The 69869-nt window shown below is 46.1% G+C and overlaps 5 protein-coding genes, 2 long non-coding RNA genes and 2 pseudogenes across 7 annotated transcripts; 5 read left to right on the plus strand and 4 right to left on the minus strand.

Moving 5' to 3' along the window:
• The first annotated feature begins 2098 nt into the window (after window positions 1–2098).
• Window positions 2099–7966, plus strand: LOC112892161. The gene is made up of 2 exons (XR_003228672.1): window positions 2099–2432; window positions 4196–7966. It is a non-coding gene; the product is annotated as an uncharacterized LOC112892161 (long non-coding RNA).
• Window positions 7967–9714: 1748 nt separating this feature from the next.
• On the minus strand, window positions 9715–11181 carry LOC112892855 (annotated as a pseudogene).
• Window positions 11182–12807: 1626 nt separating this feature from the next.
• LOC112892160 lies at window positions 12808–14819 on the minus strand (annotated as a pseudogene).
• Window positions 14820–15445: 626 nt separating this feature from the next.
• On the minus strand, window positions 15446–22227 carry LOC112892159 (serine/threonine-protein kinase tricorner-like). Its single transcript, XM_025959266.1, has 13 exons — window positions 21757–22227; window positions 20420–20594; window positions 20087–20170; window positions 18949–19190; window positions 18619–18862; window positions 18360–18439; window positions 18167–18251; window positions 17777–17908; window positions 17560–17673; window positions 17079–17123; window positions 16510–16591; window positions 16259–16309; window positions 15446–16168 (listed from the first exon to the last, which is right to left on the minus strand). Exons 1-13 carry the CDS (start codon window positions 21957–21959, stop codon window positions 16080–16082), a joined length of 1626 nt encoding a protein of 541 aa, XP_025815051.1. The 5' UTR covers window positions 21960–22227; the 3' UTR covers window positions 15446–16079.
• Window positions 22228–30343: 8116 nt separating this feature from the next.
• Window positions 30344–32286, plus strand: LOC112895103 (protein ANTAGONIST OF LIKE HETEROCHROMATIN PROTEIN 1-like). The gene has a single exon (XM_025962981.1). The coding sequence runs from the start codon at window positions 30506–30508 to the stop codon at window positions 31892–31894; it is 1389 nt and encodes a 462-aa protein (XP_025818766.1). The 5' UTR covers window positions 30344–30505; the 3' UTR covers window positions 31895–32286.
• Window positions 32287–40888: 8602 nt separating this feature from the next.
• LOC112893985 lies at window positions 40889–42152 on the plus strand. The gene is made up of 2 exons (XR_003228925.1): window positions 40889–41358; window positions 41795–42152. It is a non-coding gene; the product is annotated as an uncharacterized LOC112893985 (long non-coding RNA).
• Window positions 42153–48800: 6648 nt separating this feature from the next.
• LOC112895081 lies at window positions 48801–59229 on the plus strand. The gene is made up of 22 exons (XM_025962953.1): window positions 48801–49636; window positions 50417–50532; window positions 51009–51217; window positions 51794–51913; window positions 52023–52151; window positions 52239–52364; window positions 52871–52926; window positions 53030–53129; window positions 53215–53332; window positions 53836–54045; window positions 54131–54443; window positions 55040–55133; window positions 55404–55512; window positions 55724–55995; window positions 56110–56237; window positions 56467–56701; window positions 57124–57312; window positions 57393–57679; window positions 57782–57965; window positions 58057–58299; window positions 58436–58518; window positions 58640–59229. The coding sequence occupies exons 1-22, from the start codon at window positions 48801–48803 to the stop codon at window positions 58785–58787; spliced, it is 4305 nt and encodes a 1434-aa protein (XP_025818738.1). The 3' UTR covers window positions 58788–59229.
• Window positions 59230–60827: 1598 nt separating this feature from the next.
• On the plus strand, window positions 60828–66280 carry LOC112895082 (zinc finger CCCH domain-containing protein 17-like). The gene is made up of 7 exons (XM_025962954.1): window positions 60828–61380; window positions 61510–61605; window positions 62328–62417; window positions 62515–62763; window positions 62838–63017; window positions 65703–65803; window positions 65902–66280. The coding sequence occupies exons 1-7, from the start codon at window positions 60964–60966 to the stop codon at window positions 66065–66067; spliced, it is 1299 nt and encodes a 432-aa protein (XP_025818739.1). The 5' UTR covers window positions 60828–60963; the 3' UTR covers window positions 66068–66280.
• A 967-nt stretch (window positions 66281–67247) lies between these two features.
• LOC112894352 (cytokinin dehydrogenase 1-like) lies at window positions 67248–69674 on the minus strand. The gene is made up of 4 exons (XM_025962035.1): window positions 69039–69674; window positions 68184–68599; window positions 67802–68067; window positions 67248–67685 (listed from the first exon to the last, which is right to left on the minus strand). The coding sequence occupies exons 1-4, from the start codon at window positions 69628–69630 to the stop codon at window positions 67394–67396; spliced, it is 1566 nt and encodes a 521-aa protein (XP_025817820.1). The 5' UTR covers window positions 69631–69674; the 3' UTR covers window positions 67248–67393.
• Between the last annotated feature and the right edge of the window lie 195 nt (window positions 69675–69869).

The following is a 69869-nucleotide window of genomic DNA, read 5'->3' on the forward strand; positions in this document are numbered from 1 at the left end:
TATACCCCTCCAATGGGTCATTCTACTACTCTTGACACCAGGCAACATCCAAACACACATACTATAGTCAAGAGCCACCTTGAGCTTCAACATTTCATACACTCATTCATTCAATCATTCAAGAAGCAAGATTAAGGACTTGAGTAGAGGGAAGCTTGTGTGCATCCATTCTTTGTGATTGGTTCTTGCTCAAGTGAAGGCCTTAGCTTGTTACTCTTGGTGATTGGCATCACCTAGGCGATCTTGGTGATCGAGGTGATTCTCGCGGAGCTTGCCAAGGATTGTGGAAGCCCGGAGAAAAGATTTGTACGTGGCTTGATCTCCACCACACCGGGATGGTGAACGGAGACTCTTAGTGAGCGCCCTCGTCTTGGTGACTTGGGAGGTGACAATACTCTTTGTGAGTGTCACAACGTGGATTAGGGGTGTGTGCCAACACATCGATACCACGGGAAAAAATCCGGTTGTCCCTTGTCCACTTCACTTATTTCAAGCATTATCTTTCATGCAATTCTTTCATGTGCTTGATTTAGGGATCACTAGTTAGATCTACCTTGCTAGGCTTTATCTCTTTTTATCTCATCTAGCTTGTGTAGGTTGTTTAGTTATCCGGTTGGTGAATTGGTGCCTTTCTAGTTTTGCATAGGTTAAGGTTGCTTTTTCTTGTTTTAGAAATTGAAAAAGGCCCAATTCACCCCCCCTCTTGGTCCATTGATCCTTTCAGCCGCCCAGGACGTGGAGTTGAAGCGCGTGGCCAAGAGCGTCCAGACCGTCTGCCTCTTCGCAGCCTCCGCCTCGCTGGTGCTGTTCGTGAACCTCCCTAGCAGGGACCATGTCCACAGCAAGGGCGTGCTCACCAGCGTTGGCGGCAGGGGAGCACGGGGCTGGCGGACCTAGCGTTCATCAGCCTCGGCTTCTTCTCGAGCCTCGGGCTCTCCATGTGTAACATCCCGGATCTTTCCAAAATATTATAAGATCCAAAAATCATGGATTTTAAAAATTTTTTGTGCAAGTTGTCAGACCCAGGTCCACGAGACTGTGCACATAGTGTACATTTTCTAGGATAAGGGATGGGACATGACTCATGCCATACATCTGTTGTAACTACTCGTAGCATAGTAGGACTACTCATATAGTAGTAAAACTAGTCGGAGACAGTAGGAATTTCTATGTAACCCTGTCCCCCCAGACTATATAAGGGCGGATAGAGACTCCCTCCAAACAGGAAATCACCCGATCAACACCTAAGGCGATACAAACCACACAGAACGTAGGGTATTACGCTCTCGGCGGCCCGAACCTATCTAAATTTTGTGTTCCTTGCACCTTTGAGTTCTAGATCTCGGCGACACCCTACCTATAAACTCACCACCTCGGGGATATCCCTTGGTGGGTGTGGCGGTAAAACACCGACACAAGTGTTATAGGTAGATCCAATATAAGGCTGATCTCTCTTTCTCTCTCTAAATTCCTAGAAAAATAAAATCTAATATAATTAAAGGACAATATTGTTAGTATTAGATGTTGGAGTTATTCGAGTTTCTTCGAATTTGTTTGTTTGAGTATGTTGGTTTTGGTGTGGATTTATTTCTGATTGAGCAAAAATTTGTGTGCAATTTAAATTGAAGTGGGCCCTTCAACTTAAATTCAAAAGATAACTACCCGAATCCTACCCTAATCCTAACCCAACCCAAGACCAGCCCTAACCCAGCCCGCTGCCTATCCGACCCGAAACCCACCTAGCCACTACCCTACCCAGCCACCTAAGCCCGAGACCCCAGGCAGCCCAGCTCAGCTGACCGAGCAGCCAAAGGCCGAGCTCGGCCTGCTAGCGGCCTGCTACCCCGCCAGCACACCAGGCGCACGCCCACAGCCCAAGTGGCCCAGTCCGACCCAACGCCGCCTCCACCTTATCGCCTCGCCCAGCCGCTAACCTGCGGGCCCCCGCTGTCAGCTTTTCCCCCTACCTCCCGATGCCGCCGCTCCTCGCGTGCTACGCGCCTCATCCGCCCCCAGCGCCGTGCCTGCCCCGCTCCGCGACAAGGGGGCGCAACCACCCGGTCACGTAACAACACCCCCCCCCCCCCGCGCCGCCTTGACCGCCAGCGCCCGCGCCCAAACCCTTGCCCCCGCATCGGAGCCGCGCGATGCGCGCCACGCGTTCCGGCCCGCGTCCATCAGCCGTCCGCGCGCCCCGCCCCCGCGAAACCCGCTACCTCCAAAAGCCCCTTTGGCTGCCACCCGAAACCCTAAAAGCCCCGGGGACTTTTCCCCTTCCGCCGCCGCCACACCTGAGGAGAAGAGGGAGCCAAGAGATGGAGGAGAAGCCGCCCGTGCCAGAGTTCTTCGTCGCTGGGGAGCTTCACTGCACCGGCGACCCGATCAACTATAGCACCGCCGCAACTCTACCTGCACCGCTTCAACCCGTCACGGTACGCCTCTCCGCTGCCTCGCCGTCTTCTTCTCGAGCCACCAGTGAGTGTCGCCGCCGCCCCCATCACCCTAATGCTGCCGACGTGCTCGCCGCCATCGATGAACCCTTTCTAGCTAGCCCTAGGACCACCCTAACCCCTTCTCGTGCAGGAGCCCGACGCGCCGCCGCGTCTCCCCGCTACTGCCGTCGCCTAAATCGCCACCGCGTCGTGCCGCGGGCCCGAAGCACTGGTGGCCCGCACACAGCACGGCCACGCCATGGTCCTGGGCTGCCAGGATCCGCGTGCGTGCGTGTGCATCCAATCCGCCGGCCAAGGCCACGCCCTTGGCCCCGCTCGCGCAAAGCTGAGCCACCTCGCCGCTCGCCATCGCCCTAGCCTCACCGCCTTTCATCCCGCCGCGGCCCAGGGACACCTGAACCCGCGCTCGCGCGTCCCTTTTGCTTGGCAAGCCGAAAGGCATTGCCTTTGCCCTAACCCGAGCCGCCGCGGTTACCCTCCTTCGCCCCGACGCACCGCCGTCTTGCCTTGACCTTCGCCGTCGCCGCGCCATGGCCACGCCACGGGCATGGTTACCACGCACGTCCCTGCGACATCATGGTGTGGCGCACGCAGGTGCCTCTACGGCATTTCGCCGAGCACCCTGCGTGCAGCCGCCGCACACATATCCTACCTCGATTACAGCACACGCACGCACACACGAACCCAAGCCGCGCCGGACCTGGCCTCCACACTAGATCCGGGATAGAGACCGACAGGCCGACCCCAGCTTCCACCAAGATCCCCAAGGCGTTCGTGGAAGGAAGCGCTGTCCCCACCGCCAGCCGTTAGCGTTCTTGATTCCGAATTGAGGAAGCAGTTCGTCTAGTTTTTGGAGAGGTAATTTCTTTCTTCCCCTCTAGCTCTAGTTTCCTCGATTATTCTGTTCCTAATGGCGCTGTGAAGTGTGAGCTCGCTGTAATAGTCTAGAGCGCCTCGAAGTGGAGTTACTACCGAAGGGGAACATGCCAAGAGGGGGGCGGGTGGTCAATTGATCGCTGGATGGTAGTCTACCTTGTTGTTCCGGTAGAAGTGTCATGCATAGTAGTGTTTTAACCTGTTTGTCCTTTGTGCTATTTGCTGATTTGTGTAGTACTGTTAATGGATGTAATTTGGGTGAAGTTTAAACTGAACCTTGCGATTCGGTTTTGCCTGTCATGGAAAAAAATCACCCGAAATCTGTTCTACTTTTGCCTAAATTCTGTAAATCATGTTCTGAATTTGCTGAAATTCTATAAGTCCTGTTCTAAATTTGCCAGCTATATGAAAAATATTCGAGATTCACCAAAATTCTATAAATTTGTTCCAAAATCGTCACATAGCCTAGCTAGTTGTTCTGGTAGAAGTGTCACGCGTAGTGCTGCCCTGGGATAGCTTAATGCTCTGTTGTGGTGGTATTTTTTTTTCTTTTGCCTTAGTTAGGCATCAAGTTGCTTCTTTAGGAGAAATCAGTAGTTGCCTTATCATAAAAAAAGCAGTAATTGCTGTTTGTTGTGTGTTAGTCAGTTGATAGCCCTCTGTGCCATTTGTCGATTAGTGTGGTACTGTTAATGGATGTAACTTGCGTGAAGTTTACACTAAACCGTGCAATTCGGGTTCGTCCGTCATGAAAATCAATTCACTAAAATTCTGTAAATCATGTTCTAAGTTCACCAAAAGTTTGTAAACTCTATTCTAAATTTGCCAAAATTTTGAAACCTTGTTCTAACTTTTGGGCTTTGCAGTTATACAGTGCCAGGGGAACCAAGGCCTGCGTACGAAGGTCAGGTTCAAAATCTTGGAAAAGATGGATTTAGATTAGCGATCCACTTTGAGCATCTACTGGATAGTTTGCGGCAAGACCGGAAACACAAGAAGTATTTGAATCTGGTTCTGAGGATAGGAAACGAGCCCAATGATAGTTGGCTAGCCCCTGCCATACAAGAATTGATGATGAAAAGAGGAAAGTCGGAAAGTGCCCACGTGTCCTTTGTGAAAAAGCCCAAAGGTAAAGTCATTGTTCATTTCAGTTGAATTGCTCTGCTGCAACTTGCAATTAATGATTAGATCGACATCATTATCTCGTCAATTTGCACTATTTCATGTTTGGAAGAGTTTTTAACAACAAGGGTCGTCGAACAACCAGAACAGTACCAGTATTAGCTCAGTGCTCTTCAGTTTCGGCCTACGCCGCAACTACACGCGGACGGTATGGATTTCAGATTCCACTGCTTAATTTGTTGAGCTACTTTGCCAAAGATTACTGGTTTGAAGAGAAGTTTGATATTGATGACTTCGTCGTCGTTGAATCAGAGTTTTCCTACATATTTCAGAAACTACGTTCTTTGTCTCAACTGCATAAATTCATACCAGGTATTTCACCAAACGATGCAGCTAAGACAATGGCTACTGCTAAGATATAAAACCTAGCTTCCTTGTGGGATAACATGGAACCATTCTTTATAAAAAGTGGAAATCTACCAATCTATTTTGCAACGTTAAAATATGATATGTCAAGTGGTATTGTGGATCTTATCAAAAAAGGCTTTGTTGACCTATGTTGCGAATCATTTCTCTTTTAGTTCGTCCATGTGTCGCAAGTCTTTTACAAATGAGTTTTATCAAGTCTACAAAAGCCTTGGCTAGGTTCAGTCTCAAATCAGTTTTGGCAACAGCCCCGGGTGCTATTGATTGGAGAGTGCAGATTGGGTTGTCTAGTGAATACATACTGAAAAATTATTTCTACCATGGCGTTGATTTGCATAGGAAGATTAAGCCAATCGGTCAATTCATAAAGTTTGGTGAGTTTCAAAGGGTAGATTGATCTTACTATTTAAAAGCTCGTGCAAATACAACTGAAGTACTACTGGAATACAAGAGACATCTGTTGGAACATCTGGAAAAACATTTCAGAAGAAATGGAAAGGAAATCCAGAAAATGGAAGAATCTGCTAAGGCTAAGGGGCAGTTGAAGTCAGTGGTTCAAACAATTAAAATTAAAGATTTCAATAATATCGAGTTATTTGCATCAGGTTTATTGCCTCAAGCTGAAACAATCGTGTTAAAGTATATAATGGAGAATAATAATATGAAAGAGTAAATGCCCTCCTTTTTGTTTGCTCCAATTAATATCTTTTTCTTGAACTATTTTCTGAAAAAATATGTACTTTTTTTTAGCTTTGGAATCCTCTGTCATTTTACAAAGCTAGAATATCTGATAAAAGAGATTTTTTGTACAACTTATCATTTAGGGTATTAGGACAGATATGGATATTGTAGTGTATTAGTATTTTTTTTTCTCTAGAGCCTGTTATAACAAGAGTCTCAAGTTTTGTGGCTATGGCGGTTGAGGTCAGCACTGGTGATACTGTAATTAGATCCATGCAATACTCAGCTCTGTAAAGTGCTTTTAACTTCAAAAATTTTTTAGCTTAAACATACGTGAAAGAAAGTAGCATATGATTAGAATCAGATTAGCTTTATTATCTACTTTTTTGATCTATATACTCCATACTCTGTGATATTGGTATTAACGATCTCAGAACTTACATTTGTAGGCAGAAAGTCACATGCCTAACTCTAACATGGACATGTCATACCAATATCACAAAGCATGGACGATATATCAGAAAAAGTAGATAAATAGAGCTAATATGATTCTAATCATAAGCTACTTTCATTTAAATTTCATTTACGTATGTTTAAGCAATAAAAATTTTCAAGTTAAAAGCACTTTACAATGCAGATTATTGTATGGATCCAGATGTAGTATCACCAGTGCAGACCTAAACCGCTATAGCCACAAAATTTGAGGCCTTTACTGCAGCAGTCTCCAGAGCACAAAAAAATGCTAATACACTACGCTATCCATATCTGTCCTAATACCCTAATACCCTAAAGGATCAGTTTCACGGAAGATCTCTTTTATCAGACATTCCAGTTTTGTATAATGACAGAAGACTCCCAAAGCTAAAAAAAAAGTACATATTTTTTCAGAAAAGAGTTCAAAGAAAAGATATTAGCAGAAGTCAAAGAAATGAGTGCACTTACTCTTTCATGTTGTTCTCCATTATATGTTTTAGCACGACTGTTTCAGCTTGAGGCAATGAACCTGATGCAAATAACTCGATATCATCGAAATTTTTGATTTTAATTGTTTGAATCACTGACTTCAACTATCCCTTAGCCTTAGCAGATTCTTCTATTTTCTGGATTTTCTTTTCATTTCTTTTGAAATGTTCATCCAGATGTTACAACAGATGTCTCTTGTATTCCATCAGTGCTTCAGTTGTATCTGCACGAGCTTTTAAATAGTAAGACCAATCTATCTTTTGAAACTCACCAAACTTTATGAATTGAGCGATTGACTTAATCTTCGTATCCAAATCAACGCCATGCAAGAAATAATTTTACAGTACGTATTCACTATACAACCCAATCTGCACTCTCCAATCAATAGCACCTGGCGCTATTGCCAAAACTGATTTGAGACTGGAGTCCTCGCCAAGGCTTTTGTAGACTTGATAAAACTCATTTGTAAAAGACTTGCGACACATGGACGAACTAAAAGAGAAATGATTCGCAACATAGGTCAACAAAGCCTTTTTTGATAAGATCCACAATACCACTTGACATATCATATTTTAACGTTGCAAAATAGATTGGTAGATTTCCACTTTTTATAAAGAATGGTTCCATGTTATCCCACAAGGAAGCTAGGTTTTGTGTCTTAGCAGTAGCAATTGTCTTAGCTGCATCGTTTGGTGAAATACCTGGTATGAATTTATGCAGTTGAGATAAAGAACGTAGTTTCTGAAATATGTAGGAAAACTCTGATTCAACGATGACGAAATCATCAATATCAAACTTCTCTTCAAACCAGTAATTTTTGGCAAAGTAGCTCAACAAATTAAGCAGTGGAATCTGAAATCCATACCGTCCGCATGTAGTTGCGGCGTAGGCCGAAACTGAAGAGCACTGGCCTAATACTGGTACTGTTCTGGTTGTTCGACGACCCTTGTTCGTTAAAAACTCTTCCAAACATGAAATAGTGCAAATTGACAAGATAATGATGTCGATCTAATTATTAATTGCAGGTTGCAGCAGAGCAATTCAACTGAAATGAACAATGACTTTACCTTTGGGCTTTTTCACAAAGGACACGTGGGCACTTTCCGACTTTCCTCTTTTCATCGTCAATTCTTGTATGGCAGGGGCTAGCCAACTATCATTGGGCTCGTTTCCTATCCTCAGAACCAGATTCAAATACTTCTTGTGTTTCCGGTCTTGCCGCAAACTATCCAGTAGATGCTCAAAGTGGATCGCTAATCTAAATCCATCTTTTCCAAGATTTTGAACCTGACCTTCGTAGGCAGGTCTTGGTTCCCCTGGCACTGTATAACTGCAAAGCCCAAAAGTTAGAACAAGGTTTCAAAATTTTGGCAAATTTAGAATAGAGTTTACAAACTTTTGGTGAACTTAGAACATGATTTACAGAATTTTAGTGAATTGGTTTTCATGACGGACGAACCCGAATTGCACGGTTTAGTTTAAACTTCACGCAAGTTACATCCATTAACAGTACCACACTAATCGACAAATGGCACAGAGGGCTATCAACTGACTAACACCTAACAAACAGCAATTACTGTTTTTTTATAAGGCAACTACTGGTTTCTCCCAAAGAAGCAACCTAATGCCTGACTTAGGCAAAAGAAAAAAAAATACCACCACAACAGAGCATTAAGCTATCCCAGGGCAGCACTACGCATGACACTTCTACCAGAACAACAAGCTAGGCTACGTGACGATTTTGGAACAAATTTATAGAATTTTGGTGAATCTCGAATATTTTTCATATAACCGGCAAATTTAGAACAGGACTTATAGAATTTTGGCAAAACCGAATCTCAAGGTTCAGTTTAAACTTCACCCAAATTACATCCATTAACAGTACTACACAAATCAGCAAATAGCACAAAGGACAAACAGATCATGGTAGCCACAACACTCATTTTTTGCTTGTACATGGGATATGGTGGAATCTTCCAAAGAATTGGCCACCTCATTTTCAATAATCCAAAAGATCGCTCAATCACATTGCGGATAGTTGAGTGAACCCGATTGAACCTTTCCATAGAAGTCTTAGGTTTGGTACCTCTATACCATTCCGGTATATGATACCGTTCACCCTTGCAAGGAGCAAGGTAGCCGCGATGATTCGGATATCCCGCATCCACAATATAGTATTTTTCTAAATTTATATAAAAAACCATATGAACCATCAATTAATGGTAAATGTTAAACACATAAGTATTTCCAAATTACACGCATGTTACCTTGTGGAGGATGTGGGAAAAAACCTTCATCAACTTTTAGTGCAATGTACAGCACACTTGTATCATGCATAGCTCCAGGGTTTCCCACGAAAATATAAGTGAAACGCATGTCAAAGTCACATACTGCTAGAACATTTTGAGTGGCTATACCCGTTTTACAATATGTCTCACTTGCTCCTTAGGTGAAAGTGCAACACGGATATGAGTGCCATCAAGTGCGCCAATACAATGTTTGAAGTGTGGATATGCACGTCTATCATCTCTTATTCTTTTATGGACTGTGGAGAAGTTGGGATTTTTTATTCTAATAAAGTTTCTTGCCATAGCCATCAAAGCATTAAGAACCTCATCAAATTTCCTACTAATAGTTTCTCCAGAATGCTTGAATCTATTTTGAGTTTTCCTATTAGACTTATTTCCAGCACATGTGTAAAGGAAAATAGTAAGCATCTCATATGTGCTCATGTGCATAGAAAATTGCATCCCGTACCTTTCCACCAACACAGTATGGAGATCCAAAAATATTTCATTGCTCATACGAAGTTGTCTATAGCATTCTCCACGAGTATTCATTGTCTCTAGCAGCCATCCTGTATCACTAACACCAGATGTTCTTGGTGGGCTTTTAGCAAGGTAGAGATCAACATATATTTGAGCAATTTCTGCACCATCCAAAACAAAATTCCAAAAGACCTCACTTTCATCAGTAGAGTCATCACTATCACTCTCACTTTCCTACAGATGACAGGCCATATGATAATAAAATTAAATAAGTAACATATGACAAGACACAAATAAAATGATCACACGACATTAGTTGAAATGATAATAGTTTGGTACAGACCACAATGATCAAATGACAAGATACAAATAAAATGACAATAGTTCAAATAAAGAAAAAGAAAATATGAAAAGAACACAATTTCTCAATTGCCATACTAGGCATTGTACTTCCTGAAGCCAATTAAATCTAATGTCATTTGTAGGTAAAGTCATGAACATTTCCCTTCGGTCCTTCTTCACAAACAACTCTGTAGCAATGTAGTGCTCATCTGTATCGTAGCCTGCCCCACATTCCAACACTAGATCCATGACTTGTTAGACAGTGACTTCACCTAGTTTTTTAGATGTAAAAGAAGAGGCCGACTCAGCAATCTTAGTTACTTGCTCTTGAATAACTAGTGCTGTGCCTATTCTTGGTTTCTTTGCTGGTGGGTTTATTTTGTTTGGTAACAGAATGGTAGGAGAAGGAGAAACCTCTCGGGGATCATCTGTTTCATCCCCAACAGCAGCATCATGGTCACAATCATCAGGGAACTCATGCAAATTACCATTATCAACATCAGCAGAGACCTCTTGAGATGGCGGTATGATGTGATTAGAGCTCATAAGATTCCAATGATCTGGTTGATCATTAATTATATCACCAAATATCACTGACAAATCATCGTCATTTTGCAATGGTTTTTTTCCTAAACTTTCCACAACTTGGAATTTCCTGAAACAAGATAATTGGTGTTACTAAAACTAATTGAAATAATTTCCTCAAAAAGAACATAAATAAAATAGTCTCTGGACTCACCGCTTTTGCCTTCTTCCACCACTCATCATCCATATCAATAACACCTCTTGCTCTATCCCATCCAGGCCCTGTTTGCTTCCTCATTAATTTCTTCCAAGCCAAAAATTCGGGCTTTAACTTATCCCATTTGTTCTTCGTTTGCCGCTTGGACAAACGAATTCTTGTGAGGTTGAAAAATTCCGCTATGACCTTATCATATCCTACAGAGTTCAAATGAGTGTTTGGCAAACAACGAACATATAAGCGCCGTATTTGCATCAGTCCAATCAATTGAATCACCCTGACCAATATGATAGTAACCACTTTATAGCATTTGCGCTAATATTTCTCTACTCATGTTGCCTGCTCATCAGATAGTTTCAACCAACAATTTCATGATAGGAAGGAAAATTTTTGCCGTATCTTGCACCTTCTTTTTGCTTTTGCGCTGTGCCAACTCTTGGGTGATGGCCTGGCTGCCAAGGCCATCCACATCTTGGCCGGCCTGGCTGCCAAGGTCGGGCATGCCCTGGCCGGCGCCCAGGGCAGCACGACCACGACCGGCGCCTAGGGCAGCCCGGCCACGGCCACCGATGGAGCTTAGCTCCTCTACTTCGTCGCCGAGTTTGCCACCGCCAAGGCCATCCGCATCTTGGCCGGCCTGGCTGCCAAGGTTAGGCAGCCCTGGCCGGCGCCCAGGGCACCACGGCCACGACTGGCGCCCAGGGCAGCCCGGCCATGGCTGTTGCTTGCCCCGCCGATGGAGCCACGGCCGCCGATGGAGCTTAGCTCCTCTACTTCATCGCCGAGGTCGCCACCGCCAAGGCAGGCCGCAGGAGCCGGCGGAACAAATGGAGAGCAAGCACCGGCAGCCATGGAGGAGGCAAAAATCCTTTGGCAATCATGGGGGTAGGCAAAAATCAAACCAGGAGGAGGAGCTGATGAAGGATCTGACTCATTGGGTGGACGTCGGTGCTCGTTGCCGTCCATTTTCGCCGAAGATTGGGCCGGCGGCGCCCAACCGTGGGAGGGGGGGGGCAGGGGGCGAGGGGATGAGGGAAGGAAGATGTTTTTTTTTAATCGAACCGGTACGTTGTGTAATAAGTGGCATGGTGGGTAATTACCCCACAACTTCATGAGTTGGTACGAAACTAGTATTTTTGGAGCACCCCTTGAGGTATTCCACAAAAATGTGGATCTGGCCCTCAACTCCACTTTTTTTCTGGAGCTGGAGTTGGTGGAGCTGGACATGTTTGGATGGCAATTTTGTAGAGTTGGTGGAGTGGAGCAGTTTTTTATGGAGTAGAGTGCTTCCAGACACGCCCTTAGTTGCTGGCTAACTGGGAGTAGGTGCTGGCTGCTCTTTCTGTAATGCTATTTTTCTTGAAAATTTGGAAAATCCCATTACTTACTATTGAATCTGGAAGTGTATGTTTCTTTGTGTTGACTTTGGTGGTCAAGGATGGTAATCTTGTAGGTTGATGGTTCACAAGGCCAAAATGAGAGTGGGTAGTTGATGTTCTAATTGTTGCACCTCTTGCAAGCACATCTGTGCTTATACTGATACAATTCATAGCAAGGTGGTTACACTAGAAGCTCCCCCCACCCAAGCAGTTACCATGTTTTTAGCTGTGAATTTGTCCCATTTTGCATAAGAAATTTTTCTCGGCGTCTATCACTTCTCTTCATTATGATGGGAACTTTCCCTGCATTAGGTGCTCAAGCAGTAATCTAGAAAAGCCATACACCATACTTGTCTTAAAGTGATAACATTGTATATTTGTATCCTTGTGCTATTGTCTCATTTGTCGAGACAACTACTTTCATAGTATTTGTCATCTTAAAATGCTTTTGCTTCTCAGTACTCATTATCAGCTATTGTTCTTGCGGCACCCAATTAAACGCGTGCCAATATGAGGTTGACACTAGAATTGTCTGTTCATCAAATCAATGTAACATCTTTACGTAGTGATCAGTGCTGTCATTGTTTCTCTGCTTTGCTTCTCAGTTGATCGTTGCCTTTGTTTGTCATACGGTCATGTAAGATCCAACGCAACATATTTGTAACTCCAGCTCTCATTTTGTCGACCAGTGTAACATCTGTAATTACACGATATCCTGGTGAATCTCTAATCCGTTGGATTTTACAGACCATGTACTATGCAAACGATGATGTTTCCTAAACCTGACTAGTAGTCTTGTAGCAATGCTTTGCCTGCATACATGTCTGAGGCCCGTCCTAATGAGCTCACCTCTGGCTCTGCACGCAAATACTGGTAAGATCTCTGCTCCAAGGGCAGGGACGATTAGGCATCCGGTCCAAATACAATGGCTTAAGAACTCATAGAGGTCTTTTCGCTCAGGGTGAAAATGTAGAGCTTGCATGATATTCTGATAAAATGATAGAGCGAAACATCTATAGTAGATCAAAGGCATCTGAGCAGAGAAGAGACCATGGTAATAAAAGATTAATCATCTTATTGTAAGACCAAATCACATCAGCAAGAGATAAAACATAAATCTCAGTGAATTTCAAACAGCATGACATATCATATCAGTAGCAGCATTAACTTCCACATTCACTACACTGGCATCATATCAGCAGCAGCTTCAACATCCACATCCGTTACATTGGAATTTCAAAAATGCTTCTTGCTAAAGGATCCTAACAGTTCCATCCCTGGTCGTTTCATCATATCAGCAGCAGCTTCAACATCCACATCCGTTACATTGGAATTTCAAAAATGCTTCTTGCTAAAGGATCCCAACAGTTCCATCCCTGGTCGTTTCAGGTTACCAACTGTCTCTGCGCCAATAAAACAGAACTCACTTACGATTTAAATAAAATTTGAAAAGTGGTTTCCAGTTTAGCCAAACAGCCCTTACCCTTCACTCTTAAAACGCTCTGACAAATTCAGACCATTAATAACATTGTAAAACACTAAATATATTCTTTACCTACCAATTCTAGCTCTAAAATGCAATATAGGGAAGCTACAGGTAGCATGACCTTTGAAAAATAGTAATTACCTGGAGACATGTTCAGATGCTCTGAGATCCTACTCTGCGTGATGCCAAAGGTTCTTTCTGAGCCGAACTCAGCCACTCCTTTTAGCATCTTGTACCTCATGTCAACAGCAATTACCCATGCCTTGTTCTCGACCATGGTCATAAAGTAAACAATATCATTATCATCCAAGCTGATCGTGGGGTATCCTATGAATAATCTCTCCAAGGACATCCGAGGTTTTCCTTCATCGTCCGGCAGCCTTTTTAGCAGCTCAAAATGCATCGGATTGTTGTCACTGTTGATGTCAGAAGCTTCAAGCTTGAAATCCTGAGACCAAGAATCCTCCTGAGGAAAATTAGCCAACCTGCTCCATGTGGTAGCCACCCAACTATCATAGTAATAGTTGCCATGAGATTCTTTGGTCTTCATCAAAACCTGGACGAGCTTGATGCGATCCTTGACGATAGCAATGTCCCGAGTAAGCGATGGATCAGCATTGGGCTTCCTGCTGGGGTAGAGCTGCGGCGGCATTGGAACATATCGAAGTTTGGGATCCTTGCGGAACACATCATAGAGCAGGATACCATTCCAGAGGTCTACAAAAGCCATGGTGCCATGTTTTCCTCCTATGGTGATCACCTTGGACGTCTTATGCCAGAAGCCTTCTTCTTCAATGCTGCAGTGCTGCTGCTGCTGCTCCGGTGACACGAAGACTTCCTTGGCGGTCCAAACCTTGTCCTCGGAATGGAAGAGGCTGATGTCGTACTGCCCAAATCCGGATCCGCCGCGGACGAATCCAGACGAATCGTCGCGGAGTGCGGCGATGGTGTAGTCCGTACCGCGCCTGAGGAGGCCGACCTGCACGTCCCTGAAGTAGTAGAGGTTGGGGTGCGGGAGCAGCTCTAGCTACGGAGGCCCACCGGTCGACCCGCCAGCCCGGTAGACGTAGTACTCGTGCAGGGTGGGGCAGACCGTCGCGTAGCGATGGCCGATGGAGACGCGGAGGAGGACGAAGTCGCCGCCCGTGGCGATGACCTTGGGCTCCCACACGAAGCCGCTGGGTTCCACGCCGTGGCAATGGACGCAGAAGTAGGAGACGCGCGGCCGGTGGGCGGGGAAGAAGGTGACCTGGATCTCCTTGCCGTTCCTGGTCTTGCAGGCTGCGGTGGTGGCGTTGCGGCGGTCGGCGAAGTAGGCGTGGAAGTCGAGGAGGATCCAGTCCGGCCTGGTGGAGTCCGCCCGATCAGCGTCCCCATAGGTAGGCGGATGCAGGGACCCGGGGTGGAACGTAGCGTCCATGCCTGCCTGCAGAGGTGCCTCTTCTCCTCCGCCGATCTGGATGAGATCGCGGTGGGGCAGGACGACGAAGGGGGAGGGGGCGGTAAGGCGGCGGCGGAACGGGCCTTTCGATTTCCTTTTTCTCTTTTTTTCTCTTTATTAAAAGATCTTCTCGGAATATCCTTCACCATTTTTAACAAACCGTTTGCGCAAAATATTAAATCTTTTTTACAAATCTGAAAACACGGTTCAACAACGTCCAGAACCTATTTTCAACAATCTGCTTACGATCAATATACCCTTGCAAAGTATAATTACCTGGTGTCATGATCAGATGCTCAGAGAGAGATCCTACTCTGGGTGTGGAGGTCCTACTAGGCGCCGCGGCTGAGCAGGCCAACCTGCTCGTCGGAGGACGACGACGCTGGCGTCGGTGCGATGGGCCGATGGCCTTGGGCTCCATGCATGGTGAAGCCGCTGGGTTCCACGCCGCGGCAGGGAACGCGGAAGGAAGAGACGCGCGGCGGGTGCCGCGGGCACCTGATCTCCTTCTTGTCCCTGGTCATGCAGGTTGCGGTGGTGGGGTTGCGGCGGTCGTCCAAGTAGGCACGGAAGTCTAGGAGGACCTAGCTCGTCATTGGTGCGTCCGCCAGATCAGCCCCGCCATGGCTGCCTGCCTATTATCTCCAGGCTCCAGTTCCTTCTCGTCTGCCGATCTAGATATATGGCTGAATCAATCGATAACACCACAAATCTGTGATGGCATCTCGGCGATAGGATGCACTGGTACAAATCTAATGTAGTCGGAGTAGAAATATGCAGCATAGAATTCATAACTTGAATCACAGGTTTCCATACATCAATGAGGAATAGCAGGTGAATGATAGACCGCACAGAGTTCAGGGCTCCTGAAGGAGGATCACGGATCAAGAACCAAAGATAGCTGTAAAAAGATGTTTTTTTCTTATATAAATAGCTACAACAGCTCTGCTACGAGAATTCCTACTTCAGAAATGGGAAAAATTCCTGATACATATCAAACACCACCACCACCAACAACAATAGCTCAGCCATGAGAATCCTTGCCGCAAGAACACCATCTTATTTCCTTTCCGTGATCAAATGTCAGCGGACCGGGAACTGCCACAAGAGAAGGCCGCAATTTGCTCTGCCAACCTGGGCAGCCAGCCGCAAGGTGCAATTTCTCCAAAAACCTGCCCCCATGTCCGACGAGCCCTTGGTACACGAGACCTTTGTTAAAGTCCTTGCCATTCTATTTTACAACTAGAAATTTTGTTGGATTTCTACAAAACGCTTGCCCACGATTAACAAAGCAGAAACCTGGCTAAAAACGAGCAGGTTGTCCAGATGGAGCCACATCATCCAGGCGTTCGTGTGCTGATTTAGTTCAGAACTTTGCAGAGGCCAAATAGAACTGCAGGTTAGGGAATCATTGGATCACCAGATGAAACTGTGTGCATATGTGTGTCCCTTCCGTTTGCTTCCATAGGAGAATCCATGCCTGGTGGACCTGAGATTGGTAATATCCGAATAAGACAAGAGTAGGTGGTGGAGTGATCACAACAAAAGGTTACATGGAACTGGCAAAAAAGTATGTTACCGAATATCGAACCAATGGAGGGCCTTGTTAGAGATGAATTCCTTTGCAGATCTGCATGCATTTTTAGTTTCAGTCTTTCAGAAGTAACATTAGTATATAATGTCCATCTACATGCCATGGACACCTAGCATGTATACACTGGTAATTCAGTGGAAATGTGGAACAATTAAGCTCCCCCAAAAACGACTGCTTGGAGAATTAAACACACACTCAACTCCTTGGTAGGGCAACAATGTCATAAGGAGACAAACCTGAAATTTTTATTGCTTTCACGGCATCAAAGTTTTTGTATGTATACCCCACAAAGCTCAGATCTTTGGAGTTTAGCATCATCTGTAAATTTGTTCCCCAAAAGATACATAAGAGATTGAGAATGCAAGGGAAAAAATAGATATGTATATGTAAGATTAGTAGATGAACATAAAGTCTACTAAGATGGGCGGTGGTTTTAAGTTTTAACTTCAAGGTAGTGGTGCAAAAGCTGTTCTACTAGTAAATAGCAGTTATAACCCTTGTTAGGCAACGGAGTAAAACCGTGCCTTATAACAGTAATAGTATAGTAGTACTGCTTTGTTCTTCTACAGTAATAAGAATATGGATAATCCAGAATAAAACATAATCCATCTAATTTTCTTATGACAGCTTGTGCCAACATGAATAGTGGATGTGAGACAATCATAATCCGATGTAAAATGAACTCAGGAAACCAGTTTGGCGATATACTAGCGAGCTGGAACAAAATAGATGACGAAAATTAGAGCTGCAGTGATTTCTTTTCCTGATTTCAGACTAGTTCCTCAATCTGAATGTACATGCATACCTTTCTTGAGGGCCCAGAGCCTGTTCTAGCTGGAGGATTTTCCAACTGCCACAGAGAATGATGAGTAAGTTGGAGAAATGTGATTCATAAGCTAACAATAACATACAAGAAAATTAAAATAGTGCAAAGCTAGGAAGGCAGAAACTTAGCCATCCCATAGTCATGCAAATTCGATACAGAAAACATAGATATCCACATAATCTCGGACAATAAAATTATTAGTGTTCCTAGAAGTTGGATTAAAGAGCAGGAAAATCAATCTAACAGTACCAGCAGACTGTCAATAAGCTATATAACAACGGCAATACTTATTTGTTGATTAAGATTAACAAGGTTTACAGTTTGAAGAATCCAGAGCAGGAACAAGAGTAAACTTATTCACCAAAATAATAGCTGGCGATTGACTGAAGTTATTTCCTCAAATTTGATGACTAAAGAATTGTTGAGCAGTAAGAAACTGAGTGCAAAGCAGGTCACTTACTTCCTCAAATTTCATGAAATTCTGTGTATCCAATTCATCATTTACTTGAGGCTTAAATGCTGCTTCCATTTCATAAAGTTTATCCCATGCAACTCCTCGGAACCAAGGATGTGCCTGATGGCAAAGGAGAACATTTTAGTAAACATAACAAGAAAATACCAGTAAATAAGACAAGAACTGTACTTAAGTTATTTCTTTTCTGTGACCGGGGTGCTACCTTTATTTGATCTGCCCCTGAACTGCCAATCCTGTGGTCAACATCACATAATAACCGGCAAATGAGATCTCTTGCTTCATTTGACAACCTTGCATCCTCAGGAAACTTCAAATGGTTTCTCCAGTGCACAATCTAGAATGATGGGAAAACAGATATCAGTGCAGCTCTCTAAGAAAAGGCAGCATAAGTTTATAATGATTCAAGAGGTTGATGTGCAAGGTTAAAATAAGACTTATATCCATAAGCTAAGCTTATTTTGATTATAAGCCTTAGCTAAACTAAGCCAAAGAAAATTCACCAAACTATTAATAAGTTAAAATGGTAAAAGTAAGCCAAATAAACTATGTCTTTATTAGTTAATTGTAGCAAACATTCTTATGAAAAACAAACCTTTCGGCATGTAGTTATTGGATCATCGGCATAAAATGGTGGATACCCAACAAGCATCTCATACATGATAGCTCCCAAGGACCACCTGAGAATAAAACAGAGTAAAATAGATATGAGTTATTAAAATTCAAGACACATACAAGTGTCTCAACATTAATTTGATTACAAAAAACATTATTCCAATAAAGCATACCAGTCACATTCCATTCCATATCCCTTCTTTAGCAGAACCTCTGGAGCAATATAGTCTGGTGTCCCAACAGTTGAGAATGCCTGGGCATCAACATAAATTTGAAGTAAGAAAAAAGCTACTAAGAAACACTGAGGTTGTACATTGTACATAAATGGTATCAATTTTCTTTCCTGGTAAGGATAAAGATATTATGCAAGCAAAAGAAAAATTATAAAAGATTGATGCAATGCCAGATCTGTAAACTGTACAGTATATATACCAATTTTCTCCTGTTCATCTGCCAGTGCTGAAGTTGTTCATGTTGACTTCTCCATCTTCTACCGTTTGCTGTGTCAGACAGAGAACTGTCAACATCCATTGATTCCCTTAGATTGTCATCGCCCATGGGTTCATCTTCATTCAAGGTTGAGAGCTTAGAACAGTCAATTGGCTTGCACAGCCCAAAATCTGACAACTTCATGTGACCATTCTTATCTAGAAGCAGGTTGTCAGGCTTAATATCTCTGCAAATGATAAGAAACCAAATATATAAATCAGCAAAATGGCAGAACAACAATACACTAGATGCCTTCAAATAAAGATATGGAACCTGTGGATGTAGTTATGCTTATGGATGGATTCAATAGCAAGAATTGTTTCTGCAATATAGAATCGCGCCACATGCTCAGTCAAGGTATCCTCTCTCATGAGAAGGGTCATAATATCACCACCAGGGAGGTACTCCATAATAAGGTAAAGGTACTCAGCGTCTTGGAAAGAATAGTAAAGCTTCACAATGCAGTGACTAGCCACTTCAGCCAGCAAGTTTCTTTCGGCTCTAACATGTTCAACCTAACAGAGATAATAAAGAAATCCATTAACTCAATAATAGACCACAAATATTTTTTTATGGTCATCTGAAAAACATCAGCATGATTCTGGTAAAAAGGACTTTCATCACAAACAAGACAGCAGGGCCTATAATAGCTAAGTTTTAAATTGCCTCTTGAAAAACATCAGAGTGATTCTGATACAAAAGAGCTTTCATCGTACAGCTTGTCCTGAATGGTTAGATCTCAAGCTAGTAGCTTTTCTTTAGCAGGGTGATTTCATCAAACATAAATACATAATAGAATTGAACAAAAATGACAATTGACAAGATCAATGACAAGATCAGGAGTCTGAATAAGGCATCCAAGCAACATTAGTGGGGTTTATCCAAACAAAATCAAGTGTTTATGGTCTCAAATAAAGTTCCTAGTCACTGTATTAAGATAATGAAAAACATATCAACTAAATGGATAATTCAAAAAAAAAACTTCCGGATAGTAAAATACAAATGAGTGCTATCAAGCTCAGTAAATTTACACTAGAAGGCTTGTAGCATTAGTGTTTTCTGTTTCTTGGTTCTCTGACACATCATCTTACAATTATCTCAGAAAAATGAAGTTCAAACAATTAAAATATAGTCATCCCTTTGATATGAGAAACCGTGGGATGTGGATTTTGTAGATGACTAACCTAAAATGACTGAATTATTTATTTTACTGATTATCCTTTCACTGTCTGTTGGTAGTTCGAGATAGGGGAAAAGTATACTGAAAGGAAAAGGAACTCACGGAAAGCAAAGCACATCCACATTAATAATATTTACAACCAGGTAATTAGATGAAACACAAACCAACCAATCGAGCCAGTATAAACTACAAAGCAGAAACCATAATAGCCAAAAATGGAAGCTATCTTACTTGGCCCCTGACAACCATATCAGACTTCTTGAGTTTTTTCATTGCATAAATGTTGCCAGAAGTCTTCTCTCGGCAAAGTCGAACCTGTCATATACATTATAAAGAGCACCGAAATGTCAGGAGGTGAGATATTAAAGGCAAAAGCAATATAGCAACCACTTCCCGTATCTGAAATATATAAAGCATGTCTTGCTTTCCCTAGACTTTAAGCATTTATGGACATAGGAAATTACTGCAACTACATGCACCACCATCAACAGTAACATAGGTGTAATTAGGATTTAGCAAAAGTGCTCATGTGGAAAAGTATATGTTGAAAGTCAGTTTGCAGACCTCTCCAAACGCGCCTCTCCCAATGATAGTGAGCAGCTCAAAGTCATCCACACAAATTTTGTGCCTCTTTAGTCGCATGTATTCAGTTTCCTTCCTCTCCAGATCTTTTATTAAATTGATCTGCTGCTCCTTGGGAACTTGAGAAGAAGCTAGCTGCCTCTCCAATTTAAAGCGCCTGCAATGCATTAGATTCTGTAAATGGAAAAATACTAAAATAATGGGAATAAAAGATGCACATTCTTCAAATAAAGGTCATGGTCTCAGGGGTAAGGCGATCTGATTAGAATAAATTGTAATACCAAAGGATGAGGCCCAAAAACAATAACAATAACCTAATTAAGAACCAGAAATAATAAGTCACAAATCAAATGCGTGTTTCGTAAATAAAAGATCAACATATGGAAAGAGTGTGTTCACGATAATTATATTCAACCGGCATCCAATGTATGGCACAGAAAATAATTTTACTTCAATATGCATCCATTTAATGTTCAAGAATGTATTTATACAACTGGCATCTGATGCATTGTTTCCTTTTCGACAACAAGAACGGAATCAATTTTACACCTTGGTAAAGAGAGAAAGGTAAGCAAAACTGGAAATCTTGTGATGTACATTAATGAATGATTACCCCTAATAAGGTAGATGACTAGCACAATTAATAGAACAAGTGCATCCATTTTTAAAGTACATCACCATCCAGTGTCTATTAATGGAAAGATCATGAGAATGTCAGATAGTCCATTCTTAGTTCAGCACAAAACCTGATAGTGATTTCAAACCAACACAAAGAACTCTGCTACACACTATCAAACAAAATAAAGGGAAACAAAAAGGAGCCCATGCACTGAGCAGATTTGAACTATTTCTGCCTGATGCATCGAGCAGACACAAAGCATTCAAAAGCAACTACTGTAATCAGCTCCTTCCCCATCCGCGAACTACCTCTCACAGTCACAGCTAAAACATGCCACCCGGACCTCGAGTTGCAGTCAGAGGTGATAAATTCCAGAATCCAAGACGGGTGTACTATACCATACTACTTCACTAAAATATCCTACATCAAGCTACACAAGAAGCTCTGAAACCATGGCCAGCAAGCTACTACTAGTATAAGTACCCACCGCCCTGCATTCCACAAGCAACCGCACGAAAATCTACACCCAAATTTAGCTGCCCAAGTTCCAGCGGCGCTAGCTCGAGCCACGCCCGCCCCAGCTCAACCCCCTCAATCGAGCTGGCAGCGCGCGAGATCTAGCCCAGCCGCGCGCGGCCAGCAGCCGGAATTGGCGCCTGGGACGGGGGGGCAGGCGGGGATCGGGATCGCGGGGCGGTACCTCTCCTTGCGCTCCTGGATGTTCTTCATCTGCGAGCGGTAGTGGTTCTCGATGAACTTCTTCGCGGCGGCGACGCGCTCCATGGTGAGGGTGGACCCCACCGCCTCGGCCGCCTCCCCCTCCCCTTCCTCCGCCACCGCCGCGAGCGGCTCGGCGGCGGGGGCGGGGATCGCCGGCGGCGCGTCCGCCATCTCGCTCTCCATCGCCCTCACCCACCCCCTACACCTCTGGCAGTCTCTCTAGCTGTCCCCCTCCCTTCTCTCTCCTCCCTCAGCGGCTGGCTGTATTTTTTCCTCCCTCCCCCTCTCCCTCTCCCTCTTCCCTTTTCCCCCTCGGTTTCTGGGCCGCGCCGTGCTCTCCGATGCGGGCGATGCTTGTCGCTGCGCGCGCGCGCGGTGGCGTTTATATACAGGGCCAGCTCGCGTTAACTAATCGGGGGATCACGAGGAGGCGGGCGGGGTTAGAGTGGAGTAAAATGAATGGCTCGGTCCACGGCGGACGCTGGAGACAGGTGCGCAAGGGTACAGTGCAGGCTACAGCTCGAGCTCCTCTTTTCTTTTTTAGTTTTTCTTTTTTTGTCTTTGCTTGCGCCGAGCAATCTCTTCTGTCATGTCCGGTGGTGTTTAGCTGTATCCACGTAGAAAAAAAAAAGGCCGGTCGATCTCAGGAGCCGCACGCCTGCGCGCTTTGGAGTTTTCGGATGGATAGGCAGGCACCGATCCGTTTTAACTTTTTAATTTGTTTCCGTGAAGATAACATATATGCAAAAAAAAAAGGTGCACAAGCAATGTGCACGAGTTAACACGCTTGGGCATTGAGGATAACCAAGCCTCGTTGAGCTCGAGCATGGGGGGGGAGTTTTTTTTTTCGGTGTTCATGGGCGAAGGTCCACGTGGGCGGTGGCCCACGTGTCCGACACTGCACATGGGAGCCCATCGGGCAGTAAATAATGGCGATTCGTTTTTTTTTCCTTTTTGGTCAGTGGAAGGGTGGAGTGAACTATCATCGTGACTGGACTGACGTCCAGAAGCGGAAGTGGGTGCGGCTATGATTACCGTATGATGGAAGTGGAACCCTCGATTAACCGTGGCGCCCAAATAATGGCGGAATATCCCATGCAGATAAGGGAAGGTAATTGCTGCGAGCATGCTTCGGTAATTACTAATTATGTTTTCTCCCTTTGCTAAATCTGGCAGGGGATTCAAAGGGACTAGTGGTAGCAGCTGGAGCAGGAGGAGGACCACCGGCCGGGCCACGATCGAGTTCGTTCGCCGACGAGCCCCGTACGGGCGAGGTACGGCGCGACAGGTCGACGGCGCGCTGTCGTGTCGGTCGCCGTTGAACGAGGCTGCTTTCTGCCGGTGGCCTCTCTCACGCGCTGGGTTGAATTGACTCGTGTCGGATCGCACAAATTGCTCGGAGGCCGGGAGCCCCGGATCGGTCAGTCTCGGTCACCGCAGGCTAGTTTTGCTCTGTCGCTTTCAGCTTCGAAGCCCCGTCTCGTCAGATGCATGAACGATGTGTGTGTCACGTAGCGTACTGGTCCCGATCGAGGCGAGGCACCCGGCTCTGACCCCAGACCTTTGGATCTGCACTGCACCCGAAAGAAGTAATCAGCATTCTGCGGGGGAGTTTCCATGCGGTCTCGTTGCTTTTTCGTCGAACGACAGGAGCAACAAGAAAAACCGACAGCGCCGCGAGCTGAATCCAAGCAATGTACTCACCCGATGTGGTACTGGCTGGTGGCAGCTACCGATGAGCAGGTCCTGCGGCCGCCGGGTGTTTCGTTGCTCGACCCGTATGACACGACGCTGACACTGGCACCGCCTGGCGTCGGCACACGCACGCGCTCCGCCAACCGGAGCTCACCCATCTCTTTCTTGCTCTCTCGGACAGCGACCCGCGCGCCTTGGACGGATACGATGCCGGCGTCGCGGCGGCACCGATCGATCGATCGGGCGCCCGTGTCCAACCGCAGCCTTGCCACCATGTCAATCGGAGCCATCCAGCAGAGCGTAGCAGCCGCGCTGATCTGGTCTCGCGAGGAAGGCGACGAGGAATAATATCTCGTGCGGTGGCGCCGAGATCCGCAGGCCGGGGCGGCGTGGCATGTTGGGGCGTGGCGGAGCAGGGGCCTCGCGCGCCGCGTGAAAAAATAATGCCAGGCCGGGGGGCGGCCAGCCTGGTGATGCGAGTCTGCGACAGGCGGAGCCGGATCCGTCTGCTCTGCGCCGCGCCGCGGCCTGCAGGCTGCTGCAGGTGCGTGCGTGCCAGCCCGGCTCAGATGCCAGCAGGCCACGGCGGCACGAGGAAGCGGGAGTTTTCTATGCCCATCTTCCCCGGCTGCCACTGCCATGGCAGATCCCCCCTCTGTCTCAGAGAGGTCAGAGGTCAGAACCAGTCTCCCTCTCCTCTCTCCCTCTCGGATTCCGATCGATCCATCCTTTTTCCAGTAGTTTTCCTGCCACCTCTGGAGGCGGCCGGCGCGACGTGGGAGCCGTGACGGCCGGGCCGGGAGATGGACGGTCCGGATCGGCCGCGAGGCGGTGTCCTGCTGCGGCATGCGGCCGTGCGCCCGTGCAGGTGGTTTTGCGTCCGAGATGGGATGTGTCGGGAGAGGAGGGAGCTGCGCTGTCACGTTCGGGCTCTCAGAGACTCGGACGCATTCCGCCGCGTGACGTGCGGTGCTGGGGAACCGGGGCGGCGATGGAAGGTTAGCTGTTGGTCACTCGGGTGTGGGGGGGGGGGGGGGGGGGGGGGGGGGGGGGGGGAGGGGGGGCGGGGCCGGCGGTGCGCGCGACCGACACGTACAGGAGGAGGGTGGAGGGGGAATGAATTGCTATGGCGTAACGCTGCGTTAAGCGAACCAATGCCAATGAACTCTCTCCCGTTCTGAAATTTCAGAGGATTTTTCACCTGGTTTTCTTTTCTTTTTCTTTTTTTGAAAGGCACCTGTAGCTTGTTGCCTTGTTGGTGCGGCCAGGCTGAGCAGGCCCAATTTTATGCCAAATATCATGTGGTGCATAGGCTTTCACAGTCAAAAGAAGGCCCGTCCCATCCACTCAAAAAAAAAAGATGGCCCGTCCCTGAGTTTATTCTCTAGCAGAGCCTCTCAGACGTATGGGCTTCCATTTAAAAAAAACGCACGCTTAAATTTAGGCCCAAGGTCCTCGAGGACAGTAGAGCCCAAGGAAAATAAAAAAGTAAAAGTTCTGCCCACAGCTCGTTCACATGTTGTGGTTAGTACAGAGTAGTCCAAGCAAGCATAAACATATGGGCTTCGATTATATAAAAACGAATGTGCTATACGCGAGGGAATATCGGAATGAGTGCATGAGCGACTTTAGGCCCAAGGTTCTCTAGGATAGTAGAGGGCCCAGGAGAGAATCAGGGAGAATAAGAAAAGGTAGAACTTCGGCCCACGGCCCATTCACCTGTTCGGAAAGGTAAAGAAAAGGCATCGCCCAACAATATCCAGTACCCAGCAGACGCAGGTGGCTCAAATCACACCACCTGCACTACTCCCTGCCGTGAAAAAAGAGAGAGAGGGAGAGTCTTTCTTGATTTCGTGCAAATCAATTAAAATTTTGATAATAAATTTCTTTTTTAAGTATGAGGTTAAATATTTCAAAGTTATACGAGTAGATTTACCATGGAAAATGAGTTCTGTATTAGTATAATTTTGCTGGATGTTATAATACACTGCAACGAAAAAAATACAGTAGTAGTCAAAGTGGTATTTCATTTCAAGAACCGTATTATCAATATGCTAAGCAATGCTTATTCGTGACCGGAGAGAGTACGAGTCATTTGTCGGCTATGCTGATAACATACAGCTGACGTGACTTCTCTTTCGGATTATGCGAGTGTCCGGTAACTTGCGCGCCGTTGCGCGTGAACGGCAGGGAGACCAATCACGAACGCTGTGCTGAGTTACTGACACCGGGACAAAGATCTTCACAGCACTTGGTACACGCCGGTGAGGCAATAATTTTTTCCGACAGTAACACCGCAGTCAAGATCTCCAAAGACGCAAATAAAAACCGTTGCTGCGTAAACCCCGGCATCCAACATTGAACGACACAAGAATTCAAGAAAAGGCGACGGAAACTAAAGGTGCGATCCGTGCCTCCCGCCTCCAACTTGGAGAAGAAACGATCCGTGGAAGTTCAGAACGGTAATTTTTCAAAAAAAAAGTTCAGAACGGCACCCCTGCCCCGTACGCTCTGCAGACAGGAGCCCTGCAGGTGCCGCTCGCCGGCCGGCGGCCGCCGCCATGATCCGACCTCGTACCCGTTCCAGCTCGCCGGCTCCGTCCCTGGCCAAACACTCCAACCTCACCTCACCCGGGCTCTTTCGCGAGTTGCGAGCCGTCTCCGCCACCCTCAGCCATGCGTGCCCGCTCTGCTCTCCTCTCGCGGGAGCGCGACCCCCGCGGACCAGTCAAAGCTCGGATAGCGTACTGCGAGTTTCCACCGCTCCCACGCCGCCGACACGGCTGCTTGCTCTCCCTCAGTCTCCCTAACCGGTAGTCACAAGCAAAAAGCTCCAAAAGGCGAGAGGGAATGACGATAGAAAAAGGCCACAGGAATCGGCGGGCGCCGTCCAAACTCCAGAGCATCCCGCCTGCTGGCTTTGCGCGCCGGGGCGGCCCGTCGTCGGAACGTCGGTCACGGTCGCCGTCGCCGTCGCCGTCGCCGGGGCCCAGGGTTTTCCCCGACCCTGCCGCGACCGGGGACTCCGATCCTCCCCGGGTCGTCTCGTCCCAGTCGCGGCGCTGTGTTCTTACTGGTCTCCATCCGGCTCGCTCCCTGCCGCGGCAACCGACGATCCGTCGCACGCCGCCCGCGGCCGGCGAGACCTGGAACACAACGTGCGCCGCCCCCCAGCCCCGGCCGCTCCGGGAGCAGCAGCCGGCTCGGGTTCAGACCCCGAACGGGATCGTACACACTGGTACGCGGCGCACGCGTGGACCGCCACCTGGAAACGGACGCGACGGCCGAACCGCACGCGTGCCGAGCTGCGCCGGTGGTCCGTATACGGCCGCACAAGCAGGGAGCGGCGGCGGCAGGCCACCGCCGGCCACCCTCGCCATGCCTGTGGCCGCTCTTGGGGAACCGGGGATCGTGCGAGCGCAGGCAGCGACCGGCCTGGCGGCTGGCGCCCGTCAATCAATTCGCAAAAAAACGGCTTGGAGCGGACCGGTGATGAGATGACCAGCACATTCCAGTCAACAGCACTCGATACTCTAGCGATGCGCATGCTTCTTGCGCAGGTGAATTCGAGCCGCAGGTTAGGTACATGTACAGACAGGTACGTGGTGGACGTGCAGCCGGACAAGACGGGAAGTGTCGCCGTCGTTGCACCGGCCGCCGTGGGAGCATGAGGAATCGATAGGGAATGCAGCAGGTGCTGGTCGATTTGCTCCTATGCGTCTGGAGAAGAACGGCGGCCGATGGATCTAGAGTTCCAGATGGTGTCACGGTGACAAGCCGGTCAGTAGTCATAGTCAATGCTGAATGGGAAAAAAAATCGTGTGTTTTATATTGACAATATTCCAATTTATAGGAGCCATCCTTGTGCTGAGGCCATACTAGTATTTTCTGAATCGTTTCAATTGCCCGTTAAAAAGACAATCACCACAAAAGAAGATCCAGACGATTATTTGAGTGGAACACTCTTCCTTATATTAACATACAAAACAAAGCAGTGAATCCAAGGCAAAGAGTTATCAATGATTGGTTTTCCTAGATTAGCATGCATGATTGGGGGTTGAGGTAACCGCGCATCATGCCGTACAGTTAGTCAACGGTGACGATCTATCACCATCCGTTTAAAAGAGACCAGCTGCCAAGCGCCGCTACGTACGAAACAGCAGCGTAACGCCATGGCCGCGACCGATACGACAAGCAGTAGTCATCCAGCCCGTTGCCGTTCTGTTTAGAAAACTGAGAAGATACAGGAAGGCAAGCGACGGAGCATCGAAGCGAGTCCGTGACTAGCAGCGTCGAGCGGACGGACACGGCGTCACGCACGGGCCGGGGGCAGCGGCGTCAGCGCGGGCGGGCGCGGGGAGGGAGAGACCGACGCGTGCACGCCTCGAAAGCGTGTGGCGCATCACCTCGTGACGTCACGCGCGGCGTCACGTCCGGCCGCTGGTCCCCGCGGCCGTCAAAGCTCGCGCCCGACGTGACCGCCCCGCGGACACGGTGGTGGCCTGTGGCCTTTTCCTCCCGCCGTTAAGCACGCGCCGATTATTAAACCCTAGCCGCCTTGTACTCTAATCCCATCCACGGCTCAGGATCGGCGCGCGTCACCGCTCTTGCGACGGGGGAGGCCGGCGTGGCGACTGGATGCTCGCGTATAATATGCTCCCGGGTTGCCATTCCGGGTGGCATCGGCAAGCGGATTTATCCTATGCCTCTACTATCTTGTTTGCACGGCGAGGAATGTGTAACTTTTTTAGTGGCCGCCGTGTTTCTGAAAGTTGCGCTGTCAACGCGAGATCAAAACGGTAATGGAGCGGCGATATGATGTAATGAAGGAAGGGTTTTTTGGAGACCATTTGTGCCTCGCGCTCTACATTCCTGAGTTCCTGTATTTCCGACTGGTCTCGAGTTCAGATGAAGCCGTGCGTTCACGCATCGCGAGGAGATCAAATGGGATTCCTAATTTGCGTCTGGCCAGATTTTGATTTGCACAAATAGAAGGGATGTGGGCAGCAGCGCGAGAATAAATCATGGGTGTAACACACAGATATGAACAGGGTGGAGTTTTGCCATGGCATGAGAAGGCCTGCCGCCAAATTTTAGGGGTCATTTGAAATGGAACGTGCCCCCACATGAGAACACATTTTATATATATTGCATATTTGGTAGGTTTTGGCTAACGGTTGATTTGTACGCTTAACTATTTGGAAGTTCCGGCTGATAATCTTCCAGCATGGATGATATCAAGGTTTGCTGTCAACTGAGGTACATACCACAAAAGAAACAAGAGTGACCAGACTTTAGCTATGCGACTTTCATTTCTTTACACGAGGAACAGTCTGCATGAGGCTATAAGTATTTGAGTTTTGAAGCAATATCTTGCTGTTCTCCATAGCACGTCTAGGGTTTGGCCAAAAAAAAAATCGAAGTGACTTTCGGATTTTAAAGTTACTGATTGGGCAGAGTACGAATTTACGTAATGCCAGATTTTCAAAGTTTCGAGGGTTGTTGGATTTATGTAAATAGATGTCATGCTCATTTTATTCGTAGAGGTGGTATATTATATAATATATTGGTTCAAAACTATAAATGTTCTACTGTTACAATCAAATCTAATTAAGCAATGATCTTAATTAGAAATAAATTTAACTTGTTGAAATGGGTACCATTCCAACTTATAGATGTACTAACGCTTGTGTATAGGTAAATTGTTTGCTCTAATTACAACTCTACTGTATTAATATGTTCACAGGCTGCCTGATTACGGAAATTCTCTTCGTCAACCTAAGCTGAATAACAAGCTTACACGCTTAATGCACTATAGTACAACCATTCACAATAACTACAGAACCATTATGCGCATACGGCGGATCGATGGTACATTCAATTACTTGGTTATCCAAAACCGATTACTCTATGAATTAATTCTATAGCTTATTTTATCTTTTCCATACGAGAACCTCACTTGTGCAGCATGGCTTATTGTAGAAGGTCTGACATGTGAAATTTATTTCGTAGACTTGTGCAGTTACACTGTACCACCTCTACCTATAATTACATACCAAATGTAAAGCTATAAAATAATAAATATACCATGAAGCTCACGGCGCATGGTATTATATATATTTTAATCGAGAGGAATTACATGTGATACCTTAAGCATATTACACTATGAAAAAATCCTCACTATAAAATAATCCTCAGGTGTATAGGTTAGTGTATACTAGGGGGCTCTACCATATTTTTGCTTATAATCCCATACTTTAGGCAAAGGTGTACGCTAAAGAGCATATAGCACCATCGGTCAATCCATCCATTTCAGTTTAAACTCCGGAGTACGACAGTCAAATAGCCCCGCCCACAGCGCAGCAATTTTATAAAGCGTGGACACTGTGCACAGCCCCGCCCGTACGGAACAGCCGCCGCCGCCCAGAGCAGAGCCGAGCAGAGCACGGCACTCGTGTGTACACCGCCGGGTGACCCAAGCGACGGCGCCACGCTGATACGCCACGCCACGCCGCGGTCCACCCGTCTGCCTCCCAAACAAAGCGAGTAGCGAGCGCCCGGCCCCACCACTGGCCCAGCGCCGCGCCCCCTCGCCCGCTGCTGCTACTGACCACGATACCGACCAATCGGATTGGCTCGGCGGATAGGGACGGGGGCGGACGCGCGTGTAATTTAACTCTGGAAGCCTCGCTGGCTGGCGCACACGGACACGCACGAGGTGCCACTCGGCTCGCGCTACTCGCTTTCTCCGTTCTCCCCAGCCGCGTAGGCCGCGGTTGCGCCCGCCCGCCCGCGCGGTCAGCCACCTTCCCCCTCACCTTCCTCCGGGATACCGCGTGGTCCTCCGCCCCGGTACCTATATATTCCGCCCCCGCGTCTCCTCCCCAATCCAACCTCCAGACCTTCAGATCACTCCTCATCCATTCCTCGACATCACAGCGAAGCTCGATCGATCACCATCCAGAACCCCAGGACTTCCAGAGAGGTCGGTCCTACGGCGATTCCTTGTTGCAGACTCCATCGGTCCCACCTAGATGAGCACCTCGTACACCGAGGCGCAGTTCGGCTCCTTCTTTGACCTGCCCGCCGGCGAGGACCTCACGTCCTGGTTCACCCACCTCTGCGAGGACCAGGCGGCGGCGGCGGCGTTCCCGGCGCCGGCACCGGCGTTCGAGGCGCCGGTGGCGATGGCGGACCGGAGGAAGAGGAGCGCGGAGTACCAGCTGGCGCCGGAAGGGGCGGAGGCGTCGGGGGTCAAGCGGCAGCGGTCTCCGACCAGCTCCCGGGAGAACAGCGGCGGCAGCAATGACGGCGACCACGAGCACTCGTCCGCCGCAGCCGGGGGCAGGGGCGGCGGCCGCCGGCTCTGGGTCAAGGAGCGCGACCACGAGTGGTGGGATCGGATGAGCAGCCCGGCGTGCCCCGAGGACGAGTTCCGCCGCGCGTTCCGGATGTCGCGGGCCACCTTCGAGGCCGTCTGCGAGGAGCTGGGCGCCGCCGTCGCCAAGGAGGACACCATGCTCCGCGCCGCCATCCCAGTCCGTCAGCGCGTCGCCGTCTGCATCTGGCGCCTCGCCACCGGGGAGCCTCTCCGCCTCGTCTCCAAGCGCTTCGGCCTGGGCATCTCCACCTGCCACAAGCTCGTGCTCGAGGTCTGCGCCGCCATCAAGGCCGTGCTGATGCCCAAGGCCGTGCAGTGGCCGGAGGCCCCCGCGGACGTCGCCGCGCAGTTCGAGGCCGCGTCGGGGATCGCCAACGTGGTGGGCGCCATGTACACCACCCACATCCCCATCATCGCGCCCAAGGCCAACGTCGCCGCCTACTACAACCGCCGCCACACGGAGCGCAACCAGAAGACGTCCTACTCCATCACGGTGCAGGGCGTGGTGGACGCGGCGGGCGCCTTCACCGACGTCTGCATCGGCTGGCCGGGCTCCATGTCCGACGCCGACGTGCTCGACCGCTCCGCCCTCTACGCGCAGCGCGGCGCCGCGGGGCGCCTGCAGGGCCAGTGGGTGGTCGGCGGCGCGGGCTACCCGCTCATGGACTGGCTGCTGGTCCCCTACACGCACCAGAACATGACGTGGGCGCAGCACGTGTTCAACGAGCGGGTCGACGGCGTGCGCGCCGTGGCGAGGGACGCGTTCCAGCGCCTCAAGGCCCGCTGGGGCTGCCTCCAGAAGCGCACCGAGGTGAAGCTGCAGGACCTCCCCGTGGTGCTCGGCGCCTGCTGCGTGCTCCACAACATCTGCGAGCGCGCCGGCGACGCCGTCGACCCCGAGAACGCCTTTCAGATCTTCGACGACGACATGGTCGCCGAGAACCCCGTGCGCTCGCAGGCGGCCGTCACCGCGCGCGACGAAATCGCCCACAACCTCCTCCACCGCAACAGCGCCGCCGGCCCCGGCTTCCTCTTGAAATGAAGAAGAGGAGAAGCAAGCAGCTTCATTTCTCGGCCGGATCAGCGAGGAAGACGCCGCAAGGCTCAACAATCACAGCCTTTTTTGTTCATCTTAGGAGCTTTCAGTCATGGTAAATTTGTCGGGTGGAGAACAGAGGGCAATTCTTTCTCATGTCTTTTGTAATAAGGGAGGGAACAGAGCAAGGGGGATCATACATACATAGGTTCAAAGATACAGTAGGTGATTGGTTGATAGGATTTGAGATTGTTCTGCTTTTTTTTTAGAATCGAAGATTCATACCATCATTCTTCAGGTTTGGTGAGACTGTAGCCTGTATGATCAATCCTGTACGAGGCTATTTTGCCACCAGGCTGAGTAATCAATCAATGAGTTAAACAGATCTTGTTTTCGTCTCTCCAACCTTGGAATCAGATTCTCTCTTGATCTTCCATGTGTACTCATATTATTTGGCTTTGATTTGAGCTGTCCCCGGCAGCACAAAAGAGATGTTTATCTGAACAAGAAAAAAGCACAAGGAGATCTTTGAATTGACCACGGTCAGAGGGGCAACAGCAGCCGTGTCGTTCTTTGTTTAATGTAGAGATATAAAACTCTGACGAGTCGAGGCAGCATAAAAGAAATCTGACGGCGCAGCTTCCTGTATTAGGTGGCAGTGACACCAGTATAAAACACTACAAGTGTTTGTGATTTTGAAATGATCAGCTCGGCGCAGTAGAAAAAGAAGGCAAGCACAATCGGATCAAGCTGGTCAAATGATGAAAACTGCCTGGAAGGGGTTCGTTTTGATTGGTAGTAATTTGGTATGGTTATACAGCCTGATAGGCTGATACTACAATATAGACCGAGTAGCATAGTAAATGCTGTTAATCTCTGATGCTCGCAGTTTATCATCTCCGTCCCTTAAAAGCAAAGGCAGGATATTGATTATCTTCCTTGTTTCTTCTAAATGAAAAATCATCGTCCTTGTTTTAATGGAGAGAGAGCTTATTACCATCAGGAAATGTTTGCTGGCACAAAGTCGGAACACAGAGCACAGACAATTCTGGTAACTTCAGGAACCTTTGGGATACGTCCTAGCATGTTCAGTTGCTGCAAACTAGCTGTAGCTGGGAATAATAATTAATAACAGAAACAAGATTAGTAAATAATAACTGCTACGAATCTCTGAACGCGCACAGATTTATCACCCCTCCTGTTTAAAGGAAAGCCAGCTTACTACCTCATTACAGTAGTTTTTGATGTAGAAACAGCATGTTACCTCCAGGCAATGTTGCTGATGGTACAATTCTGAACGCAGGGCACAGACATTTCTGGTAACATTAGCGATGTCGGCAGGACGGTCTGGGGCCGCCTGGTTACAGTGCTACCAGCACTGCTGACAACTCCAGTTGACAGAGTATTAAACTCAGGTGTCGAGCTAATGCAGCGCCTGTAAAAGTAAATCAGCGAAGAAGTCTCAATGACAGAGTTGACCTATTTGGCTGTGCCAACAACATGCAACTCTTAAAGCACAACTCTTTCACACCATGACAGGGACAAAAGCTCTCCAGTACTGAGATTAGCGAGGAAAAGCAGTGCCATTTAGTACAAGCAAGCACGGGTCACATGGGACTGACCAGATGGGAACGCATGTTCCGTACTCACGGAAAGCTGCGTGTGGATGCAAGTATCTTCGTGGTCGTGAAAAATCCGTAGACCGGATCCTGGATGGTTGACTGCCATCGAGAGCACATCGCCATCCACAAACTGAAGCGATCTTTTGCTGCTGCTGATCGACGTCGTCAGCTTCAGCTCAGAACGCTTAGGTATGGCCGTGAGGGAAAAAGAGCAGCACTTCGCCGGAAAAAGAGAAGATCTGTAGGATCCGGCATGAGCATGCCACCACTAAGGAAACCGTACCGACATCAGTACAGTCTGCAGAGCAATCCGATCAACGCTCAACGGTTTGGACACAGACATTCGGTCGTGATCAGCTTTCAGAAACAGATCTTGAGTAGCAGCGGCAAGCAGATGTTCTGAAAAGTTTGAAACTGATCGACAGGCAACCGGGCACCAGCAATCGAGAGGCCACTGTTACTGCATACGCTGTAGTTCCTGATCCTCTGCCCCTGCCCTTGCCCGTGCGACCGACAGCTCTGCTTGTTTGTGCAGAGACTGAAGAGTGAAGACGAACTAGAGGCGAAGGGAAAAGGCCCATCTCGTCGTTTCCGTGGGCCGTAGCCACGCCGATTCGTCGTTTGCTGCTACTGCCGTTCGCTCATAGGACAGGGCCCCCAAGGCCTCGTTTGACCGGTAGTCTTTCTTAACGGGCCATACCTCTGTTCCAGGCAGGACGGTTCGGGCTTTGGGCTGGTGGTTAGGTCCACGCCAGCCGCTGGGAGACTCTCTGTGGTGCGACGGATTGCTTGCGGCTTCCCCGCCGCACACGTCGCTCTGGAGGAATCGCGTCTGCTCCGTGTCCCCGACTCCAGAACGTGCCCGGCGGCGGTGGAAACCGCGCGCGCAAGCCGTGCCGGCCGAAGCCGTGTCCGCGGTCGATCACCGCCGGCCGGCTGCTCCCAACCGCGGTGGCCACGCTGCGCCGTCCCCACGGCCGGTGACCCCGCACAACCGGTCATCCCGCCGGCTGGTGCCGCCGCGGGCCTTGCCGCCGCCTGCGCCCGCGCGCGTTCGGCCAGTCGTCGTCCACTGTTCTCGTTGGAGTCCAGTTCACGCACATGCCGGCCGCTTCGTCAGCTGGCCACAGCCGGCGTCCACTTTGCGGCGCCGGCCGGCCGGCGGCGGCGACAGATGCTTGTGCGCTCCAGATCGGTGGAGAGCTCTCACCGCACGGACAGCGCGCTGCCTCCGTGAATATTTTGTTGGGGTAGCCGTGACGCGCGCGCGCATCCACTGGCTAGGTTAGGTGTGCGTGTGCATGCACCGAACGGTGGGACCGTATGGCCCGTGGTATGGCACGCTGCATGCCGCCCGTGCTCTGTGTGCGACCGGATCCGGGCTCTGACGTTGATGTCACGGACTTTATAGAAGAAGTGCTTCCCTATTCTTTAGCTAGCGTTTGCCGCCGTTGTTGGTGTTAGTTAACTATAATTTCCAGGGTCGTACTCTGCGAGTTTTGTATTAAAATAAAAAATAAAAAATCCAATTTACATCCTCAAAATATTATTAAAAATCTGTTTTTTCAACTTTCGACTATAAAAGTCGAATAACAAGAACCATTAAATTGTTGAAACCGGATAAATAGTTTCAAAAGTAACTGTCAGCATATTGTTGGTACATACAGACAGGGGTACCTTCTACTAGTGTATCCAGCCCGAGGAGCGCGAGGTTATCCGTAACCACGCGCTAAGCTTCTGGGCAACAGGGCGTACAATCCGGGCCTGATGGCTGGTGCATGGTCTCCGGACCTCCCTCCATGCCCTGGTAGGTCCGGTGCCTCCACGTACCTGCAAGGACAATGTGCTCAGGAACGGCTGTCACGAGGCCGGACCACCGCGGGGTGGTCCACGGCCCCATGTGAAGAAGCCGAACCCCCAGGGGGCCTGAGCACCTGGGCCTGCCAGGGGGTCCGGTGCCGCCACGTGTCCCTGCGGGAGCGCCTGCATACCAGCGCCGCCGCGTGTTCGGAGGGTTCCAGTCTTCTGCGAGAAGCCAACCCAACTACCGCATTAAATGCGGTTGGTTGGGGTGAGCGTGCCCGGGACAGGGTATGGGCTGCCCTCTAACACAGCGGGCAGGTATGGCTAACATCACGGTAAGCCCGCCAGTTACCGAGGCGGCGCGTCACGTCACCACGCTGAGTGCGTGGGCAAGGGACAAATAGTCACATCACAGCGCCGCGCGCGTGAGCAACGAGTCATTATGACCTACTACAGGAAGGCCACGGCGTGCCCTGCTACAGTGTGAAAAGGCTACAGCACGGCAGGTCAGTGTAGCCCCTTCGCCTATCAGCAGGAGCTGACCCTACGGTGACAGCACGCCACCCACTACGTCTGTCACTGGCAGCAGACCCTGTGCCAGCGAGACGGTACATGACCATACCCTGGTAGAGGATACGCACAGAAGCTGAAGAGGAAGATTTCCGAATATGTGGCATTTAAGGCTCAAATGTGTACGATATATAATATGTCGCCGGATCCACCTGTCGGGACCCCGCTCAGTGTACGCGCTCCCCTTGAGCCTATAAAAGGGAGAGCGCGCGCGTTAGAACACAAAATTTCTCAAGCTTTCTCAAGTTCTCTCAAGCTTTCCAAAGTCCCATAGACACTTAGGCTCTCACAAGCAATAGAACACACAGTGGACGTAGAGTTTTACGCTCCGGCGGCCTGAACCGCTCTAAACCCTTGTGTGCTTTCCGTGATCTTACGCCTTTTGATCTAACCTTTCTTGACTTCCCCAAACTCATCCTAAACTAGGATTAGGCGGGTGCACTCCGCCACCTGGCTGGAGAATCCTCCGACACATATGAAAACTAAAAATATGCAAGTTTAAATTAAAAATTTATAAATAATTTATTTTAAATTAGAAAAATATCAAAACTGGTGCCAACATTTTTCACTATAAAAAAGAGTTTTTAGGGCGGGTAAAAAAATATTTTTAGAGACGGGTGCGGTTCCCGCCACTACTACTCACGGCTAGAAATGCTACTTTTAGAGGCAGGTAATGCGTCCGCCCCTGAAAAAGATTTCTAGGGGCGGGAACCGTCCCTACAAATAAATTTCTAGAAAATTAAAAAAATTAAAAATAGCAAAATAAAAAAAATTGCAATCAACCAGCCACCGCCACAAGCCCTTGTGCTATCGAGTACAACAAAATATACGCACTTGCATCACCTAGGGTTCGAACCGCATACCTAAAGCCTCGCGCGTACCTTCCTCTCCACCACATTACACATTCACTTGTGACTCTATAGGGTATATTATTTTTTATATTAACTCTGCAATTTATTTGTAGGGCGGGTGTCACCCGCCCCTAAAATTATTTTTCTACTTTATTTAAAAATCTATTTAAATCTTTACACATAGCAAAACAAATAAAAAAGTAAAACTTCTACATTATGATTATTGTGAACTGTAGATAAAAAATACACCAAATATATTTCAGTGTGTATAAAGGTTAAGATTGTGGAAACTTTGAAGTATGACTTTAGTTGTATGAGATATTATATAGTCACAAGTATCAGACAAATTATAATAATTTTTTGGACTACTAAATTACCTTAAATGAAACGTTATCAACTACAAAAATTGTAGGTCTCGTCAATCTCTACAATTGATATAAAGTTTGATTTTATCTGAGACCATATGAAAAAATTATAATCTTTATTGCATGGGACTATTTGTAGGGGGTGGGCCATGCTACCATCCGCACCTAAAAATGCATTTTTAGGGGTGGTGACACCATCACCCGCCCCTAAAAATGTATTCGCAGGGTATGTGGATTGCTACAGTAATCCCGCTCCGTTTGTAGGAGCGGGTTATCTTTTGGCCCGCCCCGGAAAAAAGAACATCCCTACAAATCGTTTATAGCAGTGTTTCTAAAGGTATAACAATCTATTGGCACTCTATTTGTAAGATGTTTGGATCCGTTTTTTTCATGTTATTATTTTTGAATAAATGAGATTCAAATAGAGCACCAATGGATAGATTACATGGAACTATTTGTGAGTGCTGGCTGAACCGTGAGAGCGGACGGATATGATGGATAATCAAGTCATAATATGACAGAATTCACTAGGTTTTGCTAGTTGCATGCATGGAGATCTGATGCATCTACGACCCTACGCTGAACTCCTTTGTCTTTAGCCAAATAATAAAGTCCACCGTTGCCTGGCGATCAGGACGCCGTCCATCCCGTTTCGGTTTGATGCTATCATCTCTTCATGGTTGTTCGACGACAGGTGCTATCAGCTTAGCCTACCTCCACCAGACCACCACTCTATCAGCCAGCTCTAGATGACGGTCTAGATCGAGCCATGACAAGACGAGTCGCGCGCGCGGCGGAAAAGGAAGGAAATTCGAGGAGGTCTTGCTCTCCACATTTGGCCATCCTTTGACTGCATCTCTGCACGCCGCTCCTCCCTCCTGGCTCCTTCGCCAGTTGCCAATTGTTTATTCAGCGGCTGGCCGGGGAGACACGCACGAATCCAGAATCCTATCGCGAGGAACAGATTCATCATCGAGCGTGCTCGATCCTGGTCTTAGCTCAGCGAGCGCATCCTGTGCTCGCAATTCACTCACTGCAGGGCACGCACGTTCCGGAGAGATGACTGACGGCGCCAAAGATTCCAATAATTCCCCTCGCTTTTGCAAAAGCAGGCATCGTGTGGGGATAGAGTTTCCTCCATCCATATACTGTGGCAAAGATATGGGGAAAAAAGGCTAGCTCTCCCGGCCCTATGGCAAAACGACAACGCGCTGGACCATTGCATTATATTGGTCGCCTTTATATATTTTTATATATATATCCTCTCTAGAAATGGTAAAAACAATGGTCCCTAGGTATTTTGGTCGTTAACAAATATACTTACTTCTTTATCGATCTACTGTATATCTAATATTGTTCTTAATCTTAAGGATCTGAATGGAACTACCCTAACTAGAGAGGTCTAGCTATTTTTTTTTTCTAGTTGGGTGGAGGCAATAACTAGCTGGACAGTTATTAGATGAGAATAGTTGGGGTTTGTTTGAATTAGCTACAGCCAAAATAAACTGGGATATATAGCTCTAACTAGTTGATCCAAATAGGCCTTTATATATCTTTGAACGCATTATATGTATATATATATATATATAGGTCCACGAAATTTAAGCGATAGTAAGGGAGCTAAAATAAATCTTTTCCTTTGATTTATTCGCCACACAATTCCTCGTCAATGGCTCACGCAATTCCTAGCGCAATGCTTTGTGTGATAGTGTTGCGGTTCATTCGTTCTTATCTAATAATAATTGGAGATGCGAGTTGCTAATGTTGATGGGGAAAAAGGCAACTGAAGTGATGATCCAATTCAAGATGTGGAGAGATGACCTAAGCTTTCGCCACGCATGTTTTCATAACCTTTTGTCTATTTCCAAGAATAAGCCATGCAAAAGGAGATTGTTGCTCTTTCTGGAAAAGGGAGGCCCCGGTCCTGTGTGCTATGCTTTTCCAATCTGAGACTGCCGTTCCCAAATCGAACATGTATTCATTTGTTAAAACGTCCACTGATCCACTCCTTTATTCGTGCGAAGCTTTTGCATGCATCTATCCGGCCGCTCCTGCTCAACTTTAAACTAGGGAAGCAGACCAGGGGGCCTTTTGGGCTCAGCATATGCTCATGGAAATCTTGCGGCATGCTCCTATAGTTTATTAACACGCTTACAAAGCATGCAAAATCACTACTTTCAGTTAGGCATATATTCAGAGATGATTTAAATGGGCTATATAAAACTGCAACACCTACATATTCAGAGTATGCACAAAAGCATTAAGCACACTTTTAGCACTACTGTAAGTTTCTCCGGAATAATTCATTATTCATCCACACAACTTACAACAAACGGCTGGCCATCTCTAACATAATAATCATCAGAATCATGTTTGTTCATTCGCAAATCATTAAGTTCTTACTACCAGTAATGGGTTGAGTATAAGTTAGTAGTGATTGCTGTAAATTAAAGGGGATTCTTTTCTAGCGCACTCATTCGAATTCACGTATATTATTAGTGGCAACATGACAGCAACTACTAGATGTCATTTAATTTGATTAATCCTCTTATCTCACATTCTCACTCATGTGCATGATTACATTGCCACGTATTATCCTGGTAATTAGCTAGTTAATACTTCTGTCAAGTTTTACTTGGTTAAAATTATGTGAATTTGACTATCTCATGACATCGCCTAAATACCATGGTGTCTTATTTACTAAGAGAATCCATAATGTATGGATACTAAAAATCTAATACTTGTCACGCGTAAGCATTTTGTTGCTCTAGCATGCATTGTAGGGCACATTATTGCAGTGCTGGAAATCAGAATAATACCACCAGAAGACAGAACTACATAGACAAACTCCCTGAGAAATCGTTAGGACAAATGAGTTCCTTGTAAGCCACGCACTGTCAAACGTTACTGTCATGGAATACTGCTCCTGCAATATATCCCTCAGAAATTAACTAACTATTGTAAATAAACTTATTCCGATCCTTGTGATTTCCTTTGTGGATTTGATCTAGTAGTCTTCCCTTAAATTATAACACCTCTCTCTTCTCGTTGAATTAGAAACCTGACATCGCTCCTCCGATCCTGGCCTTGTGGTGGTCTCAAGTTTCAAACTTCACATTACTACCTCCGTACATTTCAAAACTCAAATTGTAACGAGAGACAGCAACAAAAGAAGTCGGCACATAATGGTTTGACCGTACGTGATTGGTTAGAAATGGCGGTGTGCAGATGCACATGTGCGTGGGTTAATTTGGTTTAGAATTACAAGGCGCATTGGGAGAAGTACTGCATGCTTGCAGTACTGTTCTACTCTGTTTTCAGCAGACATTCATCGGGCCTACATACAGCTAGCAGTACACTGTACAGTGCAGTATGACTGTGTATGTACACATGCATGCAATAATATTCGAACTTCATGGACCTGCTTGTCCCGTATACTTGGGGAAAAAAAAGATTCTTCGAGCACAAAAGCGATGGTGAACATTTGGGTTTATGGCAAGCAAAGTTGTTTCTGTTAATAGCCCTAAAATAATGCACCAAATACTCACTAAAGCAGCTGGTTAGATGGTCCAAGGCAAAGCTTATCTGGTTCATGGCATGCATGTTTGCCCCACAGGAAGGGATCAGGATGGAACAGAAGCTAGCTATAGGTGTCTATTCACTCTACTGATAGGTGGTGCCAAGAACATATAAAATTCATCTCTACTGTTCCATCAACCGGCCAATTGCGGCATCTTCCCGTTTTATTCCATTCAAACGGGAACGCAGCTAGCTCAAGTACACACCCTCCTCTCTTTCCCTCCCTGGCCTATAAATACAGTACCACCCCCCCTTCGCAACTCACCACCCAAATAAACAGTAGTAGTGAAATTCTAGAGATAAATGGATATCTAGATCTGTCTCAACAATTATAGTAGTACATCCACATATATATGTACAGTCTCACACATACTAATACACACCTACCAGTGGATCAGAAAAGAGGAGAGTGTGACTGATCTGATGATCAGTTCTGTGATTTTATCTTCATCCCTTTGTTGCTGTTTCATGATGGTCAGTTGTGGGGGTGGAAGGAGAGAGGTGGAGGCTGACAGAAGAGAGTGAGCACACATGGTGCCTTTCTTGCATGATGAATGGCAGAGTCCATGCTTGAAGCTATGTGTGCTCACTTCTCTCTCTGTCGGCCACTAGAATCCTTCTCCCTCCCCCCTCTCCCTCCTCTCTCTGGCTGCGTGTGTATTTGAGAAGTGACATGCATGGTGATTTCTTGCGTTTGTGCTATTTTCTCTTTCTTGAGCACCCAGAAATTCATGGTGCATGCAGTTTCTTTCTGTTCAGGGGCATTTCATGCTAGCACGCACGCATCTATATGACTATAGACCAAAAGAAATTGTTTAATGAGTCACACGAGGTCGATCTTTATGGTGCCTTATAGGATTTTTGCAGTTTGCCTGAAGGGGAGGAGCTGGGTTTTGAAGGTTTGACAGAAGAGAGTGAGCACACGCGGTGGTTTCTTAGCATGAGTGCCATGCTGGGAGCTGTGCGTGCTCACTCTCTATCTGTCAGCCACTCATTAGCCCATCTCTTCTTTCCACCGCTAATTTCTTACATGCGGATAGGATCTCTATGGCTTTTCTTCCTAATTAACTGACGATCTGATCCATGCATGATTTTGTTTCATTTTTTTTCTTGTAGGGAAACGATTGCAAAGCAAGCAATATTGATCAAACTTTCATCAGAGAGGCTACATACGATCAAAAACAAGCTTTGCTTGCTCTCCCAAAAATAGGTGTGCTTAGTGGTTGTGTTATTTCTCTGTTATAATTTTCCAGGGTAAACTCCCAATCATATGTGTAGTGGTTAAGGAACTCTCTCAAAAAAGATGATGTTTCAGGGTGTTTTCTAGTGCCTGTATTTCTCTGAATCTGTCCATAAGCTCTACTTAAATCTGTCCACAAGCTTTCGTTGGATCTGTCGAAGCTCATGTAAATTAATATGACCACCCACCGATATTATTTCATGTGAAGAATTATGAGGCCTGTTTGCATGCAAATATTTTCTCTTATTGTGACTGGGCTCTGTGACATATATCTGAGTTATTTGCAAGCAGTAAAATATTAATCAATATCAGTAACTGTAAAACCGATGAATAGTAAGTTTAAAGCTGATGAATAATAAAGTTTAAGTTGAGTGCTCCGTTTAATTTATTCTCAATCTGTTAGTATGTCCTCTCACTGACTAATGACTAATTTAAGTTTATTCGTTCAGTGGAATATAGAAGATACATATTAATTCAGCGATGACCTTTGTCAAGATCACACCCCCGTGCAGCCGTATACATATAGAATGAAAATGAATCAACCGGGACATACTCCATATAAGTCTGCGGTTACTTGTTATATGAGAAGTATAAACAACATAAGATCTGTTTGGATCCACCCAACTAAAATTTAGCTAGCTAAAATTTTAAAGTCAAACTTTAGCCGGCAGCTAAAAGTTCTCCTAGATTTAGTTAGGGTGTTTGGATCCTCTAGCTAATACACCCAGTTAAAATTTAGCTGGTTTTAGCTGTGTCGAAACAGCTAAACTCAGCTAAACTTTAGCCGGTCTTTAAGCTAGGCCGTTTGGATCCCAGCAGCTAATTTTAGCCGGCTAAAGTTTATTTGGTGGATCCAAACAAGCAACAAGGGATTCACTGGCGTGGCAAAAATATCTCAAAAAAATCAAGACACGTCTAAGGCATTTCGTGGGCGAGCTAACGATGTGGTTCTATCCTGTGACGAAACATAAAAAAAAAGATTATTTTGCTCAATTTTTTCAACTTTGACTGCTTACTGCTTACATAAAGAATCATGTAGATTAAACATAGGATTGATTTACGACATTTTTGGTAGAAGTTGTTAGATAACATCATGCATGCCGCAGTTTTTTTCCCCAAAAGGAAGGTTTATCGCAAGTATTATTAGAAAAAGAACATAAAAACTAGTACGCTCTAGTTTTTTTTTCCGTAAAACGGGTCCCAAAAACCACACAACCGGGGGGGGGGGGGATACGCTTCCCCAAGCAACTTAAGTACTCCGAGTAGGCAATCAATATTGAGCTGACTTGATGGAAGCACGACCCAACTGACTGTTCACCACCGTAGCATTAACAACATGTTTTAATGCAAGATTTAGCGAAATTGATATGATGTTTTAGATGTTGATATTTTTTTTCTATAAACTTGATCGAGTTAAAATCGAGACCAAACTTAAAAACAACATACATAGTGGAACAGGGGGGCACTACTACGAAAAACTTTGTAGGGGCGGGTACAAAAGTATTTTTAGGGCGGGTGCATACCGTCCATACTTTTCACAGCTAAAAATGCAATTTGTAGGGTCACAGCATGAGCCGACCCGCCCCTACAAATCAATTTCAAGAAAATAAAAAATAAATAAAAATGGAAAATAGCAAAATAAAAAAGAAAAAAAGAATTGCAACGAACCAGCCACCACCACAAACCCCATAGGCCCTTACTATCAAATTACAATTTTTTGACAAAATATACACACTTGCATCACTCAGAATTCAAACCACATATCTCAAGCCTCGCGCGTACCTTTCTCTCCACCACGTTACACAATCACTTGTGACTCTATGGGGTATGTTATTCGTTTATATTAACTTTGAAAGTGATTTGTAAAGGCGGGTGACGTCATCACCCACCGCTATAAATAGCTTTTAGGGGTGGGTGTTCTAGGGGCGGGTGACGCAACCACCCGCCCCTAAAAGTATTTTTCACTTTTATTTTGAAAATTTATTTAAATCTTTACATATAGCAAAATAAATAAAAAAGTGAAACTTCTACACTATGGTTATTGTGAACTATAAATAAAAAAATATACCAAGTATATTTCACTATATATAAAAGTTAAGATTGTTGAAACGTCAAAGCATGACTTGAGTTGTATGAGATACTATACAGTCATAGCCATATGTAGGTTCATAATAATTTTTTAAACAATTAAATGATCTTAAATGAAAACATTATTAACTGTAAAAAAAGTTTTAGATCCAGTCATTCTCTATAATTTTGATATAAAGTTTGACTTCATCCAAGATTATATGAAAAAGTTATAAATTTTTTCGCGTGGAACCATTTTTAGGGGGTCCCCCTAAATATGCATTTTTAGGGACAGGTGACGCCATCATATGCCTCTTTTCTAGGGGCGGATGGTGGCGTTACCCAACCCGCCTCTAGAAATGCTATTTTTAGAGGCGGGTGATGATATGACATGCCTCTGAAAAATGATGCCTCTTTGCAAGGGCGGGTGATCGCGTAACTCGACCGTCCTCTAGAAATGCTATTTTTAGAGACGGGTGATGCCATGACCCATCTCTGAAAATGGTGCCCCTTTGCAGGGCGGGTGATCACCTAACTCGACCATTCTAGAGGCGGATCGAATGCTACAGTACCCCCGCTCTATCTGTAGACCCGCCCCTAGAAAAAAGAAGGTGTTGCTGCAAATTGTTTTTTAGTAGTGGGAGTAGTTATTAAAAAATGAACCACTGCAATATTCCAATTCAGCTCCTTTTATCCGGCCATGGAATGTCAACAAACGGTAATTATATTATTATTACCCATGCCATTGGCAAGGCATGCGTGATCGAAGCAAAAGCAGATGTAGCATCCGATCCTCCTCGTGCATGATTAATACAAGAAAGCCCTGAGGCGCGGCGCTATATGTACAATGAATAATAATCTAGCCCGCTGTATATGTATATACGCAGATATAGTAGCACGCTGGCTATATATAGCTAGTGTGCATAATTATATGTTGGACTATGGGCATCGGTGCCATTCCTGAGAACTCCTGTTAATTAGATTTTGACACCGAGGGTTATGGTTAGTTCGTTACAGACAAATTACTTAATTTGACGGGAATAACATAGCTAGATGGTGGCCGTAATTTCTGATCTAGAAGGGCAATCTAGAAACAACGTTCGACATGCTTGTGATGGCAAACGGAATAAAATCTTTTACTGCCGCTGCCGGCCGAGTGCCGGTGCATCGCAGAGGTCGCACGGAGAAGATGGGCCGGAGCTCGCGCTACGCAGAAAAGCGTGGACCAGTAGGCCCAAAGATGGATCGGTGATGCCCAAAGAAGGGAGTTGATGGGCCGGAACGACTGCTTGCTTGCTTGGGCTTAGAGCTGCACAGAATGGGCCGGTGCGTTATATATGGGCCTGACCGATCCATCTGTACTGACTGCTCTTTTTCCCTTTTTCCCCTTTCTTTTGACAGGCATCGGTTGCGTGCAGTTTTGCCGTTTTGGTGAGGCGTCAAAAGCGAAAGGCAAGTCGTTTCGTTGATGTCCTTTTTCTTTTGTTGAGGCCCTCGGAGGAAAAAGATGGCAAGTCTCTCTCTTCCTCACCCAGAAGAAAGAATGCAGAGAGAGAGAGAGAGAGAGAGAGAGAGAGAGTGCCCAGCTAGCTTGTGCCGCTCAATCGGCCGGCTCCAGCGAGGACGAGGCTGTGAGATTCCTCCTTGGACTCACTCGAGGAGACGAGGATGACGACGGCTCGCCGACACTGACCACCGGAATTTGCAGAAGAAAAACCCGTACCAATGGTCTGGAGTCTGGACTCCCCGTTGGTCCACCGATCCAAGGCAAAAATGAGAGGCTCAGAACAGAAGGCGCACGAGCAGACGAGCTCGATCCTCTAGTGCGCCCGCCTCTGTAACAATTCTAGCCACCTGATAATTCAAATCTTCCTCTGAACCCTGAAGAAGAACGAGACCGACCTGCAGGCAGGATGCATTCCAGGGCAGGGAATTTGTGTACGAGCTAGCAGCGTAGCATCATCCTCCGCTGTTCCTTTCAGCGACCGATCCTTCCGCGCCGTCGTCTCCCGGCGCGCCGTCGGTTTCCGCCGCGCTTTTCCACCCGACCCCAGCCCGACGGTCCCTTTCGGGAGATCACCGTCGCTTCGTGTCACCCTGGCCGAAAGGGCGCGCGACCGACCATGCCCCGGCCCGCCGCCGGGAAAACAACCGGCCGGATGGGGAAGGGAAAGAAGGACGCGACTTGACCTGCGGAAAACGAGACCAGCTGGAGATCCATCCATCCATCCGCCGGCCGATCGGTCGAACTTTTCTTGCCCTCGCCACCTTCGATTTTTGGCGTGGTCGAAAAGTGGCTTTGGCTGGCGGGCGGCTCTGCTTGGTGTGTTTAATTCAGATCGCACATGACATGCTAGTGGCCACTGGCCGGCCGTCGGGTGGGGCCGCTCTAATCTGCTCTACGTGCTCCTGATCATAGGGTTAATAATGGCTGCTTAGGTCAGTTACAGTGCACAGTTTCATAGCATAATTACCAAGATTGAGAATAACTGTGGCGACTGAGTTTTATGCGGATGAAATCACTCTCTCATTTTATAAAATTCCCTCCTTCTCTCTCCTCGTATATCGGCAATATTGATGATGTGATATAGAAATTAATGCTACGAAACTCTCCATAAAATTTTGATTGGAACTTGCCTACATGCTGACAGTGCTTCTCGAGAGGCGTTCATGATCACGTCAACGACTCTGATGAAAAAATGATGGAGAGCAGAGCCAATACAAAAGGAAAAACTGCAGAGACTGTAGTACCGGATGTCCTATGATCGACGCAGTGCTACCAACTTGTGTTCGACTAGCTGAGGATAAGTTATTTATCCACCCGTCCACCCTCATTAACTGTCCTGCTGCCACCATGTTGTTTTCTGCGCTAATCCCGGTTAGATTAAGCCCGCCTTAACTGCTGCTTGTAAATGCGGATTAATTTAGCTGATGGTGACGCTGACAGCCCCGAGCCGTACTCCGACGATCTAGGACAAGGAGAAGGAGACGCTGATAAGTTCTACGCCGTTTGGGTTTCAGCTTCTTTGTCTCACCTTCTGTCCGCTGAAAAAGCAGTGGAGTGTCTAGTGTTTTGCTTCACAATGATCACAGGGATCGCTATTTAAAATTCCAGCTTCACTGGTTCTATACTACCTTTAGCCGAACTGTTTATCATTGCTACCTTTTTCAACGAATGAGTGCAAATCAAGGTTAAAAGAACTAGGAGAAGAACATAGACATTTCAAGGCCCTTTTCACCATGTCCCCCCTATATTCAGTGATATTTTTTGGGTCTTCCTCAATGGAGCACACAATACTCCTGGAAAAAAAATATATTGAACTGAAAAAATGTCAACAAAGCAGCCGGGCACCTTTACTGAATCCAAATGAGAACAGAGATTCCGTCGTGCCTGCACCAGCGGGGAAGTCCAGTTTCTTGCATCACCGAAAAGGAGAGGAAGGGGGAAAAAGGGCACCGTTTACTTCTTCATCATCCACCGATTTCTACCAAATATACTTTCCCACTACGCATAGTTCCTTGGGCATGAAGGCCCTGCTGTTTTCAAGAGATTCCCACAGTTTATTCAGCCACCTCGCTGCTGGGACTCTTTACCTTTTGCAACTTTGGCTTCTTGAGAATTGTTTTCTCCCCAAGTTACTTCGAGAGTCTGCAAGACATATACTTGCTTCCACTGAGTGGCATCCTGCGTTTATGAAAACCGTACCACTTTCATTCCGAATAGCAAAATTAGTAGCTTTTTTTTTAACTAAGCACCTGCCACTTTCTTTGATTTGAATTAGCACTTGATGATCAGTGCCTTCTCTTTGACTAGTCATCTCTTCCTAGCATAATTTCCCCTGTGGGGATTTCTTTCTTGAAAGCAAGCCTTTAAATTATCTGTGAAATCTTTCGCGCCATCAGCTCACCGAAAGAAAAGAAGAGACAAATTTTGCGCCAGCAACTAAAAAGGAGAGCAAATCCCCAACTTTTGCACGTCAAATGAAAGCAATAAAATACAGAAACCGTATACGCACTCCCATGGAAGGAATGGATAAGCCTGTGACTCCACTACAAGACAGGGGCTCTTTTACAAAAACATGGTGCCCTTTTTGGATGACTTACTCGATAAGGTTCCGGATGAATCCAATAACTGGCAATCTCTTTCTCTTTCTCTCTCTTTCTCCTTTAGAAAGGCCCTCTATGCACTATCGTCAAGTTAAGCAAAACCGATTGTAGAAATTAGATAAGCAAAGGTTACTAAACTGTTCCATTAAATTTGCCATTCAACAACTCAGATCACAGATAGCTAGCTCCACTCTTTTTCTGTCAAACAAGTCCAATATTAAAACAAAATTTCCAAAAGGCAATAACATTCGGTGTGAAAATTGTTTTGCGGATAAGCCTAATTTATTTTGGATACTTAACGGGGCCGAAATGTAACATCAGTACGTTGGATAAAAGCATCGGCTCAAAAATAAAAAGAAAACAAAAAGGACAAGTGAAAAAACCGGCGTCTTGTGCTCCACTTGTCTCTACCGCAGTCCACACACGGAGCCAAACCCCGCACCTACTCTCACGAATCTCGAGGCGAATCCAACGCCCCGCGGCCTTTCTCCCTCCGCCCTCTTCCCCTCCAATCCATCAAAACCGAATGAGGAAATCGGAGCGAAATGGAAAGGGGGAAAAGGGCTAAACCCAAATCGACGCACCAAACCCAACCCGGGACACCCGCCGCCGCCGCCATCGCCGGCGGCCACCGCACGCGCGGCGTCCGGAACCTAGTGCTGGTGCCGCCAACCCCCCTAGAACCTGGACTCTGATGCGTCCCGCCCCATGGCCTGCCATCTCCGCCCCCTCCTCAATCTCCGCCTCTTACTGCTCCTCGCCGCGGTCCTCGGGAACGCCGGCCCCGGCCGGGGCGGCGGGGCGGAGGCGTCAGATCGGGCGGAGCCGGACCCGTACTCGATCCTGACGTGGCACGACTACTCGCCGCCGTCGCCTCCGCCCCCGCCGCCGGCCCCGGTGGCGCCGGCGGCGACCTGCGCGCGGGACCTCCACGGGAAGGGGGACTTCCGCACACGCTGCGAGGTATCCTCGGAGGTCGAGCTGGGCGGCGACGTCTACATCACGGGGAACGGCAGCCTCGTGCTCCTCTCCGGCGCCTCCCTGACCTGCAAGAAGGCCGGGTGCGTCATATCTGCCAATCTCTCTGGGGAGGTGCGCCTCAGCCGCGGCGTGCGGGTCATAGCCGGGAGGGTTTCGTTGGTCGCCACCAACATCACGGTCGCCGACACTGTCGTTGTGAACACCACTGCGCTCGCCGGTGATCCGCCCGACCGGACCAGTGGCGTCCCCACGGGGACGCACGGTGACGGTGGCGGGCATGGCGGCCGTGGCGCCAGCTGTTTCGTCAAGGATGGGCAGACACAGGAGGATTCATGGGGCGGTGATGCCTATGCGTGGTCAGACCTTGAACACCCGTGTAGCTATGGGAGCAAAGGGGGCTCGACCAGTGTTGAGAAGGATTACGGTGGCGCCGGTGGTGGCATCGTGTGGCTGTTTGCTCAGGACCTGGTCATGAATGGCACAGTGCTTGCTGACGGCGGTGATAGCAGTGAGAAGGGCGGTGGAGGTTCTGGGGGCAGCATCTATATAAAGGCTGCGACTATGTGAGTATTTTTTGAATGGCTTTGGTTCCTGCTCTGCATTCTGTATGCTAAGCATACTAGCTAGTTAATTAAGTATAATTTAGAAAACAATACCACTTGAAGGCCAGCAGAATAAATTGGTAAGCTAGTTAATTAAGTCGAAGTTTGGAAAACAGTTACAACTGATACTGGCAGAACAAATTGTAGGTCCTGCAGTTTAAGGAATTAACCATAAAATGGCATTTTTGGCTGTTTTGTACCCTGATGATAGTGGGCTAAGAGGAAAGAGATGAATACCTTTTTCCCCATGCAGAAATACATTTAGAGCACATTTGATCATACATTTGATGTACTGAATTAAACAAATGGATTCTCAGATATCTAAATTTGTGTTCATGTTTGATATCTTTTTTGAAGCCTATAGTCAATATAGTTAATGAGCTCAATTTGATGATATGTCTTGTTGAGACTGTTATGAACTACAGAACTTAGTTCTGTTGAATCACTAAGGTTTTAGGATTTACATTTGCGTAGAAAGTTAAGGGTAAGAAAGGATCACCCTCGTGGATTGATTGGGTGTAGTTACATGATTCACATAATTAATTGGTGGATGAATCAAGCAAGAGTTTGATCCGGTCATTATGATATCAATATGGATGAAAAGGGGCAGTCAAGGAATCTCTGTTCATTTGTAAGTTTGTTTTGCTGTAGATGCTTAGTGCTTATTATGTTACTTAAAGGATATTCATTCAGTAAGACCTTGCAGTTTTTTCATCTCTTCTGTTCTTCTGCTGGCAACAGGCATGGTGGTGGCAAGATCAGTGCTTCTGGGGGTGATGGTTTGGCTGGGGGAGGTGGAGGTCGAGTTTCTATTAACGTTTTTAGTAGACATGATGACACCCATATTTTTGTTCATGGTAACTTCCTCTAAATTCACATTGATCTCCTTTTTTCTTTACTCTGTTCAAGTGTTCACAATTCTCACTTGTGGATGAGTTGAACATGCATATAGCTTTACCATCTGTTTCGTGTTTAGTTGCCTGTTTTATTATTTTAGCTTTGGTTATATGTTGTTTCCTTTCTAAACCCATCTAGGCCCTGAGCTGAATTGATCTTTACTTCTCCTTCTTTCTTGTGTTCCTTAAATTTAGGCTTAGCAGCTCTTACATTCCAAGGGATCCGCGTGTTATCTACTGTTTGTATCAGGACAAGAAAATATGTTTACTTCTCTATAGAAGCATTGTACTATTCCTTTTCGCTGATTTGTGGTGGGTGTTTGCAATAAAACTCATAGTCTTAGTAACTTTCTAGCGATACACATTTGAAGCTATTGTTAAGATGACCTTATTGATTTTTATTCTGTTTGAGATTAATATGTGCCATCTTTTTTCAGGGGGAAAGAGTTCAGGCTGTCCGGATAATGCAGGAGCTGCTGGGACTCTTTATGAAGCAGTACCAAAGAGTCTTATCGTTAGCAACAATAATTTGAGTACGCAGACAGACACTCTTCTTTTAGAGTTCCCAAATCAACCACTGTGGACAAATGTTTTCGTGAGGAATCATGCAAAAGTTGCTGTTCCCTTGCTCTGGAGTCGTGTTCAGGTATGGACTTTGTAATGCTATCTTGATTACACTCTACCAACCATGGTGTCTTTTAGCAATATTTATATATTTGCTGACATAGACTATTGAATCCTGCAATCTTGCGTTTTCTTTTTCTTCAATTTGTTGTCAAATTATATATCCTTTAGACCTTTATAGACTAAGACATAACATCTGAATTTTGGTTGTATAAGCATATGCTATACAAGTCGATGTCTCAACGGTATATCACCAGGATACTGCATCCTAGCTCACAATCAAAAGTAAAGTGTTTTACTTTATATCATGTAAAACAAAAAACAGACATCAAATATTTTATATTTCAAGAAATTACAGTTGATGGCAGTAGTTACCGGAGTCTTGTGTTGCATATTAAATTTTTTGTACTCTACGCGGAAGCTTTTTTACATCTCCGTAAACTAAGTACTACATATCATTTGCAGTTTTCATAAGCCACGCTGGGTGCATTTTGTATAATGAGACACAAGCCTATTATGGAGTTGCTTATTTTATTCTATTGATTTGTGCTTCCTCTCTAAAGATTTATGTGTGCAACTGATTATTTACAATTTCCAGGTCCAAGGGCAACTTAGCCTTCTTTCTGGTGCTGTTCTAACTTTTGGTCTCACTCGTTATCCATACTCGGAGTTCGAACTGATGGCTGAGGAGCTTCTTATGAGTGACTCAACAATCAAGGTCATTTCCTTTTTCTGTTGGTCTCTTGTTGTGTTCATTTATTCACCTTCCACTTGGTGTACCTGCCTGTTTATATTAAATATTGTGCTGACTTGAATTTTCCCCCCAGGTGTTCGGCGCTTTGAGAATGTCTGTAAAAATGCTACTTATGTGGAACTCCAGAATGTTAATTGATGGTGGTGGAGATTCGATAGTTGCAACTTCTTTGTTGGATGCCAGCAATTTGATAGTTCTGAAGGTTCATTGTCGCTCCAATATTAATGACCGTTTTTCTATTTTGCTAATTGTGCTTAATATGCATATTTTTTGCTCATATATATTTCAGGAATCATCTGTGATACATTCAAATGCTAATCTTGGAGTTCGCGGCCAAGGTCTACTGAATTTGTCTGGGAATGGAGACACAATTGAGGCACAACGCCTTATTTTATCACTGTTCTACAGCATACAAGTATGATATATATATATGCTTTTCAGCTTTAGTGTTTTTGTTTTCTTAACCCATTGCCTTTTCTGATGCCTTTGTTTCTTGCAGCAATATTTCTCAGCGCATATTGCCTAACTATGTGTTTTTTTTCTGGAAATCCTTCTTGTCTCAATATTTAGGCATGGCAGTTGCATTTGGAAACTTGTCTGTGGTTCTATTTACAGTTTGCATATGAACCCAAGATAAGACATTTCTATAGGCTATAGCTATGCTAATCATGTTCATATAGTCATTTTTCCACTTATGTTAAGTGTATCTAGGCAATTATATCTACTTCTGTGATTGGTGCCATACTTTCTTCTGCTGTATCATGGTATATTGTGAATGTTTTTTCCCTGTACTTGTAATTTTAATTTATAACTACCTGGATTGAATGTTCAATATGTTGTCAAATAAGGTATTATGTTCTTTTTTGCCCTTTCGCAACCAGTTGAAAGAAATAATAGTGATAATATATATTCATCTTGTAGGTTGGACCTGGTTCGATTTTACGGGGCCCACTTGTAAACAGAAGTAGCAATGATGTGTAAATACTTTCACCTTCAGCTATCACAGTACAACATTATTTTTCCATATTTCCTGTTTTTGGAATCTTTTTGCTTGCAATTGATCTCTTGTGCATCAATTAGGGCTCCAAAGCTGAATTGTGAAGATGATAGCTGTCCTGTTGAAATTATACATCCACCGGAAGATTGCAATCTAAATTCTTCATTGTCATTTACCCTTCAGGTACACTCAATATTTGAACACTCCCATGTAGTTTCCAGGTAGATTTTCTCATAGAAAACAGCTTATGGCCATTTCTCCCATTTAGGTGTGCCGTGTTGAAGATATTGATGTCTGGGGTCTCGTGCAAGGAACTGTAATTCATTTCAATAGGGCAAGAACTGTAACTGTGCATAAATCTGGAACCATCAGTGCATCAGGCTTGGGTAATTTTATCCTTTTGCTTTTACAGGAATTCTGCATGGTTTGTTGCGTCTTTCCTGCAATTCTAATTTATAGGGACAGCTTGTGTCCCCCTGAAGGATCATAAACATTAGCTCAGCCATTACATATTTACAGTTCAGAGTTCTTGTGGAAACTTGCAGAGTTCTTTAGTTGTTAAGTATAACAGAGTGTCACATAATCTTTAAAACTATTTGTACTGAACATATCTCAACAATGTCAAGCACCTAGCCTGTTGAGAGGTCATGGTATAATATTTTTGGCAAAAAAAAATGCTTATACTCGAACCATATAAGCAAAGAATAAATAGTTCTCTTTTGCACTTGACATTCTGTATGTTATTCTTGCTGTTACTTCTTTGGCCTGAGCTCTGAGAGGAACACAGTACTTCTTGCTGTTTTACTCCATAACGCTTAAGATGGATGCATGTGCATATGTCTGCTTAGTTTCAATTTCTTCTCTTTGAGATGATCCCTTCAAATTTCAGGCTGCCGAACTGGAGTAGGACAAGGAAAAATGTTAAGCAGCGGTGTAAGTGGTGGTGGTGGACATGGTGGTAAAGGCGGGGATGGTCTTTATAATGGAAGCCATGCTGACGGTGGAGCTACTTATGGTAATGCTGATCTTCCTTGTGAACTTGGCAGCGGCAGTGGGAATGCTACTACACAGTTTTCCACAGCTGGTGGGGGTATAATAGGTATCACATGCTCCAGTTATTCTTAGTTTTGTTTCACTCTATGTCTTAAAAATGTCTTTTAAACGTTTCTGTAATGGCTTTCCAGTGATGGGCTCATGGGAATATTCGTTGCCAAGTCTTGCCCTCTATGGTTCAGTAGAATCAAATGGTGGCGGCTATGCTAATATGGTTACTAATGGATCTATTAGAGGACCTGGTGGTGGTTCTGGGGGCACAATTCTTCTATTTGTGCACACTTTGTCCCTAGCAGAAAGCTCCGTCCTTTCAAGTGTTGGTGGCTTTGGAAATGCTGGTAGTGGAGGAGGTGGAGGGGGAAGGATTCACTTCCATTGGTCTAATATTCCTACTGGAGATGAATATGTTCCTGTTGCAGCTGTTAAAGGATCGATCCTTACAAGGTCCGGGGTGACCCTTTCTCTAGTATTTGTTTTATAACTTGTAAAAGATTGCTTGGTGTTTTAGGTCATTACATGTGGTATCAGTCCTATCTATAAACTTATGTGTTGTACCTCAAATTTAATCTTTCTTTTAGCTACTATTCATATCTAGTCTTATACAACTATGATGACATGGTTGACAATTGGCATTATGAGACAAGAAGGCAAAGGAAAAGCTGAAGAACTATTTTATACTGTATGCCTTTATTTTTGGAACTTTAATTAGGAGCTCTGCCAGCCTTATCATCAACTTTGTGGATGGTGCCATTATTTTGCAGACTTCTTATTTGCCCTCTTCTTTCTTTTTTACATTTGGCTGTTGGAGCCATCACATTCGCATCTTATACGGCAGAACAGTTGAGCTGTAATGTGCATGATAAATTTAGTTTTAATTTTCTAAATTTTCATTCATCACTTGTAACTATTGTACATGTATGACATTACTGTAATGTTTTGAGTTATGTGTTATTGTACATGTATGACATTACTGTAATGTTTTGAGTAATGTGTACATACTGTTAATATTGTTCGTATACTAACTGTGTATTCTTATACAGTGGAGGAGTCAGTAAAGGGCATGGATTTTCTGGTGGGAATGGAACGGTCACAGGAAAAGCTTGCCCAAAAGGCCTTTATGGTACATTCTGCAAGGTAACTTGTTTAGATGTTACAAACATGTTCTACCCTATATTATTATTTTGTTGTAACATACAGTATTAAGTAGCGAAGTTTGGTTGGTAATACACAAAATGGCCCAAACTAATGTTCTGTATCTTGATAATGTGTGATATCATGGTCCATTTCTTTGTTTGGTAAATATGGAACAATTGCATATCTGTTTCTATTAGCTCTGGTTCTGGTTGTCATGCTGTAGCTCCAATGCCACTTAATGCGATGGTAATTGTTTCTGTAAAACTGCAGGAATGCCCTCTCGGAACATACAAAAATGTTACTGGATCTTCTAAATCTCTATGCTTTCCATGCCCTCCACAAGAACTCCCTCACCGCGCTATATACATAAATGTCCGAGGTAATTCTTTCTGTTTGTTTTTCTTCTGGTGCAGTATAAACTGGAAGTTCTATCTCAGAACAAAATCTGACTTAAGTTTTGAATTTGCTGGCCTGCGATGTCATGTTTTCTGTTTGACACCTTTCTTTTTTAGTTTGTATATTGCTGTGCTAGATAGGCATCCAGACAATGATGTTACTTCAATATTTCTAACTTTGCTTATGTTTGACAGGAGGTGCTGCTGAAACTCCATGTCCCTACAGATGTGTGTCTGACAGATATCGCATGCCTCACTGTTATACAGCTCTGGAGGAATTAATATACACTTTTGGAGGACCTTGGTTATTTGGCCTACTTCTTTCAGGCCTTCTTATCTTGTTAGCTCTTGTTTTAAGTGTTGCTCGTATGAAATTTGTCGGCACTGATGAGTTACCTGGGCCAGCGCCGACCCAACAAGGGTCCCAAATTGATCATTCCTTTCCCTTCCTAGAATCACTAAATGAGGTACTTCATACCTTTCCTGCATAGCTCACATCTTAAGTGCCATGTGCTGTCCTGATTTTTTTTTTGGGATCGGAGACATCCTGAATTCTGATAGAAATTTTGATATTTCTACAGGTTTTGGAAACTAATAGAGCTGAAGAGTCCCATGGTCATGTACACAGGATGTATTTCATGGGTCCCAACACCTTCAGTGAACCGTGGCATCTCCCACACAGTCCACCAGAACAAATAACAGAGATTGTGTATGTATGCTTGTCCTCAAATTAACCTTGATACTTATCGATCAGATTCAACCTTCGTGGTCCTTTTCTTAAACCTCCTGAGCTTGTCGAGTAGCACTTTTGATTCAAATAACCTTTTTGATCTGCCTGTTGGAAGTACTATCAAAAATTCAAAATATATTTCAAGAAAAGAAGTACTGTCAAAATTACTTGAAATGGTGCTCTAATTTTTCTCTCTCTTCTTTGTCAGATATGAAGATGCGTTTAATCGATTTGTCGATGAGATAAACACCCTTGCAGCTTATCAGTGGTGGGAAGGATCTATTTACAGTATCCTATGTATCCTTGCATACCCCCTGGCTTGGTCATGGCAACAGTGGCGTAGGAGAAAGAAATTACAGAGACTTCGCGAATTTGTTCGTTCTGAGTATGATCATTCATGCTTACGGTCTTGCCGTTCACGTGCACTCTACGAAGGACTCAAGGTCTGACTTGGTTTCTCAGAAAATTCAAATGCCTTTTCTCTTGGTCATTCTCATAAAGTGCAAATTTCTTAAAGGTGGATCCTTAAACCTATGGTGCTGCTTACATAGTGGGAGTACCTACTACTGCAGCTTACAAAAATATTTAAATACTAGCAGAGGCCTCAAAAGCTTCCATGATTGGAAGTATACTTTTGAAGATGCTACTTTTAGTAGATGCAAGACTAATAATATTACAAATCTTAATGCGTTGTCACTGAATTTATTTGGGTCCACTAGAATCACATTCAGGTTTAGATCTGTAACTGACCCGTTTATAGTTTCTTGTGTCCTCTCTTTGGTCAATTGTATACTGTTTATGTCCATTCTCATTTCCCTTCATCAATTATTGTACTTAAGCTGATTCCTGCTTTTCGAATTTCTAGGTGACCGCGACTCCAGATCTAATGCTAGGGTATTTAGATTTCTTCCTTGGGGGAGATGAAAAAAGGCCTGATCTTCCACCTCGTCTTCGTCAAAGATTTCCAATGTCTTTGATCTTTGGAGGCGATGGAAGTTACATGGCTCCGTTTTCACTTCATAGTGACAGTGTGCTCACTAGTCTTATGAGCCAGGTATCATTTTAAGATCTTTCAAACTGCACTGCTCATCTCCTGACACTGCGTCTCAGAATCTCATGGCATATCCGTTACAGGCTGTTCCCTCATGGATATGGCACCGTCTTGTAGCTGGGTTGAATGCACAGCTGCGTTTGGTTCGCAGTGGAAACTTGAAAGTAACGTTTCTTCCTGTAATCGAGTGGCTTGATACTCATGCGAATCCCTCTTTAGCTGTGAATGGTATCCGCGTTGATCTTGCCTGGTTCCAAGCTACAGCATTAGGGTACTGCCAACTTGGTCTTGTTGTTTATGCTGTTGAAGGAGAACAAGTGGTTGATGAACATGATGGAAGCCCTAGAATAAAACTAGAGCAACACACACTGTGAGTTATTTTGCACTTTTATATTTGTTATTGATATTTAGAATTGATCATTTGGCATGTTTATCATCACCATTTTTTATGATGTCTTATTACACCATGCAGAACACAAAACATGCTCACTGATATTCAACAAGGCCAGGCAACAAGGGTTAAGGATGCTCTAATGCGCAAAAGGATTACTGGTGGAGTTCTTGATAGTAATAGCTTAAGGACACTAAAAGACAGGAGAGATTTGTTTTACCCATTTTCTCTTATCTTGCACAATACGAAACCAGTCGGGCATCAGGTCTTTCGCTGCCATTATTTCTGTTCATATAATGATTATGGGTCATTTCTTCATTTTGCGCTAATCATAGTTCTGTTGTTCTTAACTGCAGGATCTTGTTGGTTTAGTAATCTCAATACTTCTTCTCGCAGATTTCAGCTTAGTTTTGCTTACTTTTCTCCAGCTATATTCATACTCTATGGTCGATGTTCTCTTGGTTTTGTTTATTCTACCTCTTGGGATTTTGTCGCCTTTTCCTGCTGGTATAAATGCTCTTTTTAGTCATGGACCGAGGCGGTCAGCAGGTCTTGCTCGTGTATATGCATTGTGGAACATAACTTCACTGGTCAATGTTGTAAGTATTCTTTGCCTACATTTCAATATTATGTGCTTATCGGTATGCATCATACTTAATAACACCAATTGGACTAGTTTGTTTTTATCAAATTTTATGCCTCTATAACCTTCTTCCTGTGCCTTTTGATCTCTAGGTTGTGGCTTTCATATGTGGTTTTGTACATTATAAGTCGTCAACCAAAAGGCACCCGAGCATGCAGCCATGGAACCTGGGAACGTAAGCATGATTTCCCCTTACTGGCCACTAGCATCTTTTGAGAGTTATATGCAGTTGAGCTATCAATTCATCATTTTCCCAGTTTGCGATCGCACTTTTCATATGCCATGAAACTTTCCAGGGATGAAAGTGGTTGGTGGCTCTTCCCCACTGGACTCATGTTATTGAAATGCATCCAAGCAAGGCTTGTTGATTGGCATGTTGCTAATTTAGAGATCCAAGACCGTGCGGTTTATAGCAATGACCCACACATCTTTTGGCAGTCATGACACCTGGTGTAACTGGAAGCTTTTTACAACTCGATTTTTTGGGAGTTGATAAAAGGACGAGTGCGGGCAGCAAGGCCTTTCTTTATTGACGAGGCCAAAGAATCAACTACAGTTATATAGATGCATGTTTCGGCGTCCTTCGATGATCATGTGCAGTCACAACCGGTGTTCTGTTGTATATATAAGAGGTGTACTTGATCCATTCTTTGTAGGATTTAGACACCATAGAGTTATAAACAATGCCAAAGCTAACCTAAGAGACATTGGGGGGATGTGGTTTTGTTGCTGTTCTCTTACTATCAATGCCCTGGCCCTTGATGTTGTTGAGCTGGGCAGAGGGGCGAGTCAAGTCATCGAGGATGCATAAACCTTTTGATGTATCTGATGTTCTAATGGGCATAAGAATTAACATGCTCCATGGTTTTCACTGACACCGAGCTTAGGCTGATGCAATGTTGTGAAAAATCGGTGTAACGTGCTTGCGTGTCTTTTTGGTACTTTTTCTTGCAGTCTTACACAGCGCTTCGTCCGTCGTTAATGTGTTTCCTGTACTGGAGCGCATTTGCCGTGCATCGGCCTACTCGAGGTTTCTTCGGAACACATGATTTTCAAAACGTAGGAATAGAAACAAAAAGTACATGATTCAAGTTGGTTGTCAATTGCAATCCCATGGGAATTCAGAATGCATGAAACCTTCCAACGGAATGTTTGGATACAAAACACAAAATAAAAGAATTTGAGAGAAGAGAGAAAAGGAAAGTTTTCAAGAGGTTAGAGCTCATGTTAGATTTTCTCTAAATTTCTATGGATTGAGGCATTCCATAGGATTTTGTAAGCTTTTTGGATGTCCAATCCTTTATTTTAAAAAGAGATACATGGAATTCCTTGTACCCCTAGTTCTTCCTGTCCCTGACATTTGGTGGTCCTCACGCTTTTTCAATAAGGAAAGCTAAATCTCATTAGGGAAATCTAAATCTGTAAATGTTCCTCTCCTCCATTCTTCTGCTCAGCTACAAGAGATTAATTCGAAGAATTACAACAAAATCTTTGAAAATCTTATTTTTATTTAAGCTGCAAGTAGTTCGTAATAGAGATGTCAAAATGCATATTTGTGTTTATTATTGATATAATAATCGGTAATGCAAGCATCAGGGCGTCCGATGCAAAAAAAAATCGGACACCTCCAACCTAGCGCACTGATGTTGCAGTGGAAACTTTTTACACACAATTTTATTGCAATAATTATGAGCTATTGTTGCAACGAGAAAAGGCACTCCAACCTCATTGACCGATGTTACGGTAAACTTTTTACATGTTTTTTTGTTACGATATGTATACGATGATGTTGCGCGGGAGTTTCAGTTGATTATTGATGTCGTAATAGTTGTTTTAAAATTATTCGATGGGTCGACTTGTACATTACAGCGGTCATAAATAGTATGTTTGAGATGCGAGGTGACGTTGCAACAACTATTTTAGAATGTTGTATAAATTTATTCTATATATTTCAATAGTTGATTTGCCGACTAATTCTATTTATCTTATTAATATTTTAAGAAAAATATTTTTTAATGTTGCAATTGTAGTTCAAAAATCATAATTATAATTTCTAAATGTTGCAAAAGATAAGTATCGACGTTACATAACTATATTTCTACATATTGTTGTTCTTATAGAATGTTGCATGGAATATTATATCATGTTGCGGCGAAAATTTTCTATCATAGAATTGGATGATATAATTATTTTTATATATATTTTTATAATGTTGCAAGTAGTGATTTTAAATATTGCAGTAATTAATTTCAATGTTGCGACGGAATATCCGATGACAAACTTCCGATCAGACGTCGGAGCCCTAGTCGCTCCATATAATAATAATAGTTGTCCTAGAATAACCTCAGTTGTTTGAAGTAATTTGGAACATATACACTACTTGTATTTAGAATGTATCTCACGTAATTTTGCTAACATGTCGTCGGTTTGGTTGTGGTTGGCCTTCGAGGCTAGGCCGCTAGGCGCGGTCGATATATACGTACTGCCAGTTACCGCGTCGGCCACACCGCCGCCTTCCACGATCGCGATCACCGCCTCCACCAAGCCGTTCCCCGGAAGAAACCCAGCGCCGCCTCTCCCCACCACGCGTCCGCGAGACCGGCGCCCGCCAGCCACCGCCATGCCGATCTCCTCCACCCACGCCGGACGCCTCGGCACCGGCCCCGCGCGCGCGCCCGCGCCCGCGCGGTGGAGCCCCTACGCCCGTTCCTCTGTGCCTGAGCCCCAGGGCGGCCGCGGCGGCGCCAAGGCCTCGCGCCCGCCTTTACGCCTCGATCCCGCGACGGAGAGACTCCTCGGCCCCGCGCAGAAGGCGGCGCCTTCCGGATCGCGTCGCCGTGCCGAACCCGCCGCGCCCGACGGAGCTTCTGCTGCACCCGCAGGACGGAGCCGTGGAGGCGAGATGACAAGCCCGGAGCCTGTGCTGAAGCCGAAGCCGAAGCCGGACGCTGGAATCGACGCACCCCCCGTTAAGAAGCCCCGCTGCAGCGGCGGGGGTGGCTTCGTCTTCCTCTGCGCCCTCGCTGGACACACAGCGGTCCGTGCTTCCGCGCCTCTCTGAAAATTCACTCTATGACAACGCGATCGCGGCGGCCCGATTTCGATGCAATTCCGGTCGAGCGGTTGTGGATTGTGATGATTCTTACGGTGATCGATAATTCGACAGGCTATCAGCGGGATCTCAGTGCCGCGTTGTTCGGACAAACTCTATTCCGGCAGCGTCGACGGATCTATTCGCGTCTGGGACCGCAACTCTGGCAAGGTAGCTCGGCTCTTGGTTTCCCGGCAATCTCATCTGACTAAGATATATGCGCGGTTCAACTTGGGGTTGTGCCAATGTTGATCCCTGCCTTTGCTCTTGGTGGATTTGGTGGTTAATGTGCCGCTTGGCAATTTGTGGCGGTTGCTGTACCACCAAGGGGCGATTCAGGATTTCTTCTGGTTGCTTGTGGTGATAAATGCCCTGACTGTCGCACCAATTGCCGGTGGATATCACCTGATTAGTCAGGTGGTCCATGTGTCTGTCGGTTCAGATTGGATTGTTCTCTGCACGTCGACAGCTATATGTCCGCTGGGATCATTGTTATTAGAGGCTGTTTGCCTGTTTCGGATATCAGTGTGCCCAGGATCAGTTTAGGAGGTCATCTGGCTGGTTGTTTCAGATATCAGTGTGCCCAGGATCAGTTTAGGAGGCCATCTGGCTGGTTGTCACTTGGCTGATAAGCAACTGGTTGGCTGCTTTGGAAGGGACTCGGAGATTACAGTTGTCTCATTAGTGGATGTTCATGCATTTTTTTTGTAAGAAATATTTATAATAAGAAAGAAGAAAAAGTAAAGAAAGGAGAAAAAAATAGATTGAGAGACATGGGCATATTCTAGATTCAGAAGAGGAGGGAAAGAGAAAAGATATTCATGTAGGAGGCAAAAGAAAAAAAATCTAACCTGTTATCATATTGCCTTTTGTTCTTAATGTTTCTGCAATAGTGTATTGATGTCATCAAGTTGGGAGGCAAGGTTGGCTGCATGATCACCCATGGTCCATGGGTACTCATAGGGATTCCGAAGTCCGTGGAGGTGATATCCTGTTCCTGGATTCTAGTGGGAGTACACATTCATTTTGTATTATATATATGGTGATCTTATATTGGGGGTTTACTTTGATTGGTACAAGGCATGGAACACACAGACAGGAATGAAATTAAGTCTTCAGGGGCCTTCTGGTCTGGTTTGTTCCATGACTATCACGGATGGGATGCTGTTTGCTGGTATGGGAGATGGTCGCATCATGGCTTGGAAATTTCCTTCTAAGGAGAGCAACATGGAACCAGTGTCGATCCTCACAGGCCATCAACGTCCCGTCATTTCACTTTCTATCTCAGCAACGAGACTTTACTCTGGCTCACTTGACAAGACCATTAAAGTGCGTATATAAATTCTAAGATTTCTCTCGCATTGGCCACTGAACCTTACTGATGCATTCTTTGCATCTATTAGGTATGGGACCTCATGACTCTGCAGTGTGTCCAAACACTCTCTGAGCATAAGGCTCCTGTAACATCTGTCCTATGTTGGGATGAAAAGTTATTATCTTGCTCCCTGGACAAGACTGTAAAGCTCTGGACTCTTTCAGAGTCTGGGGATCTTCAAGTCAAATATACCCATGCTGAGGAGCATGTAAGTATTTCAATTCTGCTTCTGATAAGTCCTTTTTGTTTTGTTGAATGCTGTAGACTGTTTACGCTATATGACATCTTCATTTTTATAGTTGTAGCAACTAAATTGTACTATTAAGGTTCAGAATTTAGTACCGACTTTTTTTATTCTAATTATAGTGCTTGGCTAATGTTTTTTTTATTCTGCTGAATACTCTTACTGCCCAAACTTTCTAGGGACTAAAAGGCTTTGTTGTTGTTGTTGTACTGGTACTGCCCAAAATCAGCAAAGAAAAACTATAGGGTGCAAAAATATGCTCTTTCGTTTGTGCAAATTAGCGAATTGCTAGTTTTTTCCTGCTTTCCGTTGTCTTCCAACTTCATTGCTCAAATTTTTTTAGTGTTAGCGTTGATCAGCTTCTGTCTTTTCTCAAGGTTCAATACAATGCTTCTGAACTTTCTGCACGTTGCGTTTCATAGGAGATTTAATTGTTGGTGAAAGGAATTGGTGTTCGTAACCTAAAAGGGGAGGGGTGAATTAGGCAATTCTTAAAATTTTAACCTATGGCTTAACTAGTTAGCACAAAATATAATCTAAAATATATTATCTATATATATGCAACTAGGGTTCAACTCGTGTGAAAATCTTATCCCAAAGAATTTTGCAACATATAGCCAATCCTAGCAAGATACTACACTAAGAATGTAAAAGCACACATGATTGCAATAAGAATTGAGGAAGCTTAAAGGATAAGAGGATAAGGGGAAGTAAACTCTCGACACGAAGATTTATCCCGTGGTATCTGTAGGCATAAGGCCACCCCTAGTCCACGTTGTCGAAATACTCACTAAAAATATTGCTTCCCGGTCACCGAATCTCTTCTGGGACTCTTCTTGACTTGCCACCAAGGTTTAGCCACCAAGACTCTCGCCAAGTCCTCAGTCACCTCGATGTCGTCTCCACTAAGGAGCTTCTCCATGAAGGAAGGGGGTCTCCATATCCCCCGCACAAAGCTGTTGTCGCCGCTCCCCACCAAGTTGGAGGGTCGATGACTTGCCAACGAGCCACAAAGACTCCAAGAGGCCGGCACACCGAGATACAAGCTTGAGGTTCACTCAAGAACCAGGACAAGATCACAAACCTTGCTCCCACACTCTCTCTAGAGCAAGCCTAGGAAAGCTTATGCTAAATCTAAGGATTTGATCAATTAGCTCTTTGGTTGGCTTGGAGAACTTCTCACGAACTCCAGCAGCCTCAAATGACACGGGTAAGGCCTTATACAAGCTAGAGGGCAGCTCATAACCATTGCTTGCTTTTACCTAGAAAAGCATAAAGCGTCGGTTAAAACGGTCATAGCCGTCATTTTAACCGGTCACTCTGAACTTGCATACTAGCCGTTGCTCTCTAGTATGCCACGCCTGCTTTTGCTTGCGTCATTGCATCGGTTCAACCGGTGATGAAGATCTTTTTATCCCTTCAGCTCCCAAACCTCTCAGGCAAATTACACGACCATTGCACCGACGCTCTGTACCATAGCATCGGTTCAACTGGTGCCTCTAGCACTTCTCCACTTGATTGCCATGCCTTCTCCTCATTGCACCGACACATTCCTTCTTATAATGTCGGTTCAACCGGTGCTACTGACTTCTTCTGCACGTTGCAATTTCCAATGCACCGATCGGTTCATATTTGATGTCATCAGTTCAATCGACGCATACAAACTCATGCATTTTCACTACAACTTGGGCCTTGACTGCGATTTGGACTATCTTGTATATGGATTGGATTCCATCCATGAGACCTACAAATCCTACAAACTTGAGCTCACAAACTCGTTAGCCCCGTTGACTATATTGTCACACAATCACCAAAATTACAATTATGACATAATAGGACCATGTTTCTCACAGGTAGGACTCCGTTTGCTTGCAGCCAAGCAATATGATCCATAAATGTGATCTCTGAACTCCGTGTAACATAGGCTTGCTCATTTGAATATCATAAATGTGGTCTCTGAACTAGGTGCAGCAGAGGCTTGCTCATTTTCTTAGTGAAGCAATATGATTCATAAATGCAGTCTCTGAACTAGGTGTAGCAGACCTTGCTGGAACCTCTCAATGCAGGGTTGTTACATATGGAGATAGCTTTGGTTGGTCTTCTTGGTCAATTGAGTTTATCTGGTGAATTGGGTCAGTAATTGATGTTTTTATATACTGATAGAAGCCTTGTTGGATGAGAATTTCAGATGGTCTGCTCAGTGCATCTGTTTGCCATGAAGTGTATCATATCTTATTAACTCTGAAAACAACTTATTGAGCATTATGTTCAACTGATTTGCCTACCAACTGCAAGCAGCAAGAAACTAATGAAATTTCCTGGATATTGTTCTGGATTACGCACCAGAAGTTGTATTCTAGCTTGTAGTCTTTATACCTGTATATCTAAGTGTCCCCTCACCTCACTATATTATTCACCTTTGAATTGGTTCAAACAATTAGTTCTCATATCTTTCATGGGATGGTCTGAGAAAAACTGCTGGTGTGCTTGATCATTGGGAATCACACAAGGGACAAGGCACTGGTCGTGCAACTATGCAAGTGCAATTGTGCAATGAGTGCTATATTTTCCCCTTCCCCCCTTGTATGAGAATGGCTTGTTTCTGAGCTGCTCCTCACTACAGCTCTAACCTTTCCGATTCTGTTGCAGGGGTTGCGCACACTCTTCGGCATGCACCGTGTCGGGAAGACGCCAGTTCTCTTCTGCTCCCTCCATAACAGCAACCGCATCCGCCAGCTCGACCTTCCATCGTAAGTTCATTAGAAATTTGTCAGTTTGATCAGGTGAACAAATCGCCTGTCTTCTTTACTGAAAGGAGCTCTGCTTTTGCTTGGTTGTCATCTTCCAGGTTCGAGGAGGTGGGCACCCTCTCCTCCAAGAAGGAAGTGAGGACCATCGAGCTCGCGGATGGTGGGCCGCTCTTCACCGGAGACTGCTCCGGCGAGCTCAAGGTGTGGAGGTGGGCGCTCCAGCAGGACCAGGATCAGGAGGCGGCGTCGGCTGCGCATTCATAATCATAGTCATCAGCATAGCCTCATTGAAGAATGACAGCTCCATCATTGTAACCATTGTATGCTTGTAAATTATGGCAGCTCTCAAGTCCAGCGCTGACGATGTAGCACAGTGCAGAGGAGACGGCCCAATTTTCTGAGGCCTGATATGTGACGCAACCCTGAGGTCACGTTCCCATGCGGCTCCTTAAGTGCCACGACTTGAGATGCGGGCAATGCCATGCTGTGGAGGCCTGCGCTGGCACGTCCTGACGTCCACAAGGGGGTATGGCCGTGTGGATGCAGAGATGGACAAGCGTGTAGCTTTGTTCGAGCCCTCGCCATGCCGTGTGGCATAGACTGCCTAACTCCGATTGACTCCGGTAATGCTAGTTTGACGCTAGGAAACAAGCACGTCCACTGAATTCCGCCCACGGGTTGCACATACGTACGAAAGACGTTCGAGCCCTGATCGTCCGTATTTACATATATACATATAGCTTGCTCTGTAGGTCTTCTACAAAAAAAGGAGGCGGCTATACAAAAAAAATTGTTTCCTTTTTAATTCCCTGACGATAATTGGTGTTTTGATATATTTTCCCTTTGTTTATTCGCTGACGATAATCGGTGTGATCTAGTGATAGGCTGTGCAGACTGCGCTTGCGTATGTGTGATGGTAACCAATAATCTACGACCAAATTTATTCAGGTCAGCACACTGTTGCTTAGCTTTTGTAGAGTGACTTTGTCTAAAGCTTGGAGTAAACCTCTCCAAGCATTGCACTAGTCAACGGGCAAGTGCAATGCATGTGGTGAATGCTGAGAGAATAAGAGAGAGCAAAATTAAGCCAGCTTCGGTCAACTGGAGTATTCTACTTATCATCATCAACCGGACCGGTCTGGGTGCAAATGACGCTTTACCTGATCTTGTCGATGTCAGTTGTCAAATGCGTGCTATCTGATCAATCACGTAACAACACTGTATTTTATTAGAAAATGACGGTGCCATCGAAGCAAAACGTGCAAACTGAGGAAGAATCACCTTGATTGAAGCAAATGTCTTTCACAAGTGACGGCTTCCTTGTTTCTAAAAAAAATGTTACGCTTTTTCCTTTTTTTAAATGACTACTCAGTTAATTTGAGTTAAAAAAAATGAACATGAGAATATGAGATGCCTGCTGTTTTCTTCAAAAAAAAAGATAATATGAGATGCAATTTCACTTTATTACTATCTCCCATGACGTAAATGACCTTGAGATCAGTGATCACATATACAGATTAACGGCTGAGAATTCACATTATCAACCCAAGAAAGCATTTGCGACCGAGTTAGTGGCGACGCATGGGTTGATCAGTTGAAGATGTCCTGCCCGGGGGACAGCAGCTTCTTGGGGTCGTACTTGTTCTTCATCTCCACGAACCGGCTCCACTTGTCGGCGCCGAAGTGCCGGACCCAGTCACCGCGGTTCGTGTACCGCGCCAGGTAGCTCTTGTACTGGATCCCGGCGAGGTCGCAGAACCGCAGGATCCTCTGGTTCTGCGCCTGCAGCTTCGCCAGGTCGCCCGCCACCGACGAGAAGAGCAGCGACACCACGTAGAACACGTCCTCCGCCGGCGTCGCCGCCGACATGCCGTCGTCCCACCTGAAAAGACGCCGGAGAACGAACAAGAGTCAGGCGTGCCAGATCGATCGATCGATCATTCGCAGGCGCATGGCGACTCTGATTGATCTGCATGTCTCAGTATTGCGCGCGCGTACTTGGCTTTGTTCACGGGGTAGACGATGAGCGGGCCGACGATGTCGGTGCCTTGCAGGATGCCCTTGAAGACGCCGCGGTCGAAGTCGGCGATGCGCGACCCCGGCACGAACATGTTGAGCCAGGGGTGGGGGACTCGCCACAGCCCGATCTTGTTCAGCGCCACCTCCTCGTTGTGCACCCGCTCCAGGAACTCCACGTACGCCACGTCGCGCTCGAACGCGAACCCCGGCTCGAACCTGAGCCCGTCCAGCACGGACTTGAGCACCTGTGCCACGCCACCAGACACGCACGTCATCGACACGCCCGGTAAGAACACGTCCTGGCAGCAGCGTGCATCGATCGATCCATGGCGCGAGGCGATCGAGAGGTAAACAAACCTACCTGATCCACCGAGGCAGCAGCCGTAGCGTTGTCGTAGTTGAGGGTGGCCTCGATGCTGTACACGGTGGTGGCGTTCCTCTCCTTGGCGAGCGCGACGACCCTGGCGACGTCGGCGTCGGAGAAGAACCCCGTGTTCTTCAGGTCGGAGGCGAGGCTCTGGTTCACGAACACCGACCCCTCGACGTAGCTCATCGGCCCGAACGTGCCGCCGGGCAGCGGCCGGACGAGCCGCTCCTGGTCGGCGGTGAAGGTGGCGAAGTCGGTGTACACGAGGCGCACCCACCGCGCCCGCGCCGGCGCCGGCTCGAGTGCGATCCGGGCGCGGGTGATCACGCCGAACTGGCCCAGCCCGCCGAGGACGGCGTCGAACAGGTCAGCGTTGAGCTCCTTGGAGCACGTCACCGTCTCCCCGCGGCCTGCACGAATTGCACCCGTGGGGAAAAAGTCAGCGCCGGACAATGCAACCAAAGCTACAAATTAAAAGTGATTAACTGTGGCAATTGTCAATGTCAACGCATTGGTGCGAGCCAGTCTATTAGTTAAAGACGACGTCGCCGCCCCTCGCCGGCCGGCCGGCCGGTGCAGCTAGCTAGCGCTGGACAAGCATTAACCACCATGCACTAACGCTAACAATGCTAATTTAATACTATATAATACAATCTTATTAAGTATAATTTGCAATGTGGTAAGCGAATTTAATCAGGCAATTTAGATGGTTGCGATCGATCGAGTTGCAGTACGGTTCGAAGAAGCAATCGGATCGGAGTTGATGCAGGTGTGGCACGTAATTCCTAAGAAAATAAAGGCTTGCTTGCTGGCATGGTGCACGGATATTTTGCGAAGGCGCACACGTACCGGTGATCACGTCCAGCTCGAACACGTTAGATATCTGCGGGCCGTGACGGAACGTCTGGCCGCTGACGCCGGCGTTGGAGAGCGTCCCGCCGACGGTGAGGTGGAGGTAGTCCGTCCACGACCGCGGCGCCACCCCGCGCTCCAGCGACGCGCGCAGCACGTCGATCCACAGCTGCTCGCCGCCGGCGTCCACGTACCGGCCGTCCGCCGACACGTTGACGCGCGGGGCGGCGGCGTCGCTGCCGAGGGACGGCATGTTGACGACCACGCCGCCGGGGGCGAAGGCCTGGCCCATGAGGGAGTGGCCGCGGCCGCGGAACGCGAGGGTGTACGGCCACCCGGGGGTGGCGTGCGCCACGCCGAGGAGCGCGGCGAGGTCGGCCGTGGACGACGGGTAGAGCACGGCCGCCGGGAGCGCGGAGGTGATGTTGCCGAAGTCCATGGAGGCCGGCACGGTGGCGTTGCTGTCGGTGCGGAGCTTGCCCTCCGCCGCGAGCGCGGCGAGGGAGGCCGGCCAGGGAAGGTCGCCGGGCGTGGCCTGTGCATGGCAGGAGGCGATTACCGCGGCTAACAGCAGGTAAACCACCGCCATTAGCGACGTTGGCAGAGCTTAATCCGCAGGGCAAGGTGTGATTGTGTCTGGTAACTGGGATGTGGTGTTTGCACCTTGCACCCCGTATATATATAGGAGAGGTAGGGCAACAGCATATCCGTGGTGAGATTACATACTTGAGTTACTCGATCGCAAATCTGCTTTCGCAAGGAAAACCATGTTGAAGTCGTGTGTACATTCCGTCTAGTTTAGCCTTGTTTTATTCAACTTGTTTTTTT

This window comes from Panicum hallii, chromosome 5, assembly GCF_002211085.1.
Source record: "Panicum hallii strain FIL2 chromosome 5, PHallii_v3.1, whole genome shotgun sequence".
Classification (NCBI taxonomy): Eukaryota; Viridiplantae; Streptophyta; class Magnoliopsida; order Poales; family Poaceae; genus Panicum; species Panicum hallii.

Excerpts from the sequence above, each read along its gene's own strand:
- LOC112895103 (XM_025962981.1), top strand. The coding sequence starts at position 30,506 with ATGAGCACCTCGTACACCGAGGCGCAGTTCGGCTCCTTCTTTGACCTG.
- LOC112892159 (XM_025959266.1), bottom strand. The coding sequence starts at position 21,959 with ATGGAGAGCGAGATGGCGGACGCGCCGCCGGCGATCCCCGCCCCCGCC. Across the intron at positions 20,171-20,419 it reads GGAGAGGCGCGTTTGGAGAG|GTTCGACTTTGCCGAGAGAA; the intron begins GTCTGCAAACTG and ends TGTATATGACAG. Across the intron at positions 18,863-18,948 it reads AAGCATAACTACATCCACAG|AGATATTAAGCCTGACAACC; the intron begins GTTCCATATCTT and ends TATCATTTGCAG.
- LOC112895082 (XM_025962954.1), top strand. The coding sequence starts at position 60,964 with ATGCCGATCTCCTCCACCCACGCCGGACGCCTCGGCACCGGCCCCGCG. Across the intron at positions 61,381-61,509 it reads CCCTCGCTGGACACACAGCG|GCTATCAGCGGGATCTCAGT; the intron begins GTCCGTGCTTCC and ends ATAATTCGACAG. Across the intron at positions 62,418-62,514 it reads GGATTCCGAAGTCCGTGGAG|GCATGGAACACACAGACAGG; the intron begins GTGATATCCTGT and ends GATTGGTACAAG.
- LOC112894352 (XM_025962035.1), bottom strand. The coding sequence starts at position 69,630 with ATGGCGGTGGTTTACCTGCTGTTAGCCGCGGTAATCGCCTCCTGCCAT. Across the intron at positions 68,600-69,038 it reads CGAGCTGGACGTGATCACCG|GCCGCGGGGAGACGGTGACG; the intron begins GTACGTGTGCGC and ends CAATTCGTGCAG. Across the intron at positions 67,686-67,801 it reads TACCCCGTGAACAAAGCCAA|GTGGGACGACGGCATGTCGG; the intron begins GTACGCGCGCGC and ends GCGTCTTTTCAG.
- LOC112895081 (XM_025962953.1), top strand. The coding sequence starts at position 48,801 with ATGGCCTGCCATCTCCGCCCCCTCCTCAATCTCCGCCTCTTACTGCTC. Across the intron at positions 55,134-55,403 it reads TTTATGGTACATTCTGCAAG|GAATGCCCTCTCGGAACATA; the intron begins GTAACTTGTTTA and ends GTAAAACTGCAG. Across the intron at positions 58,519-58,639 it reads CAGCCATGGAACCTGGGAAC|GGATGAAAGTGGTTGGTGGC; the intron begins GTAAGCATGATT and ends GAAACTTTCCAG.